Here is a 70,182-nt window from a genome sequence, read left to right on the forward strand (position 1 = left end):
ATCCATTCCTCCCACATCCGTCCATCCCCTTCCTATCTGTCCCTCCCTTCCTGCATCCTTTCCTGCATCACTTCACCCCCCATTCCCCTTCATCCCCTTCATCCCCCCAATCCATCCCCTCTGTATTCCTCACCCCTCCCCACATCCCTCCATGCCCCCCCCTCCTTCCCTCCCTCCTGCCTCCCTCCAGGCCAGTCCCTGCCCCAACCAGGACCCGCTCCCACCCCCGGGGGGCTCCTGCCCCTCCCAGCCCCTCCCTGTTCGCTCTCCCCGCCCGGTACCGTCCCAACTCGGGGCCCACGATGTAGAAATCTTCCAGTGCCGCCTCCCGGTGGGATCCATCGATCCAGAACTCGCTCTCGCTCTTGGACGACGGCATGGTGGGCTGGGGGCTGCGAGCTGCCTCCAGCTGCTGGGAAGGGGAGACCCCGGCATGGATCGGAGCAGCCCCCCCGCCTCACTCCCACCCACTCCCTCCCGCGCTTCCCCGAGTGCCCAGATGGCTCGGGGAAAACCAGCGCTCGGGATTATCGAGCGCCATGGAACCACGGCCACAAATCCCCTTCCCACCCGGCACGTACGATGCCTTTCCCGAGATAATTCCCCCCGCTGTGGGATGTTTCCCCCCGCCCCGGCCTTTTCCACCACCCCACTCCCCCTCTTCCCACCCCCTTCCCACCTATCTGGGGTCCCCCCGGCTTTGCAGAGCCCACGGACTGGTTTGCACCCCGATTCCTGCAGCCTCCCCCAGCCCCCCCGGCCCTCCACACGCCCCCGGTAATTTTGGGGTGGGGTCGTGGCCCGGCACGTACCATTACCTGCGGCGCCGCTCGTGTCCCCCCCGGCGCTGCCTCATCCCCGGCGCGGGGCGGCCGTGCCGAGGGTGGGCACGGGGGGTCCCGAGCCCGCGGGGCCGGTGCTGAGCCTGCCCGCGGCCCCCCGGGCCCGTGCGGGCCCCCCGGCTGCTCCCCAGATCGGGGGACACGGCTCAGCTCCTCGGCCGGGCTTGGCGGGGCGCTGGGCTGGGAGGATGCAGGGACGGGAAGATGGAGGGACGCGGGGATGGAGGGATGCAGGGACGGGAGGATGCCGGGCAGCACGGATGCAGCTGCCGGGATGCCGGGATGGGAGGATGCAGGGATGGCGGGATACCGGGCAGCACCGGGAGGCGGGGATGAGAGGCTGCCGGGCTGCCGGGAAGCGGGAGCGCAGCGCTGCAGGGAGAGAGGAAGGTGGAGATGCGGGGCCGGGGCTGCGGAGCACCGGGACCCTCCCCGGCAGCATCACCGGCTCCGCCGCGCTCCCGCCTGGCTCGGCCGTGCCACCCCCCGGCCCGGCGCCGCCACTGCACTCCCCCAGCCGCCCACCGCCCTCCCGGGGCTCCGGGACCCGCGCGGTGCTCGGGGAGTCCGGGAAGCCCCGACCCCACGCCCCGCAGCGGCAGGACCGGGACCAGGGCGGGGGCACCGCGGCCGCTCCCCGGGAGCACCGGAACCCCCCCGGTGCCGTGCCCCCCATCCCGCCCCGCAGCCCGGGGAGCACCCGCAGCCCCGCGCTCACCGGGGCCGCGCTGCGCCCCGCCGAGCAGCCGGAGCCGGGAACCCCCCGGTGGCGGGGGTCGCGAACCGGGGGGCGCGGGCGCTGCTCGGAGCGGCCGCACGGTGACGCCGTCGCCCACCGGATGGGAACGGGGGGGGCGGGGGGGAAATGGGATGGTGGGAGGGGACGGGGTGGGGCTGAGGTTGGGATTGGAGAGGGATCGAGTTACGGGCCTGGATGGGAATGGGCTGGGAATGGTGGGATGGCGCTGGGAATGGCACTGGGAATGGCACTGGGAATGGTGGGAATGGCACTGGGAATGGCTGGGAATGATGGGAATGGCACTGGGAATGGTGGGAATGGCACTGGGAATGGCGCTGGGAATGGCACTGGGAAAGAGACTGGGAATGGCACTGGGAATGGTGGGAATGGCACTGGGAATGGTGGGAATGGCACTGGGAATGGTGAGGATGGCACTGGGAATGGTGGGGATGGCACTGGGAATGGGCTGGGAATGGTGGGAATGGCACTGGGAAGGGCACTGGGAATGGTGGGGCCCAGCTGGAGGAGGGGGATGAGCAGTGGGGGTGGGGAGTGAGATGGGACCAGGCATGGGTGGGTTTAGGGTGGGATTGGGATTGGGGTTGAGGCCCGGAGCAGGGAATGGAGATGGGATGAGACAGGGCAGGGCTGGGACTGAGAATGGGATGGGAGTGAGGATGGGGTTGGGTTGGGACAGGGTCAGGGATGAGATGGGAATGGGATGGGATGGGGATAGGGCTGGGGTGAAACTTGGATTAGGGCTGGGGCCAGGAACAGAATCAGAATGGACATGGGATTAGAGAAGGGATGGGGCCAGGGATGGGACTGGGCTGGGACTGTGGGTGGTGTTTGCATGGGGCCAGGGATGGGATGGGAGTGGGGATGGAATAGGTCCAGGAATGGGGTGGGAGTGAAGACAGGGCTGGGGTTTGTCTGGGAAAAGGATAGCAATGAGGCTGGAATGGGGCCAGGAACGGAGTGGGAGTGGGGATAGGGTTGGGGTGCTGCTGTCCCTGTGTCTGGGGCCACCCACGCTGCCTGTGGGGTGTTGTGTTCCCCATAGCAAAGGGAGCAGGACATCCCTGAACATCCAAGGCGAGGAAACAACAGATTTTTATGTTTTTCTCTGAAGAATTGGAAATAGGGAGAGCATCCCACAGCACAGTGACCCTCCAGTGGGACTGAGGGGCAGACAGGCCCTGAGGATGGTTCAGGACCCCCCCAAATCCCTCAGCACAAACAGGAGACCCCCCAAAAGGCCCCGCCATCAAGGTCTCACCAGCACGAAACATTCTCCTTGTCATGGGCTCCCCGAGTATTTATTAGAATATTTTATCATATCTGAGGGAGGCAAACTCAGCCCTGCTTGATCTCCTCCAGTTGCAACTCCCTTTTGAAAGGGATGTTGAGTACAGGGAGTGACCTGCTCCATGAATAAATTGACTCTGCCTCCGTCTCTCCCTGTCCTGGAATGTTGTGGAGACGAGGGTGGGCTGCAGAGGCTGCTTTGCATAATTAATATTTATCACTCGATCCCGAACAAGCACAATCCCCCCGTTCATCCCCAAAGAGTGGGGGGCTGTGTTGGCAGAGGGGAGGCAGCTCCTTCCCTTTGGGAATCTCTTTGCCAACCCCCCCTGGCACCCACAGACACCGCTGGGTGGGCACGGGATGGGGCACGGCGCTGGGACTGAGGGAAATGGGGATGGGAGTGGGGCAGCCCCCGACCTCTGCACACCCCAAAACCCTTGTGAGGTGGGGAGCAGCAGCTGTTCCCAGCCAGGACATGTTCCCAAGGTGCAGATCCAGCTGCTGGCAGCGGGAATTGTCCCATTCCCTGCCGGGTTGGTGGGACTCTGGGGCTGGATCCGCGCCTCCAGCCTTTTGTCTGCGGGAGAGGAATTAATTATTTTGTTCTCTCATTACCCTGGACTAAAAATCCATTTCTGAGCAGCATAAATTTAGGTGCCTGAAGTGGCTATTTTAACATCCCGGGAAACATTTCTCTCCCTCCCTCGCCCTTTTCCCAATCATTTCTGTCTCATTGGCAGCCATCGATGTTCCGGATGAAGCACAAGATGGAGGGACATTATCCAAACCCGGCGAAATGGCCCTTCCCGGGTGGAAAATGGGATGGCAAGGCTGAAACGGAGTCCCCAAGGTCCCCCCAAACCCCCAAACCCCCCGGGCTGGGGTCTGGGACAAATCCCAGCGCGGGCAGAGCGGAGTCTGAGAACGGCCCCGCGAGGGACCGGCTGCTGCCGTGTGCTGCTCAATTGTTTGGAACATAAAATGGAAATTAATACATGGGGTGACCCCCCCCCGGCATCCCCCCTTCCCCCCAGCGCCGCTCGCCTCGTTAATTGAACGGCGCGAAGCAAATGAGGTCAGAGCTCACTTGAGCCAGACAAGGACACGGGAACACGCGCGGCTGCCGGCGAGGCAGGGCTGTACCTGCCCGTGTTTAGCATTCCTGCCGGGATCCGCTCATTAAAAACCTAAAAGGCGGCTTAAGCATCCCATTAGAGCCGAGCCGGGCTCTGGAGCCTTCCCTGGCAGACGCGTTTGTGGGCAGAGCGGCGTGGCAGCCGGGCACGGGGAGGGGGTTTGAGGTTCCTGCCCCACCGCCGGCTCCTCGGGGGGCTTTGGAGCTCTTTTGGGGGTCCCTGGAGATCCCAAGGGCAGAGGGTGAGAGATGCTGAGGGTGAGAGGGGTAGGAAAGATGTTGGAGGCCGGGAGCATCCCAAACCCTGTGTCTGGGTCAGGCTCCTGCTGCTGGGACTGCTCCATCATCCCCTCTCTTTCCAAGGAGATCCCCTCAGCCGGGCTTTGGGAACAGCTCCCACGCCGTGCCTCAGTTTCCCCAGCTCTGGCAGGGCCTTGGCTGTGGGTGCTGACCCTTCCCATTTTCCAGGTGTCCCCAGGGCTGTTCCTGCCTCCATCCCCAGCTCTGGGTCAGACCCTGCAGGTGCTGCTCCAGCCCTGCCTGGCCATGGATCACCAGGATTTTGGGAAGAGGTGGCACACGAGGATCCCTGTGGGACCCCTCCCAGTGTCCCCTCACCCCAGGGGCTCCGTGCCAGGGCTGTGGGCCCCGATCCATGGGAGGCTCCGTTCCTGTGGCACTGATGCTGTCCCTGCTCCAGGGGCCATCTGGGGACCCCACTCCTCGTGTCCCATCCCAAACAGGACCCCAACAAGTGGCAGGCACTCTGAGCCACCCTGAGGCCGCTCAGTGCCCCAGCCAGGAGCACCCACACTTCGAGGCCTCTCTCAGGTGGCACCTGAGAGCCACCTTGTGCTGCCTCCTTGGGGTTTTGGCTTCCCCAGCCGCTCCATCCTCATCCCAAGGAGCCAACCCAGAGCCCACCCAGCATCTCCTCTTTCCAGAGGAGGCTCAGGCATCCAGCATTCCCTCTTTCCCAGCATCTCCCTGCATCCTCCTCCACTTCCTCCCTCTTCCCTTTCTCCCTCTCTTTATTTTTTTTTTTTTTTTTTTTTTTTTTTTAAAGACAAGAAATGAGTTGTCTTCCTGCAGATGTGACTAAAAGCACTCTGGAAATGTCAGCCACTGCTGGAAAGGGACCCAGATAACATTTAGCTTTAGGTAAGAGAGTAGATTTTCTCTGCACTAATTCATATTTATAAGCTCTCGTGTTCCCGGGGAGAGCGCGGCGCTGATGGCACTCGCTGATTGCCAGCGCGCGGAGCAGGGAATTGTTTTCATATCCGAGATTAAAGAGTGCTTTCTGCTCCCAGTGGCACCTGTGTATTTACACTGGTCATTCTCAATTCATTCTTATAAGATTAAGACTGGAAATGGGAAATGGTTATAAAGTGCTGAGCCCGGAGGGGTCGGGGGACGTGACGGGGACGGGGCAGAGCCCGGACCCTGCACTGGGAACAGCCCGGTTCAAGGAGGGGCTCTGCCCTCCCTGGGTGGGAAAAGTCCGTCCAGAGGGAAATTCCTCATCCAGATCCCATGGGATGGTCACTCTGAGTGACCCCATCAGAGATGGATGGGGATGGATGGGGATGGATGGGGATGGATGGGGCAGAGCCCAGACCCTGCAACGGGAGCAGCCCAATCTGAGGAGGGGCACAGGGGCTCTGCTCTCCCTGGGTGGGAAAAGTCTGTCCAGAGGGAAATTCCTCATCCAGATCCCATGGGATGGTCACTCAGAGTGACCCCATCAGAGATGGATGGGGATGGATGGGGCAGAGCCCAGACCCTGCAACGGGAACAGCCTGGTTCAAGGAGGGGCTCTGCTCTCCCTGGGTGGGAAAAGTCTGTCCAGAGGGAAATTCCTCATCCAGATCCCATGGGATGGTCACTCTGAGTGACCCCATCAGAGATGGATGGGGATGGATGGGGATGGATAGGGATGGATGGCTGGAGCAGTGTGGGCAGCAGGATGGACACCAGCTCACCACAGATTAGCTGAGAGCTTTATTTCTATTAAGATTAGGTAAAAGATTTATTTCTATTAAGATTAGGTGAAAGATTTATTTCTATTATGACTTGGTGGAAGATTTATTTTTACTATTATTATTTTTCAGCACATCCCGGGGTTTGTGTCAGCTGATTAAAAGCAAACAAGTAAAGCTCTTCTTCTCCGTGGCGGATCAAGGATTTGGGAACTTTTAGAGCTTTATTTAGTTTTTCTCTGTTTTATTTAATTTTTTTTTTTTAAATCGTGTTTGCGAAGTGGCTGAGCAGCTCCTGAGAGAGAGTTGGAGGAGTAAACATGGGGGGAAAGGGAAAAAAAAAGCAAACCCGGGTTGTGTCAGGGATTGAGGGGTTGGAATTAGGGGGAGGAAGGGGCAAAAAAAAAGAGGGAGGAGGAGGTGGGGGATGCAGGAGGGGTTCGGGGTGGAAAGGGAAAAAGGCGAAAGGAGAAACAAGACAATGGCAGAAGGCACCCCGGGGACTTCCTGAGAGGTTTTAGAAATTCAAAATACGCCTTAGAGCCTCAAAGCTGTGTCAGTCACAGCCCCGGCGCAGGGATCACTAAGGCTGCGGCCAAACAATACCAGATTGTGTGAGGAAGGTGGGAAAATCGGGGGTCTCAGCGGCTCCCGCTCACACCAGCGGTTCCGCCCGTCAAGCACGCGTTCCACATGAATCAATTCTGGACAGAGCCGCGGCATAATCCCCGCCAGCCTCGCTATGACAACTTGAAGGAGAATTCGGCGGCTGAGTGACAGCAGACGGAGAACTGACAAGGCAAAAGGCCGCAGGACTTTCCTGCCCTTTTTTCCCCGTTTTTTTTTTCTTTTTTTTTGTCTTTTTTTTTGTCTTTTTTCTTTTCCCTTTCATTTTCCTTTTCCCCCCACTCCCCATCCCAGGAACTTTTCCCCGGGCGGCTCCTTGGGGCGCACACGTGTCCCTGTGCTGCTGGTGGGGGCAGAGGGGCTTTGCTCCCTCCCTGTAGCCCCTCTGCCCTTTCCTTGCTCCCAGGGACCCTTCCCACAGCGGGATGCTCGGGGATCCGGTCACCTCTGCCGCCCAGACGGTCACAGGGGGACACGGGGCTGTGACCTCCAGCCAGGGTGTTGGTGACAGAGGACACGTGGCACTGGCACCCGGCTGCATCTTCAGCACAAGGCGGTGGGACCCCCAAATTGGGGGCTCGCAGCATCCCCTGTGGGGCTGGAGGGCCAGGGGGAGCCTGGAAGAGCAGAGCGGCTCCCCCAGCCCAGCCAGCGAGGCTTTAATTACTCCAGGCTCATTATCAGAGAGGTGTAATGAGCCCTGTGGGTTTTCCAGTTAATCCTGGGCTGTGGTCACCCACGTGGGAGTGTTGGGGTCACCTTCAAGGGGGTCCTGACAAATTCCACCCCTGACCCAGGGGACATTGGCAGCACCCACCGCATTGTGCCAGCAAAGCCACCAGCAGAGCCAGGGCTGGGCTGGGGGCTGGGGGGGGTTCTGTGGGGAGGGGACCAGCACCCCTGAGCTGCTCCAAGCCAATATTTAAAGATTCCAGTGGTTAAAGCTGCTCCTCCATCCCCAGAGCTGAAAGAAGCGCTAATCACCTCCCTGCGCCACCCCCCGCGCTCCCGCCTCGTTAGGTAAACGAGTGTATTATTAATAATCATATCAAGGATAAAAAGTGCTTTTGTCACCTTTGGATCCCGCTCCTTTCCGGGCTGCCCTGTTCCGGTTCCACATGCCTGCTCAGGGAGGAAGGAGGGAGAAAGGAAACTAATTAAAAATTGCCAGTGTCTTATGTCGGAGCGTTTGGGTGCGTTGGGTGGTGAAAGACGAGCGGCTTGTTGCAAGAAAATCAATTTTACAGTTACAGGAGCAGAATAAATAGAGGTGGTGCGTTAAGGCAGGAGGATGAGCAGCCTCTGAGGGCTCCAGCTCTGCAGGGATACGGAATGAGCCATCCCGGGATCCTCCAAGTGTCCCCGTGTCCCCACCCCATCCCGCCGCATCCCAGCTCCATCACCCGGCAGAAGGTTTTGCTCAGAACCTGAAAAAACACCAAAAGAGCTCCTAAATTCAGGCTGAGCACCGCAGCCGGGGCAGTAATTAGGGAATTTTTTCCAAAAAATGAAGAATTGGGCCCCAAAAGCCACCCAGAGCGTGGCTGGGAGGTGCACATGGACTTGGGGGGGGTCACCTCATCCCGACCCCGGGCAGCCCCGGCACGTCCCGGCTCCTGCTCGGAATCCATTCCCATCCCCGCCGCACGAGGCTCCATCTGTATTTTATTCCTCTCGCCTCTCCGCAGGCCTGTGGCTAAAATCTATTGGTTTCGTGCAGGATTTCATTGTCTTTTTGGGGTCAGGGAAACGGCGAAGCCGCCAATTCCCCTTGGCGGGGGGGTTAAACGCTGCTCGCCCCGCTCAGCCATCCCGCGGGGGCCCCGATGCCTGGGAATGAGGGAGCAGCAGCCGGGGGTCCCGGACCAAAATGACTTTTATGCTAAACGGGATGCGGGAGGCGGGAGCCGCTGGGAGCGCGGCTGGAGCGGCGCGGGGCGGGGGGTCCCGCCTCGGGATCTCGCTGCTGCTTCCGGAGCCATCGGCCGGGACCCCTCCTGCTCTGCTGGATGCTCCTCTTCCCATCCCTTTTTCCCCCTTCCTGGCCTGGCTGGGCTCGGTGATCCTTTCCCAGCCTGATTCCAGCCCCATCAGGTCTGTCCTTGCTTTGCTCGTGGCACCAGGACACGCCGATCCCTAATCCTCAAATCGTCCCTCGTCGGTTTTACATCCATCTCTAAGCTCCTCATATTAGATTTATTAAAAAAAAAATTAAAAAGGGAAGGAAATAAAAACCCTCTGTGGGTTATTAGGGGATATTTTGGTTTTAATTGAAAAGTACCCAGAGCAGAGGGGCCGGATTTGGATCCTCCCCGGAGCGAGGGACGGGACCAGTTTATCCCAAATATCATGAGCGTCCCTTTGCTGGGAAACAGAGGAGGAAAGGAGCCTGTGAGGGACTCCAGGTGGGGTCAGGGAGTCCCCAGGTGGGGGCAGGGGGTCCCCAGAGCGTTGTGTGCAGGGGACACAGCCCGCTCTGTGCCGTGGATCCCTGGATCCCAGGGGTGGTGTTTGCCAGAGCCGCTGCTCAGCTCCCGAGATGTTCCTGGAGTTGTCTGGGCTGGGATTTTTTGACCAGGAGCTGCCTCGAGCAGGCTCTGGCCTGAGAAAAGGGAGGTCTCTGGGTGAATCAGCATTTCCGAGCTGTGCCAGGCATCCCAAATCCCCGCACTCCATTAGCACCTAATAAAAACGGAGCTAATTATGAATTAGCGCGGGATGAAAATGTTTTGGTTTCTGTTCCCCGGGAGCTGCTCAAACCCCTCGGCCAATTTGGAGCAAAGGATGGACAGGATCCCTCGGCCCCAGGGCCAGCGAGGGGGCTGCTGGGGGGACAGAGCTGGGGACACCCAGAAGCCAGGACAGAGCTGGGGACACACAGAGCTGGGAGAATGAAGAGCAGGGGGCACCCAGAACCCAGAGCAGAGCCGGGGCCACACAGAATCGGGGACACTCAGAATTTGGGGAGCCACCAGGGCTGCACTGCACGAGGGATCCCTTCCACAAGGGATCCCTGCACGAGGCACGCTGGCATCAGCAGCATCCCCGGGATGAGCGGCTGCTGCCCACACCGGCTGTGTGAAGGGCACAGCGGCTGCCCCGGTGCCACAGCCTCTGCCCGGCGTGGCCCTTTTGGGGTCCCGAAGCCTCCTGGGCTCCCTGGGCTACCAGGAGCAGCCCCAGGCTGGCACGGGCTCGGCTCGGCCGGGCTCGGAGCTCGTTGTGGATTCACGGCACTCCCCGGCACAAATGGGTTTAAACTACCTTAAGTGTTTCAGCAGGGAACTGGCGCTGGCGGTGTAACACTGTATTACCACAGCATTAGGAGTGAAGTATTGATCCTAATCCCCTGGTTCAAAAATAGGATTATCAGAAGGGGAGGGGAGGGAGGGAGGGGGTACGGGAGGATCCCCGTCCCCAGCCCCCTGAGACCCGGTCCCTGCGGTGGAGGGAGAGGTCTGGGCACGGCGGTGGCACCTGGGTGATCAGGGCGGTATCCAGGTATCCCTCGCCCCTGGAATGGCTGCGTGCCCCCGGATCCAGCCGCACCCCTCAGGAGTTTGCCCACCCCGAGTTCTTTGGGAGGGGGCACGGGGTGAGCGGGAGCTGCCGCCGGGGGGCTTCTCCTCCCCAAAGCACCTCGGGGGGCAGCGACCGTGGCGGGAGCGGTTCCGTCTGACTGTGTCCAGGCTCGCATTCCCATTCCCATGAAAAGCCATCTCCCCGACTGATCGATTGCCACGCCGGTGCTCCTCATGGATTGATTGATTGACCGATGGAGCGAGCCCGGCCCGGGGCATCGAGAATTCCCTTTGCTGCTCCTCCTGTTCCTTCTTTACCTTCTGGAGCTCGGTGAGGGGGGAACAGCGGCTGCCGTGGGGCACAGGGGGAAGGGGAGGCTGCGAGAAGTGGGGTTACAACAAGGTTACACCGAGGAGTGGAGTGGCACAAGGAGCAGGTGACACCTCGGGGCTGCTGCCATGTCCCGACCCTCCTGCGCTGTGCCCCCAGACCCCCGAAGCCCCAGGGCTGAGGGCGCTGGTCAGTCAGTGATGATGGGGGGTGCATTCCCTGAATTCCCTGGGGTGTGTCCCACATCCCGGGATCCGGGGCATCCATCTGGAGCCGTCTCCTCACTATAGATTAATGTCCATGACAGAGGCCGGGCAGGGATCGGGGCTCTTCTGCGAGGGGAAAAGGGAGGGTCTGTGCAGCCCCCAGCCCATCCTGATTCTTTTATGCCAGCCCCTCTTTTTCTTGAGCCCCGGAGCCGGTCCCAGGGTGACCCCCCCCGCCCCTCCCCGGCCACGGCCTCTCCCCGCCTGGCTGACTCTCCATACAGTTCCCATTTCACTCCTAATCTCCTCTCTTAGTTTTTAATCCCCTCTCTCCTCCCGGGCTGCCTTTCCTTGTCCTCCCTCGCCTCCTCTCCTTCCCTCTCCCTTCGCCTCCCCCTCCCCGCAAGACAAATTACCCTTAATGATATGCTGAAGGCCATGACACCCATGTTGTCTCTTTGTCATCCTTCGCGGTGCAGCGTGAAAAGATAATACAAACCGCGGCACTTATCTACAATTGAGCGCCAAGACAACCTGCTAATCCCTTAATAACGCGGCGCCGGCCCCACGGCTGCGCTCCCGCCGCTGAATGCCAAATCGGCCAAATCGCCGCCGCTGCCAGCGCCCGCCGCCCGGCTCGGGGTGCCCCGGATCCCCGCGGGGCCGTGGTGCCGCTGAACGGGGGGAAAAACTCGGTACTGGAGCCCAAAGGTGCGGGGAGAGGATGGGAGATGGGTATGGCAGAGGATGGGGGGATAATCAGCCATCGATGGGTGCAAAAGGCTGCGGAGATGGGGGGGAAAACCTGGATAAATGGGTGAAAAAGGATGGGGAGATGGGGATCATTGAGTGGCAGAGCATAGGGGGAAATCCACACCTAAAAAGTTGGGGAGATGGGGGAAATCCCCGATAAATGGGTAAAAAAGGATGGGCAGATGAGATAGTCAAGTGGCAATAATAAGGGAATAATTATCAATAAATTTATGCAAAAGGATAAGGAGATGGGATCACTGAGTGGCAGAGGATGGGGGAAATCTTCAATAAATTGGTGCAAAAGGTTGAGGAGATGGGGGGAAATCCTCAATAAATGGACCTAAAATATTGGAGGGCTGGGGAAAAAAAAAATCTCAGTAAATGGACCAAAAAGATGCACTGATGGGATCATGAAGTGATGGAGGACTTCATGATGGGGGGGGGAGAAATTCTCAGAAAATGGGTGCAAAAAGTTGGGGAGGTGGGGAAAAATCCTCAATTAATGCATGAAAAGGATGGGGAGATGAGATCACTGAGTGGCAGAGGATGGGAAAAAAAAACCCCATGAATGGATCTAAAGGATGCTGTGGTAGGAGAGGCAAGCATGGGCTGGGTACCAGCTCCGAGGGGGAGGAGGCTGGATCCCTGTGGGCCCCTCCTGATTCTGCTGGTGCCCATGGAAATCCTGTCTGGGATGGCAGGTCCTTGTCCAGCTGCAACCTGCAGGACATCTGGGCACATCTGGGCACCCCAGAGGGGTTTGTGCCTGGTGCCCAGCCCCCAGGATCCCAACTGCTGAGTGGCAATGTGGGCTCAGCCACAGCCCCACGGGGAAAGGTGTGACATCCCTGCAGGTCCCACCCCCAACCTGACGGTGTCCCATCCCAGATGGCCAATCTCAGCACAGAGCACGGCACAGGCTAGAGGTGCACCAACATCTGGGCACATTTGCGCCTCCCAGAGGGGTTTCACTCAATGCCCATCCCAGAAATCCCATGGGAGAACGAGCGTGGCTGCACCCAGCACGTGACAGCCGCGTTGGGGACACCGGGTGACACCGGGACGCTCCACACTGCCCTGACAGACAAGAATTGCCACTCAATTTCCGGTTCCCTTTCCCCTTCCCACCCCCACGGTGATTTACCTCTCCCCAGAGGAGCCCCAAAGCTGTAAACACACTTTTATTTGTCAGTCGTGTCCCCGCAGCCGCGCGGCTGTTGGGAAGGTAATAAATGATTCCGGTCCTCTTGGCTTGATGATGTCGGGATTAGGAGCCCTACATATTTTATGGAAACCTCTACATGATCTTCCTTGATAAATCATTTAAATAGGAGTGTCTTTTCTTGGTGTGGGATATAAAATATTTACTGGAGCGGGTGAAGGCTGTTCATCCGTGTTTACCCTCCCGCTTCCCAGCCCAGCTCTGGTGACAAACAGCTCAGCCCTTCACCAGCTCAATGGCACCTCAGCTGTGACACGGGGACAGGCTCCTTGGGCTTGAAAGCTGGGAATTTTTGGGGATTTATGTGTTCCCCCAGTTGCGTTTTGCTGCAAAAAGAAGTGATTTTGGTGCAGCATCAGAGCATCCTCCCTGTGGCAGAGCATCCACACATGCCAGGGTGTGTTTGCCATGCCATGGCAAAACCAGGATTGCTGCAAAGATAGGAGCTCACCAAGGGGAGTTTCTTGGTCCAACACATCCCCTCAGCTGCATTTTGTCGCAAGAAGAAGTGATTTTGGTCCAGCACCCCAGAGCATCCTCCCTGCAGCACCCACCAGTCCCCTGCCAGGGAATGTTTTCCACCAGCTCCAACCTGCAACCCCGGGGTTCCCCAGCATCTCCCGCATCCCCGGGACCTGATCCCCCCATCCCTGCTCACCTCATCCCCACCTCCACCCCCGGCAGCCTCCTCAGCGTCCTGCTCCCTTCTCCATTAGCATTCACGGCAATTCTTTTCATTTGTTACCTGGCAGGGGAATGAAAACACGTTGTTCCCCGCAGCGGGGGGTTTCCTACGGCGAGCCCCAACTTTTCAATCATTCCTTGGCAGCGCCGTGGCAGAGCGCGGCCCCCCCGCCCCCCGGGCAGGAGCCGGCGCTATTAAAAGGCTCACCCAGGGGCATGTATTTTCCATAAGACGCCGTGTACATGCTGTGCAACATTCAGGAGGATCATGCTGGAGCAATTGGTCCGGATATAATGCCGGTTACCTTGCGAGAGAGCAGCTCCGAGGGGAATGGATGCTCGCTCCGTGCCTGGGGGAGAAATCGCTCCCTGCGAAGCTCGGGGGTTGTGGTGTGGATGAGCAGCGCCACCCAGGTCCGTGTCTGCTGTCAGCCAAATTGGGATTGGAAAGGGGGAAAAGGCACAGGGAGGGTGGCCTGGGGGTGGGTGAGATGCAGTGACCTCCCGAGGTGCCCTCACCCATCTCATCCATGGGATACTGGGAAGAAATCCTTCCCTGTGAAGGTGGCGATGCCCTGGAATGGATTTCCCAGAGAAGCCGTGGGTGCACCGTCTCTGGAAGTGTCCCAGGCCAGGCTGGATGGGGCTTGGAGCAATCTGGGATAGTGGAAGATGTCCCTGCCCATGGCAGGGGTGGAATGAGATTGGCTTTAATGCCCCTTCCCACACAAACCATTCTGGGATTTGCTGACTCGATGATTCCCAGGAATCCTCCACGGATGGGGGGCTGCAGCAGCCCTCTCCCACCCCTCCACCACCCTCCCTCCTCTCCCTGGGGTGGGGAGGAATTACCAGCTGAACAAAACCAAATGCCCAGTGGCCTGAAAAGTTCCATTTCCTGCCCCGCGGAGGGAGCGGCCACGGCTGAGCACAATTACACACCCGGCTGGGCCGGCTCCTGCAAATCGATGGCCACAAAGGGCCGGGGGTCTGACCCCTGCCTCCCCCAGCAGCCCCCCGCCCGCCGGGGCCGGGCACGGCCGCGCATCCCGGTCCGCCGGAGGGAGCGGCGGTGCCGGCCGGGAGCCGCTGCCGTGCGCTCGCCTCCCCGCTCTCCTCTCCCGCGCTGTTTCCATAAATCATCCCCCGCTCTGGGATTCTCCAGGTGCTCCGCAGCTGGCAGCTTGTTACAGGAGCGTTCCTGCTTGTACCGCTTGTACCTATCAGGAGATAAGGATGGGAGGAGAGCGATGGCCGGGCAGGCGGGGAGGGGGCGGCGGTGACAGCCGGAGCGGACACGGGGCCAGGAGGGACATCCCGCATCCCCTGCGAGCTGGATCCGGGGCAGGAGCCGCCGCCGGAGCTGCTGGAGGGACCTGACAGAGCGCGGGAGGTGCCGGTGAGCCCGCGGGGAGCACACGGTGTGCGGGGTGTCGTGGTCCCCTGCGTGGGACGGGACAGGGGGACAAAGGGATGAGCCCCCCAGCCCGGCTGCAATGCTCGGAGGGGCTGGTGGCCACTGTGGCAGCCTCGGTGGCCACTGCGCCAATCTCAGTGGCCACTGTGCCAGTTCCATCCCGGAGCCTGAGCCCTGCAGCACCCACCAGCCCCTGAGGCAGGACAATGCCATGGGGCACCCAGGGTGGCAAGGGGACAGCCAGGCCACTGGGAATTCATTTCAATGGAGCAAACTGATGCTGGATGTTGGAGAAAAATTTATTTTCATCCCAGGATGTTCCCAACTCCCTGCTCTGCCTTGAGCAGCCCCGGGGAGGGTTTGGCCTCCTGATGAACGTTCCCGTGGCACCCAGTGGCCACGGTTGCCCTGAGCCACAGTGGCATCCCTGCTGGAACAGGCACCTCGGTGGCACAAATCTCTGGAAAGCCCAGCAGGGATGGGTGAACATCCTTGCCTGGCTGAACATCCCTGGAGTGAGGACCAGGGGAGGGAGGGAGCTGGGGACCATCCTGAGCCTCCTCACAGTGCAAACCTGGACCACAGCACCGGGACTGGGGGAGCTGCACCCCCTGTGCTCTCCACAGCTGGAATGTTGCTCCAGGTGGGATATTCCATGGGCCAGCAGAGCACAGAGCACCCACTGCCTCCAGGGGATTAAATGAAAAGTAAGAAAATTAGCGCTGAAATACTGAAAGGAGCAGCAGGAGCAGAGAACTTGGAACAGTGCACTCCAGGATCACCACGGGGGCTTGGGATCCCTGGGGGTCCTGGTGCCTTTGCTCTGGAGCAGGTGGGAAGCAGGACAGCAGCCCCGTGGAATCAGCCCCAGTTATCAGCTGGAAGGACTCAGCTCCACTCCTGCTCTGACATTGCTGCGATGGGGATCCCACAGCCCAAACAGGATCCAGCAGACGGAGCATCGAGGCCCAGCCCAGCTCTCCATCACCACCACTCCTCACATCAAACCTCGATGACTCTGCAGAAGAGACGGGCTCTAAATGATCCCATTCAGGCCCTGAAGCCCCACGACTCCATTAATTAATTACTAACGACGATCCGTCTCAGCCTCGGCCTGCCCGTTCGCTATTTTTACCTCCCTATTTCCAACTCCCAGCGTTAAAAAAATCATGAGCCGGGTCTCAGAAAACCTCCTGAGCGGGTCTAAAAACTCATTTTTTGGTCAATCCCTGCCAGGCTCTTTCGCTGGAGGTTCCCTGTGATGGAGCAGCAGCGACAGTGGAGCTGGAGGTGGCACCCACGTCCCCGGTGGTGGGTGGCATCGCTCCCGCTGCTGGCACACATATGGCCCTTATTAAAAAGCAAAATTAGTCTTTCACCCTCTGGTGGCAAAACTTCAGAGCTCGGATCAGCTGTGGGAGCCTCAATTAATTACCAGCGGGTTGCTCCTATTGCTGCTAATTATGCTGGAATGGGCATAAAATGCCAGGAAGGAGCACGGGCTGCTCCAAAAAAGTTTAGGATTTAAGAAAAGAAAGAGCAGGAGCAAAGGATGCTCGTGATGCCACCTCAAAAAAGCCTGTCCTGGCTTTGGTGGCCTGCCAGGATGTCACCTGTTGGTGTCTCATTCCTGGGGAAACTGAGGCAGTGGCAGGTGAGGAGCCGGGGGAGCTGCCAGCCCCGAGCGCCCACCCACCAGGCAGCCTCGCCTCTTATAATTAAGTACTATCAACAATTGCACATTAATTAATTTAATATCCATTATTATTAATTAACAGGGTAATTAAGTCCTTCCTGTAATTAACACACCACCCAGCAGAGAGGTCTGGCTGCAGAGCCCTGATGTACCAAGGGAAAGGGAGCAAGGATGGACCCCCTGGAGCCGGAGTCCTCCGGAGACACAACCCTGGACACCCCCAGAGGGGACACGGAGCCGCACGGAGAGGGAGAAGTGATTCCTCAAAGCAAGGGCCTCACACGACATTTATTTGCATTTTATTATAAAAAAATACAGAATCCAAATGGGGGGTGAGAGATCCGGTTACCATCAGCACGACGTCGAGGACGAAAGCGGAAATGTCGAAGGACGGAGCGAGGCGCGACGGGGACCAGCACGGGGGCGGGGGGGACAGCGCCGAGGGCAGGGGGGCTGCTCCAGGGGACCCCCAGCCCTCCCCCACCGCTGGCCCTGCTGCCGCCTCCATCCTTCCACTCTCCCACAGTCGCTGTACACAATATAGATATTTATATATATAATCTATATATATATAAAACACAGACCGAAGGCCAGGCGGGTGCTGCCGGCTCCGTGTGGGAGCCTGGCGGGTGCCCCCTGCATCCCCCCCCCCCAATAAACACAATGCTTTTGTCACCTTCGGGAACCACGACCTGGTCTGGACACACGGGACAGGGACGGCAGGGAATGCGATTTTTTTTTTTTTTTAATCATGTGGGGTTTTTTTGGGGTTTTTTTGTAATTTTCTATTTTTTGTAAATTTTTTTTCTTTTCTTTTTTTTTTTTTTTGGATGTTCGGGATGAGCTTATTGCAAGATTCCAGCTTCCTAGTCTAAAAAATAAAAATAAAATAAAAATAAGATAAACCCTTCCATAAAATCCATTCTCAACAATACATAAAAAAAACCGCTCACAGTATAGCGCTGTATGTACAGGGACAGAGCCCCCCCGGCCCCCACTGCAGGATCCACTCGGATTGGGGAGGCTCCAGACAGGTCTGAGCCCATCTCTGGCATCCCCCGGGACCACCCACCACCCCTGGCTTCTGCGGGATGGGCACAGGACCTCCCCAAGGTGGGACAGCCCCAGATTTAAGGCGAGGAGGGGTCAGACCCCGGGGCAGTGGGGTGACCCCTCCCTGGGGATCTGCCACCCCTGGGGTTACGGCCAACCTCGGATTGGGGGTTTGAGGGGGGGGTTTCACTTATTAATGCAAAGGAAAAGGGAAAAATCCCCAAGCCCAGCCCTGCAATGTCGGGGGACAATGGGGGAGCGCCAGGAAGTTCCCGCACGCGGCCGCTGGCTCCCCCCCCCACGGGGGCTCCTGTACCCCAAGGCATCGGGGGGACACGGAGCAGGGTGGAGGAGGAAAATCCATGGCACACACTCCTCCCGCCCCGGCGCCGGCCAAACGCCCTCGCAGCGATGCCCACGGCTGGGCGAGCCCGGCCTGCCGGCTCCCAGCGCCCGGCGGTGCTCCCCGTGCCAGCCAGCCATTCCCAGCCTTCCCAGTGCCGGCCACTTGCAGTGCCAGCCCTTCCCGGTGCTCCCAGTGCCAGTCGCCTTCAGTGCCAGCCGTGCCCAGTGCTCTCTGTGCCAGTCGTCTTCAGTGCCAGCCGTGCCCGGTGCTCTCCGTGCCAGTGGCCACGCGGTGCTCCCGGTGCCGGTCACCCCTGGTGCTCTCCTCGCTGGCCACTCGCTGCTCTCCCAGCGCCATCCTCGGTGCTGCTGTGCTGGCCACACATCCCCAGTGCTCCCCAGTGTCCCCAGGCCAGCTGTCCCCAGGGCTCTCCTCGGCTGCATTCAGTTTCCTTTGCTGCTCACGGAGCCACCCCCGTGTCCCACGGGGACGCGGTGACATCCATGGCACGAGCGGAGGGGACAGGGTGAAGCCCTGGGTGCTCAGAGGGGGCTGTGTCCGTCCAGGCCCCCCGTGCCTGGGGCAGGGGGTGGCAGGGGGTGGCGGGTACCGGCTCCGTGACGTCCTGTGGCCGGGCTGGGAAGGAGTCCGTGCCCACGGAGCCGGTGGCACCATCGCTGTGTCCGGTGGTCCCGGTGGCTCTGCCCGCAGCGGGGACAACGAGGGCTCAGCGGGGACTCGAGCCCGGCCCGTGCGGGTCAGTCTGGCACCAAGGGGACCCGAAAACTCCACAAATAAAAATAAAAATATTTTTCTTCTAAAAAACCAAAACAAACAAACAAAAAAACCCAAATTAAAAAAAAAAAAACCAAAAAAAAAAAACGGACGAGGACTCTGTATTTGGTCTAGAAATGTAAAAAGCAACGCCCCACCGGGACAGCCAGAGCTGCAGGGCAGGGATGGAAATTCGGGACCCATTCCCCGGGACAGCCCGGCACCACTCCCGGCGGGACTGCCGTGCCACGGCGGGGACTTCAGGCGGCGACAGGATCCTCGCCGGCGGCACCGACCCTCCCTGGGCACCATCCAGGCGATTCGGGGCGGGCGGGATCCGTCCCCGGGCCGCTCCCGCCCCGCGGAGCCGCTCCCGGCGCGTCGGTGTCGGTGCTACGAGACCAGGAGCGTCCAGACGACCGGCACCACCGCCAGCGCCGCCGGCGGCACCCTGAGGCTGCAGCAGGAGTTGTTGCTGGTGAAGATGGGCTCCGGGGACTCGTAGAGGGAATCGTCTGTGGAAAAGGAAGGAACAGAGGGAGGGTGAGCCGGTGGGATGGCTGCGATCCGGGCTGGAACCGGAGCGCGGGGATGCTCGGCGCGCCGGGATTGGGATCTGGCAGCATTCCCGCGGCCGTGCGCTGGGCGCTGACCCCTCCCCAAATCCCAGCTTCCCCAAAAGTGCAGCTGTCACCGCCGGGATGTGACACGGGGACACCCAAGTGCAGCCGTGAGGGTGGGAATGCCGAGGGTGCTCCCCGGGGTGGGCGAGGGCACAGGGCACAGCTCCTGCCCTTTTTCTGGGATTAGGGAATGCTGTACCCCATTCCCATGTGCCACAGGGAGGTGACATTGTCCCCGGGGTTTAGCCAGGGATGGACCCACTCAGGGCAGGGTCCTGTGCACGGGGGGGGACACACAGGACCTCATGTGGCCACTCCCCAGCTCAGCTCGCTCCAGTTTTTCACTGGATTATGGATTTTTATGGACCTGGAGGCAGGAGAAGCAGAGTCTGGTCCTGCCTGGGGATGCTCCAATGCTCCACCCACCTGATCCCCCTGTGCCCCCAATTCCAGAGGGTCCCTCGTGCCAGGATGAAGTTTCCAGACTCATTCCAGGGCCAGACCCAGTCAAGGGGTGCCCTCCCAGGGACCTCCCAGCACCCCCCAGGCCCAGCCTCTCTCCCCCTTCCCTTCTCTTCCCCTCCGCAAGACGGAACAAAATCCCAATATTATTAAAATACTTAAAAAATAATATCAGGAGAGATTTTTTTTTTCCCCTCCCTCATCCTGAATGGAACATGATGAGTTTTTACAGATGGTTCTGTTAGGTTGGGTTTTATTTTAAAGCCACCAAAGGAAGGGAGGCGAGAGCCATCAGTTACCCGGTGACATTCCGCTGTCCCCAGGGAGAGCCGCTGCCATTTGCTAATTACACGTTAACAGGAGAAGAAAATTATTAATTTGTTTTTTTAAATGGCTGATTTATGCGAGTTGGAAAAGTAGCCACTGAGCAGGGATGATTATTGTTATTAATTTTTTTTTTTCCCTATGTCTCTGTCTGGACAGTGCTGAGATGGCTCCAACAGAGCCGAGGGGCCCTGTCCCCATCCCTGTCACCATCGGGGTGGTACCCAAAGGCCACCACTCGCCCCCAACCCATGGGGCAGGACCTGGGGACCCCCCCAGGGACCCCCCAAAGCTCTCACTCACTTGTTGGCCGAACATAAACCTTCAGCTTCAGGCAGGGCCTGTCCACCGTGTTCGGGGGGGACGCGGCTGCAGGAGGAAAAGGGGACAAAGGGGGTGGATTGTGGGGACAGTGGCAAAACGAGGGTCAAGGCACTGAATAAAAGTAATAAACATTGGGAGAAAGGGAATTGCAGTAATTATCAGGGTGATACTTCCTCTCGGGATGAGAAAATGGGATTATTTTATATGTATAAAAAGAGATTTAATTTTCTCTTTTTTTAATTAAAGCAAGGGGTTTTTTTACCCTTCCCTTTTCTGTTTTGGCACTTCACCCCATGGAGGGAAAGAAAAGGTGCTGAGCTGAGCAGGACCATGAGCACCCCAACTCCTCCATCCCAGCTCCTCCAGGGCTGCTGCCAACCCTCCATGGGGGTGGGGTTTTTTTACCCTCCCATTTTCTTTTCCTTTTTGGCGCTCTACCCCATGGGGGGACGGAGAAAGTGCTGAACTAAGGGGCACCACAGACTTCCCACAGCATCCCAACCCACAGAATCCCATCCCACAGCATCCCAACCCACAGAATCCCATTCCATAGCATCCTATCCCACAGCATCCCATCCTGCAGAATTACATCCCACAGAATCCAAATCCACAGAATCCCATCCTGCAGCATCTCAACCCATGGAATTCCATCCCACAGCATCGAACCCACAGCATCCCATCCCACAGCATCCCATCCTGCAGAATTCTATCCCACAGCATCCCAACTCACAGAATCCCATCCCACAGAATCCCAACCCACAGCACCCCAACACATAGAATTCCATCCCACAGAATTCTATCCTACAGAATCCCATCCTGCCACATTCCAACCCACAGCATCCCAACACACATAATTACATCCCACAGAATCCATTCCATAGAATCCAAACCCACAGAATCCCATCCCACAGAATCCAAATTCACAGAATCCCATCCCACAGCATCCTATCCCACAGAATCCCATCCCACAGCATCCTATCCTACAGAATCCCATCCAGCTGCATCCAAACCCATAGAATCCAAACCCACAGAATCCCATCCCACAGCATCCCATCCTGCATAATCCCATCCCACAGAATCCAAATTCACAGAATCCCATCCTGCAGCATCCAAATTCACAGAATCCCATCCAGCTGCATCCAAACCCACAGAATCCCATCCCACAGCATCGAAACCACAGAATCCCATCCCACAGCATCCCACCCCGCAGAATTCTATCCCAAAGAATCCCAACCCGCAGAATCCCATCCTGCAGCATCCAAACCCACAGAATCCCATCCCACAGCATCCCACCCCGCAGAATTCTATCCCAAAGAATCCCAACCCGCAGAATCCCATCCTGCAGCATCCCAACCCACCGAATCCCATCCCACCCCACAGAATCCCATCCCATCCTGCTGCATCCCAGCTCCATCCCCGGGGCCAGCGCGTGCCCTTGACCCGCTCCAGAGGCACGAGCGTGTCCCGGTGCCGGCGGGTTAATGGATTCCAATCCGTGGGCTCGAGGAGGAGGTAATTTCTTTTCTTTCATGTCTGCTAAATACGGTTCCTCAAAGAGGCATAATTTCTAATGTTCCGCATGACGGGAATTCTAACCGGGTTAGCAATGATCAGCTTCCCATTTACTCCTGTGTAATCTCTCCCTAACGACATTAAAAAAAAAAAAAAAAAAAAATAAAATAAAAGCGGGGGGGAGGTTGTTGGTGGGGGGGAAGAGAGACAGAGAGAGTTGTGGCCGCAGTTATTGCGCTGGTGACATTTCACGGGGGGAGAGGAAGAGGGGGGAAATGGTAATTTAATATAGATAAAAGGAACAAATTAAGTGGGCTGAAAACAGCTGCTTTAGGAAAAAGAGGAGGAATGATAAGGCGGAGGAGCGTGGCCGTGGCTCTGGAGAGGCCAGCGGGGTTGGGGTCGCGCTGCCTCGTCTGGGTTTGGGTTTTATCCCAGCACCTGCTCCCAGCACTGCTGGATTATTTTTCCAGTGGGCTCCTCTCCCCCTCCTGTCCCTGCGGATGTTCTGGAAGTGGAAATTCCCTGCCAGGAGCCCCCGTCCTGCAGCCAGCACCAGAGTTTCCTCCTGAGCAGGCCAGGCAGCTCAGGTTTGGGTGAGAAAGGGAGCCCAGATTCAGGAGAGCACAGGGATACATGGGAGAGCACAGGAACTCCATGTGAGAACATGGGAATTCCATGGGAGAGCTCAGGGGTCTATGGGAGAGCACAGGAATTACATGAGAGCACAGAAATACATAGGAGAGCATGGGAACAGATGGGAGAACACAGGAATTACATGTAAGAGCATAGAAATACATAGGAGAGCATGGGAATAGATGGGAGAGCACAGGAATTACATGTAAGAGCATAGAAATACATAGGAGAGCATGGGAATAGATGGGAGAGCACAGGAATTACATGAGAGACCACGGGAATATTTTTGAGAGCACAAGAATACACAGGAGTTTATGGGAACACTCTCTGGGGCTGGGGCCATTCCCAGTGCCATTTCCACTGGGATGGCACCATGCCTCTGGACAATCCTGGTCATTCTCATGCCCAGAGCTGTGACAACCCCAGCAAAGCTTTCCACGAGATGTTTACTCTGAGCCGGACGCGCCGCACTTTTGAGGGGATTCTGCAGCATTTTGGGTCACCGACACAAACCCAACCACCAGAACCACCCCATCCCCAACCCCACTCACAGATGTAGTAATACTCATGGCCGGGTCGGAACTCGAAGCCCAGCGAGAAGGGGGTGAAGAGCTGGAACTTCTCGGAGAACTTGAGGGGCCCGTTGGGGGAGTCGGGGCGGTTGCACTCCCAGCGCTTGAAGCCGCGCTGCCGGTGGTCGCAGGACGCGTGGCCCTCGTAGTTGACCATGTAGAGGATGTACCTCTCCATCCGCTCCGGCAGCGGCTCCTCGTAGTGAGGGCAGTAGATGTCCAGGTAGTCGTTGATGCTCACCTCCACCGTGTAGTCCCCGCGGTGGAACCTGCGGAGATGTTGGGTCAGTGGGTCACAAACTCGTTCTCGCTCGTCTGGAGACCCCTCCCGGCGTGGAATCACGCAGAGGTTTGGGGTGAAGGGACATTAAAGCTCATCCAGACCCCGTGGGTGTTCTGTTTCTGTGCCCTGCTTGGTGTCCTGGGCTGGCACTCTGCCAAGCTGCTGTTTTTGGGACTGGAAATCCTCCTTGTTTTGCAGGAATGAGCCAAGGAGAGCCATTCCCAGGACATCAAGTGGTGCCTCCAGCTGATCCAGGATTATCAAATATGAGTGGGTAAGGAGGGGCAGGCAAACGCAGGACCATGGAATCTCAGGATGGTTTAGGTGGGAAGGACCCCAAAGCCCATCCAGTCCCCAATGCCATGGGCAGCGACACCTTCCACTGTCCCAGGTTGCTCCAAACCCTGTCCAAGCTGGCCTTGGACGCTTCCAGGGATGGGGCAGCCACAGCTGCTCTGGGCACCCTGTGCCAGGGCCTCACCTCTCCGTCATCCAAAGCCTGATCCAACCCCACCAGCCCCATTAACCTCCAGACTAACCCAGATCCTCTTTGTTTCATGCCAACAAACCAGCACCTTTTGGCAGGAAACCACACAAAAACGATGATTCCCGGCGGCGCTGCAATCCCGGTGTCACTGGTGTTCTTGGCACCGACTACCCCGGAGATTAAGGGATTAGCAGCACTGGAGAACTCCGTGGCACATGCCAGCAACCCCCCTCCAGCTCCTCAGGGCGGCCCCTGTGATCCCCTCCCCAAATTCCAGACCCCCAGCACCACAGCTGGTGGGGCTCAAGGCTGAATTCGCCGCTCCCCCCTGTCAGCTTGGCTTCCCCTCCTCACTGAGTGAGTTTTTTTCATATCAGTTTGAGGGTTTTTCCTATCAATTTAACGTTCTCCTCCTCAGGTAGCCCCCCAAAACCTCAGCACTGCCAGGACAGTGGTCACCCCACAGCTCTAGGCTTGGCCAGTGGCTGGAGGGGACAGCACAGCCCTGGTGGGCTGGGGACAGTGACCAAAACCCCCTCAACCTCCCAAAGCAGCACCTTGGGGCTCCCAAACACCCCCTGAGGCTGTGGCAGCTGCTGAGACGGCTTCAACTCATCCAGAAACACCCCAAAAGTGCATCCTCCCTCCCTGCGGCGGGATGGCGGCGGAGAGTGACCCCCAAAAGGGAAGGGGGGGAAGAAGGGGGGTGGTGTGGGGAGGGGGGAGTCCTGCAGCCCCCCTCCAGCTCATTACCTGCCTCATAAGCTCTCTGATCACACAGGGAACGCGCTAATTAAGGAGCAGGGTTTCTCCCTCTCCTTCCCTCTCCTTTCCCGAGCCAGTTGTGCCAACCCTGCCCCTGGCAAGGTAACATTGGAAAATGTAAAATTAATACAAAGGGCTGGAATTTACTGGGAAACAATTTTCAAATGCACGGAGAACAATAAAAAATATTTAAAGGAAAAAAACCAACAAAAAAACCTTCTTCTTGCTGCCTTTTATTTTAAAAAATTATTTATTTTAATGATCGTTACTAAAGCCCAAGCAAAGGCAGGGGGGCCCCCACGTATCAGGGGAATAATAGGAATAATAATTATTACATTTTTGGGGAAAAACTCACTTTGAGGGAGAGACAAGTTGCTGAATTAAAGCTGATTAATGGCCCAGACACAGATGGGTGCAGGGGGGCTACAGGGAGGAGGGTCACCCTCCTTTGGGTGAGGGGATCTGGGGGGACCCCCAGCATGGTGCACCCCACTCTGCATGGGGTCCTGGGCTCCCCCAGTGCATCCCAGTCTGATGCCATGGGATGGGGATGATGCCAGCACCAGGGATGTACCCAGGACAACCCCCAGGCTGGCAGCCCACGCTCCATGGACACCCCAGCTCCAGAGCTCTATGCTCTCACCCTCCAGCACTGTGGGGCCCCAGCACAGGACCTGTCACCCACCCAGCCTGGCTGCATCAGGTTTGGGTTTAATCAACAACCTCCCAGCACCGTGACATCCCTGCCCCTTCACAACAGGAGCAAGAATCCATCAGAGGAAAACTGTCTGGAATTAAAATCCCAGAGCAGGTGAAGCCCCCTTGGCAGGTCCCAACCCCTGTGTCTCACACCATGCCAGGCAGGGTGGTATCTCCATGCTGGAAACACATTGGCTTCTCAAGTTTTTACCTCTTGGATATTCACTGTGCAGGGGAAAAACCTTCTGAGAGGAGAGGCACCTGCAGATGGAGACCCCTGGCCCCTGCAGGGCAGACCCAACCAGGAGAGCAAATCCCACATCCAAACCTTGGCCCTGGTCCCCCAAACCACAGCCAGTGCCTCAGTTTCCCCTCTGAGGTGCAGCAGCATCCTCCCAAAATTCCCAAATTCGGGCAGCGACCCAGCACAGGAACAAAGCGGATTTGTCTCTCTACACCCTGCGAGACCAGCCAGTGTCCCAAGGGTTAAATAATTCAGATTTTTCTTTCCTGAACAGCTTGAAAAGAGATATGATTGCGCCCACTGGAATACGGGGAAGGGGGGGGAATATTATGGATGGAAAAGAGCTATTTAAGCTGAGGAACGGTGTTGGCACATAAACAAATGGGTATAAACCGGCCATGAATAAATTGAGGCTGGAAATTAGGAGGTTTGGAACCCCTGGGGGCCGGTCGGGGCTCACAGGGGCAGAGGGGTGAGGGGGGGATGGGGCAGGGGGCCAGGTATGGGGTCCCCCCCCGCTCCAAGGGCACCCGTCCTTGCGGGGCCAGGCGCTGAGAGATTTAAAATCTCCCTTCCACTTTCATCTCCCGAAATCTCCTTCATTCAAATAGTCACAGCGTGATCAGGAGTAATAAGCCTATTACAGAGCAAAATAAAACACAGCAGCTCCCCCCCACCCCCCCCAAACCAGCCCCCCCAGCCCTCCTGCCCCTCTTTGGGGCTATTAAACACAACCTGATGGAAATTCAGCTGCAGAGCAGCCAATGTCAACCCCCCCCATCTCCCCCAGCCCTGCAAGGTGTCCCCCCCCAAATCAGGAAATGGGGACAAAGTGGCTCCTGGAGCTGGGGGGTGGCAGGGAAGGGTCCCTGGGGTGCAGACACCCACCCACTCCTTCCACAGCTCCTTGCTGCATTAATCCTGTTGCTCGGCTGCCTCCTGGCGTGGCCGTGGCCGGCAATGGACTTCACGCCGGGAACGTTTAAGGCGCTTTTCCATCTGCTTCTCCTTCTCCTTGGGCAGCTGGGATCGCTGCCGAGCCCGGCACCATCCCTCGGGATGACACTGGCAGCGCTGGGCAGGAGCAGGACGGGGCCACCAGGGGGAATTTGGGCCATGTGCTGGTCCCAGTGTCCTGGAGGCTGATCCCTATTCCCTGCTCAAGAGGCAGAAGTCACCTGCGGAGCTGGGAGGGGATGGAGCCAGAGCTGGAGGCACCTGGACACTGTGTCCAGCCAGTTTTGGTCCAGTGGGTTTGGCCACCCCAGACACCATCCCACTGCTCCATCCCACCACCTCACCAGGGCCAAGGTTGATTTTAACCGTGTTTCCAAATATTTTCCATGTGGAGAGCGAGCATCCCCAGCACCGGCACCTCCCAAACTCCCTCCAGGCTGCGCCAGACGATCCCAGCATCCTGCCATGGCCAAGCCCTGGTGCTGGCAGGGATGAGATGACATTCCAGGGACACCCTGCCCTGTCCCCATAGACCCCAACCCTTGTGGCAGTGATGAGCCCAGTCCCCAGAGGCTCTGGCGTTGTCCCTGGTGCCACGGTGGGACAGAGCGGGGACGGCGTCGTGGCTCGCGGAGCGCTGGTAATGTGGTCCGGAGGGACCCCGCCGTACACACAGCACCTAAATTATTTAATTTCTCCAAACTGCTGCACCTTTATAAATCATTAAAAGCTCCTTTTGATCTGTGTTAATGAGGTTTCCTGAGTGCGGGGCTGGGAAACGCTTCGGCGCCAGAAAGCGACGCCGCTGATTAAAAAAATAAAGAGGGGGTGAGTGGGAGCATGGGGGGCAGGATGGGCACGGGCAGGGGCTGGGGGGCACGGGCAGGTGGGCACGGGGCAGGGGGGCACAGGGCTCCCCAGGGCCCAGCCAGACAGTGGAGGGGCCGTAGGAAGGCCTGTCATGTTTATGTTCTTTCCCTTCCTTTTCTCTTCCCCTCCCTTCCCTTTCTCTTTCAGTTTCCCATTCTTTTTCAGTTTTCCTTCTCTTTTCTCTCTCCCTTCCCTTTTCCCTTCCCTTTCCTCTTTCCTGGAGCTTTCCAGCTGGGGAATCCCAGGAACATGCTGGTCCCTGGGAAATGCTGGTGCCAATCAAACCACAGGCAGGGCTGGGGCTCCTGGTCCTCCTGGTGCTCTGGGAAACAATTCCCTCTTTGGGGAGCAGCGGGATGGGATGAAACCCCCCGGGGCTGTCACTGGGAGCCGTGGCGAGCGGGAGGGTCCGGTCCCAGCAGTGCCACCATCGGTGACCCCGTCGGTGACCCCGTGGGAGCGCCGCGGCGCCGGCCCTGACAGCTTTAATGCCGATATTTATCTCCGCTCCAAACCTCCGAGCCCGGCTCCACATTCGGGAGCTCAATCACCGCGATCAGGAGTGATGGTGACGGTGACGGCTCCCGCCGATGGCAGCTGGGTTTGGGCTTAACTTCAGCTGACAGCCCCGGAGCTGCTCTGGCCGGGGACAGGGGTGGGACAGGGGTGGGGACGGGGATGGGAATGGGGATAGACACAAGGACATGGACGAGGATAGGGATGGAGATAAGAACGTGGATGGGGACAGAGATAAGGAGAGGGATGAGGACGGGATGGGGACAGGTATGGGAATGGGGACAGAGACAGGGATGGGGACAGGGGGGATAGACAGGGACAGTGATGGAGATGGGGATGGAGATAAAAACTGGAATAGGGACAGGGATGGGGATAGGACTGGGGATGGGAATGGGGACAGTCATGGGAATGGCAATAGAGACAGGGACAGTGGCAGGGATGGAGATGGGCACAGGGATGGGGATGAGGACTGGGGCAGGCATTGTGGGTAATGAAAACAAATTCCATGCAGACCCAAGGGGCACTTCCCCAGCTCTGGCATCCCTGGAGCTGGTCAGGAACCAGCACTGCCCCAGCTGGAGCAGGGGAGCAGCACCCCCAGCCCAGCTCAGCGTGGCGCTGCCGGAGCTCACACCTCCATTGATGGATATTTCCCTTTCCCTCCTTTTAAGGTAAATGACAGAAAATCCCAGGACAGCCATCAGCCTCCGAGGTAACCTCGTCCCGCCTCGGCCGCGTTCCCACAGGATTCAGCGGCTCCTGTTACCTGGGGCAACGGCGGGGAAATGACGGCTGGCATCTAAATTGCCATCATTATGCTCCAGAGCCAACACTCCCCATTTACACTTTATTGTCATCTTTTGCTTTAGGGAGATGCCGAGATATTACAGGATGGGGTGACAGAGCGGGATGAGCTGGGATGCACGAGGAGAGAGGCGCGGAGATAAATGGGGACCCCCGGAGCTGTTATTTCAGCCTGATTGCGGATCCAGAAGCGGAGCCGAGCCCGATCCCGCAGGCTGTGGGGAGGATTTAGCACACAGAAGAAAATAAAATTTGTTTAAATGCAAGCGCCAGCCTGGCGGGGCCTGGGCACGTGGTACCTGGGAGAGGATTCCCACAAAGCGGCGCCGAAAACGGCGCGGAAGCAGCTCAGCCTCCCCTGGCTGCAGGGATGCTCCTGGAAAAATGGAACTGATCCTCATCAACAGCTGCTACTGGGCTGTGGCTGGGACCACACCGTGGGGGTGGCACCCCTTTGTGGGGCTGGTACCTCAATCCTGGACAGGTATCCCATCGTCGGGTTGGCGGCCCATTACATCTCCTGCACCCCACTGCAGGGCCACTCCAAGGATACTCCTGGGCACCCCAAAGCAAAACCTGCTCTTCTTGGTTCTCCAAACTCCAAGATCATTCTCCCTCCCCATCCCACTTTTTGCCAAGCTGCACAAAGGAAATGCAAAGCCAAACTTGGGATGTCACCCCCCCATCCCCACAGGGTGACTGCAGTGAGACAGGGCCAGAGGGGCTGCTGGAGACAGCAGGGGGAGGAACGGGGCCTTTCAAGTGTTTGCAGTGAAAAAAGAGAGAAAAAAAGCAAAGAGTTCAAAAACTGAGCAACTTTCCAAGGAAGAGCCAGGGCAGCTTCACCCTCAGCCCCACAGCGCAGTGCATGGGATTGGGATTGGGAGATTCGTTCCCATACAACACCTCCCTGAGTGGGACCCCAGAGCTCACAGTGCCTGGGATAAACCCAACCAGAGCCACGACCCTATGGATGCACCGGGAGCTGGGAGTTCCACATGACCCAGCACGACATGGACACGCTGGGTGGATGCACCCTGCCATGATGCCAAGCATGGATCAGACAGGTTTTTCCCTGAGACTCATGACATCACCCGCTTGTCCAGAAAAAACACAGGTGTCAGGCAGAAATCATATTTTTGACACAAAAATATTCCATTTTCCACATGCCACAGCCTATCCAGGGGGATGAACCCACTCCCCAGGCAGGTGGAGCCTCTTTTTGGGGAGCTCTACCCTCGCCCCACAACCAAAGAAGCTCCCTGGAACTGCTCCAGCTGCTGCAATTCCCACCACTCACCCCTCATTAGCATGGATGCTCGTTAGCCCAGCGCTGAGACTAATCAATACTGCCATTAACCAACTCCCTGGAATTAATGCGCTTGAACCTGGCAGGCCGCAGGATATTGGTCATTTTTCCACTTAACCTGGCGGGAGGAGTTTTTCCCTTTGCTGGTGGCAGTGGATGACAGAGGGAAGCTGGGACAGTTCATCCCCTCAGCCCCTGGCTGCTGGTTCACCACCAGCCTTTGGGCTCACCACCACTTTTTGCTCATCCCAAGGTTGTTGGATGCTCCCAAACCTCAGGAGAAGGGCAGCCCTGTCCCAAGCATTGGGTTGGAGAACCTAGAGAGGGTTCTGGGGTCTCCATCACAGCATAGGGACACCCAGATCGTGACCCTTTGGTGCCACCCCATTCCTGCAGCTGCTCCATCCCTTCTGCCCCAGGTTCCTGGCCCCGGAGCCCGGGCAGGCACAGCCAAGCTGCTCTCCAGGGCACCCCAGAGCCACCCTCCCCTGCTGCTCCCGCCGCCTCGCAGCGCCTCTGGCTAAACAGAGATCAGAAATGTTAGATCTTTCTTAACATCTCCTGCCAGCACTGTCAGTGGCCCTCTCCAGAGTACCAGGGCCCTCTGTTATGTAAACACAGCACATTCTCTGTCAAAGATTAAAAAAAAAAAAGCCTCATTTGCACATAAAAGCAGCCTCTGCACTAGTTACGGGCACTGTGGCATGTAAGGAAGACTGTAGGTTAAATTCAATAATAAAGTGGGGCGGCGCAGAGGTCCTGCTCCAACTCCTTCTCCTGCAGGAGCCCCAGCTGCTCCAGCCCGACCTGTGGCCGCCAAGCGGTGCCAGTCACGAGCCCCTGGGATGGGGACTGAGGAGGCACCCGGAACCCCGGGCTGGGCTGTGGGTGAGTGACCCCCAGGCCCCTCTGAGACCCCACCCTGGTGCTCCTCTGTGCCCCCTTCATGCTCATGGCACCCCAGACTCCATCATGCCCATCTCCTTCCCTTGGCACCCCATCCAGAGCAGGGCCTGCTGCCCCACATCCCTCCCCACACATTTTTGGGAGCTGGCACCACCCTCACATGCCAGCACAGCTCTGCCATGACCACAGAGCAGCTCCCGGCTACCGAGACACCAGGAACCACACAGATCATGAATGTGACACCGTGCATGTGACACCCCTTGCTGCCAGCCCTTAGTGCCACAGTGCCCACTGGGGTGGGATGGCACCTGGGGGGATCTCTGGCCACAGCTGGGAGTGCCAGCAGCCCAGCTGGCTCCAGGGATGGCGGCAGCCAGCCGGGCCCGCGGCCGGTTCTGCGCAAATCGAATCAGAGCAGAAACTGAACTGTCGGAGAGACGAGGGCTGGGAAGTGTCACGGTAATTGTGTTAGTGCCAGCAGCGCCGTGGCTGCTCCGGGAGCCGGGGGCACAGCGAGGTGGGTACGGCGGGATGGCACAGAGCAATGGGCACACAAGAGTGGCCACAACAGGATGGCCGTGATGGGATGGGCACGGCAATGTCAGGCCCAGGGGGAGGAGTGAGGGTCCAAGAGGGATCAGCACGAGGGCCAGCACACCCAGACAGCTGCAGAGCCAGGTGGCACGAGGGGTCACAGTGGTGGTTAACAGTGAAGGTGACAGGGACACCAGGCTTCAAAGGGAGGTGATTCATTCCCAAATCACTGCATGCCACCATGCACCCGTGTCCCCATGGCCATCAGCCTGGCACACATGACCCCACAGACACAGCCTGGCACTCGTGTCCCCGTGCACGCTGAGCCCTGTGCACGCCAGCCCTGCTCACGTCCCCGCCGCCGTCGGGCACCGCACGTCTCTCGCAGCCGGGCGCCGGGCACGTGCCAGCCGTGCACGGGATCACGCGTGCTCATCCGTGCTCCGGTGGCTCACGCTGAGCGCCCTAATTACCGCGTCTGGCCAGGCGGGCGGGCGCTGATAACGGGCACGGGACGGAGCCGCTGGGGGTTATCAGCCGGTGACAGCCGGGCCCCCCGCCGCCCGCGCCGGCTCCGCGCCGCAGCCCGCTGGGACAGCCGGATCAAGGCGGCCTTTGGGGGTCTCCAGCGGGGGATGGGGTAAACAGCCCCCCAGGGGTGACCTCATTAGCACGGCCGAGCCCCAGCATCATGGTGGCTGGGCTTGGCATGCTGCAGGAAGAGCCTCGGGATGTGGGGTCACCAGCGGCACGGTGTCGGTGCCAGCCTCTTGTCTCATCTGCTGCCACCTCCCTGCTGTGCTGGAGGTGAGGGACAGCCTTTCCTGGGGCACCCACCCTGCCAGTCCCACTGTCACCAGGCAGGAGGGAGATTTTGGGTGTCCTCGGTGCTGTGAAGGCCCAGGTAGCAGCAGGAAATGCCACTGAGGAGATAGATCAGTGTCACACTCCGGTCTCTAAGCCAAACAAGCCACTGTCCTGGCACTCCCCAGAGCCGTTCCATTTGTCTCATCCCAGAGCCACAACCAGGACATGGCACGGTCCTGCTGTAACACCAGCACGGTATCCAATGCTTCTGTGCCTCAGTTTCCCTGCCCTAGGGGTGGATCTTCCTGCATGGTGCGGGTCCAGCAGCAGGAACGACAGAGAAGGAGCACGTTCCCCATCCCAACTGGCTAAAGACACACAAATGAACATGGATAAACACAGACTGGTGCATTATTTCACTTGTAGGCCACTATTTTCGGCAGGCGTCTGAATTCCGGGCAGTGGCAAGATGGGTGGCAGCAGGGCGGGGGTTGGCAGGAGCACCGGTGACCCTTTAACCTTGGAACACTTGGACTGGCAGGGAATTTGGGGCGAGCAGTGGTGGTAATTTGATCGGCGGGAGCCGGGCGAGCGCTGGCCCCGCAATCACCGGGAAAACGCCGACGCGGTGGAAATCGGCCGCCACTGCCCAGCGGGACGTCACGGCGGGGCCGGGCAGGAGCAGGGACACGGCTCAGAAGGACGGACACAGCGGGCACCTGCTGTCACCCCGCAGCCCCCTGCCTCTGTTCAGTGCCACCCTGGCACTCCCAGGGGACACCAGGCGGGCTGCAAACCTGCAGTGACCCCCAGCCAAAGGACACCCGTCCCGGGTGTCCCCTGCACTGTCCCCCGTCCCGGCAGAGCGGGGCTGTGGAGACACAATTTATCACGCCCGTCCCTGACAGCTCCCTTTGACAGGGTCTCCAGGGGGGCCGAGCGATGCCTTTTGTCTGCCCAACAATTAATTATTTCCTGGCTAATGATGAACTCCGACTTGCCAAGCAGGGAGAGGCTGCATGTGGGAAGGAGCCAACCCTCCCTCACCCCACTGTGCCCCCTCGCCACAACCTCTCCTACGGCAGGGTGGGATGTTGGGGTACCCAGGCTGGGCTGTGAGACCCCCCTGCATCTCACCATCTTTCTCACAGGCATGCTGGCCCCCAAAAAGGGTGCCCCAAAAGCAGGAGGATGGTGCTGGGCTGGCAGGATGGGTCCCCTCTGGCAGTGCCAGCAGGTGGGTGCTGCGCTGTGCTGCGGCAGCAGGTGCTGGCAGCACTCTAAGTGCCACTGGCGGCAGCCCTGGAGCGCTCCAGGAGGGGATAACCGGCTGATGGGGTTGAGCTAATGGAGAAAATCCATTTAGGATCACTCGATACTCTCCCCTGGGCTTTCATTACACCTCAGGGCTCCGCAGGGCACCGGGCCCTGAGCCGGCCTCTGCCAGCCCAGATCCCATCGCTGCCGGCTGGATGTCTCAGCAGAGGCACTGGAGGGATGCAGGGAGGGATGAGGGGAAGAACAGTGGGTAGGGATGTGCATGGAAGGAATGAGGGAAGAGATGCAGCAAGGGATGAAGGAAGGGATGTAGGAAGGGATGTAGGAAGGGATGCAGGGAGGGATGTAGGAAGGGATGCAAGGAGGGATGTGCATGGGGAGTGATGCAGAAAGAGATGCAGGGAGGGATGCAGGAAGGGATGAAGGAAGGGATGTGCATGGGAAGTGATGCAGGAAGGGACACGGGGCGGCTTGTGCACAAAGCCTGCAGCTCTGAGCTTGTAGCTGCAGGTGACAAGAGCAACGCCAGCAGTCCCTGCGAGGGACAGGGACAAACTGGGGTGCGATGGGGCCTTGCCCTGGAGCAGCTCCCAAGGAACCTGGCCTGGCTCAGTGCCACAGGCAGGAACAGCGACCCCCGGGGCTGCGGGCACTCAGGCCGGGCTCCCCGCAGTGGGAAAGGCGACAGAGCCATGAAAAGAAGTAAAATAATTATCGGGCGCTGGCGGCTCGGGCTCCCGCCCGGCGCGTTCTGTTTAAGGCTAGTTAATAGCCAGTGTTCTCTGGTTAGGCCTGAATGACATTTCCAGAGTTATAATAACTGAGCTATTACTCGCCGTATTGATGCATTCCCCCCGCCGGCAGCGGCTCATCCCGCGCCGTGCCGCCCGGCCGCCGAAAGCTCCTTTAGTCAATAGCACTTCTATTTTTCATTACTCCCTGGAAATGTGGCTCTTGGAAGCTCATCCGTCATTCAATTACGCCCTGGTTCAGTCCTATCATACACGTGTCATAAAGTTCCTCAGATCTGAACTGCTGTTAATTTTCTGCGCCATCCCAAGGGGATGCCCGGGACGTGCCTGGAAAGCAACCAGGCAGCCGAGGGCATGCCGGGTACGGGCGCTCCCGGGAGCGGGGGCTGCGGCAGTGCCGGGGTGCCCGGGCATGGGGGGGTCCAGCGCCCCAGGGGTCACCCCAGAGCTCGGACACCGTCCCTTCCCCACGGCAGTGGTAGCGGGCCTGGCGCCGCACGACCTTGGCAGCGCTGGGAATTAATTCCTCGGGCTGGTTTATTCTTTTATCAGGTGTTGGTTTAACAGGGTGAGCTCCCCCCCTTCCCCTTTAATCCTATCGGCATCTGTGTTCGGCACGTCCATACCCAGAATAATCACCTGCCTGGCAGATTTGTCACTTCACCAGATGTAATCGGGGAACTTTTCCTATTTTTTTTTTCCCTTTTTTTTTTTTCCTTTTTGAAACTCTCCTTATTTTCTGTTTCTTAGAAGCTGCAGCTCGCGGGCAGAGGCAGCTGCTGCAGGCAGTACCTGTTCCAGGTCACCCTCCCCAAACCCAAGGGTTTGCTCTGCTCAGAGCCGCTCTCCAGTTGGGGTTTGGCTGAGGGGAGGATGGCAGGGCAGTGGCACAGAGGGTGGATGCCAAATGCCTGCCATGATGGCTGTTCCTGCCATCCTCTGCTGCCAGGAGCGCACCTGGATGGGCACAAACCCTGAGCCAGAGGGGAAAACGGGCACAGGATGAGGCTGGAGGATGTCGGGAATGGGGGATGCTGAGTCAGGGGGATGCCAGGTCAGGAAGATGCCAGCTGGGAGGATGCCAGGTCAGAGGGACACAGAGGTTGCTCACAACATGTCCCTGCACAGATGCCAAGGATCATCAGGTCCTTCAGAGCCTTAAAAACTCACACCCAAGAGGTGATGTTGGTCCTGCCCCCCTTTACACCCCTCCAGGCACCACTCCTGCTTTCCCACCATGGAGTGCCTGTGGCTCTCTCCCAGCCAGGGCTGCCCTGGGGATCCCTGTCCGTGCTCTCCTGTCCAGGGCGTCCTGTCCGGTCTCCTCATCAATGCCTGGGTGGTCCCAGCCACTCCACGTGGCCTCCCAGCAGGACAATGACCTGGTCACTGTCCTGCTCCTCCACACTCCAGTCCCACGGGGCCTCCCACGCGCTGCTTTCCCTAAGCCAGGACGGACACACACCCGGGTGGGACGGACACATGCCCTGCTGTTTGAGAACACCCTGTCACTTGTCAGCCCTCGGGACAGCCATGCTCCTGCCAGACCCCTTCCTGCTCCTTCCAGGCTCCAGCCATGCCTACGGCTCGGAAGGGACGGATAAACAAACATTCCCATCGGGAGGATGAGCCAGGAACAGCCCAGCCACGAGGCTCTCAGAGCCCCGGGACAATCACCCGACTGTCAGTCATGCTGGAACAGCTTTTAACTCAGTTGTGATCTGGAAAACTGAGGCAGGGAAAGGTCTGTGGATGTGCAGGGTGGGATGTGTGAGCTTGGCAGCTCCCGAGCATCCCATGCCCGCGGGCACCCTCTGCCAGCCTGGCATTTCCCTTCTCCCCTCCCAGCCAGGCTCCCACTGCTCTCTGGGCACGGCTAATGACCGGCCTAATTGATCTCTGACGAGGCATCAGAGATCGATGCTGGATCCTGCTCCAGGCTCTGTGAAAAGCCATTTCTCCTGCCCGGCCGGGCAGCACCGCCCCTCGCCCGCAGGGAAGCGCCCATCGATCGGGGCAAGGATCGATCGGGTGGAGAGGGGATGGAGGGGAAGGCGGCCACCCCCGCCCAGGGGAGCACTCCCTGGCAGCCCTTGGCTTCAGCCCCGGGGCACCGCAGGCTCCTGGAGCTCCCCCGGCACCCAGCGGCTCCTTGTCGCCATTCCAGGTGACACAGGGCACAGCCAGCAGCGAGGGGAGCTCCTCCCTGGCACCTCCACCACAGGAAGGGAAAGGAGGGACAAACAGAGGCACAGAGCCCAGAGGTCCCTGTGAGGTCACAGTGCCAGCAGATCCACACTGATTTCCTCGCCTGACTCTTCCCCCCTTATCCCTTCCCCTTGTGTCCCACTGGCCAAATTTGACCTGATTTGGTGCAACCAGCCGGGGTCTTCACTTCTCAGTGGCCCCATCCTCCCCTCTCCTTTCACTGGGGTTTAAGCCTTTCTACTTCATCCATTCACTCCAAGACTAATCAGATTAAAGCCCTGCCCGGGGTGCTGCCTCCCTTAGCACTGATTCACCCCCCCTTATTCCCCCTCCCCTCTCTTCACCTCCTTTTTCCCCTGTCAGGTTTTGGCAGCCAACTCCAAGGTCCAGGCATGGCCATGCCAGGGGTCAGTGGTGGCACCAGCTGCCCTTGTGTCCGCAGGGAAGGGCACAGAGCGAGGGTTCTGGGGGTACACAAGGGGGAATAGTCTTCTGAAATTATGAGGGTGCAAGGTAGGGATAAGAAGGTGGCAGGATGGGGATAAAGAGGGTGGCAGGACATGGACAAAGGCAGCACCAGGCACAGGTCTCCAAAGCCATCTTGCTCTATAGAGAATCCCTCCTCCTCCTCCTCATCTGGGCTTCACATCCCAGGTCAAGTTAAAGAAGCATTTCATTTAGGAGAAATTTAGGAAAAAAGGGTACTTATTTTTATTTTCACTCAGAATCATGAGTAGATGAGGGGGAAGCCAGGACCACAGTGACCACCCTGGAGCCCCCCAGATGCACACAAGACCCAGACCCAACACCCAGAGCCTGGGGTCACCCACTGGGATCCTCCACTCCGTGGTAGCTTTGGGAAAGGAACAAATCCCCACTAGAAACTTCCTGGCCTCATCCCACGTGCTCCAGCCCCAAAAAAATCACCCAATGCCCCCATCTAAACCTTAACCATCGATTTCCATTCCCCTTGGCCCAGCCCTGCACACAAACGCATTCGCCACGGCCCTCTCCCCCCGGCAGGGATTGTATGCAAAGGCAGAGAGGGGGAATGAATAATTCATCTCCGCTGTCTTTCAGAATTACACTGTGGAAAAATAAATCTGAGACTACTATATCATAAAAAAAAAAATTAAAAAAAAAAATAAAATAAAGGAGAAAGGAGCCGGGGGGCGCGGGGAGGCAGCGCTGGGTTCGCGGCCCCGCGGCCGGAGCGGGATGCGGGGATGAAAAGCGCCGGCGCGTCGCGGCTCCTCTTCCATTGAGCGGCTCCACATTCAGGTCCGTGCGGAAACCACCGGAATCCCTTCCTGTGCTTTGTTCTGCGGCCCTTTCAGCGGGGGCTTACGGGGCTGGGCAGGGGGCGGCGGGGAGGGGGGGCACAGGGCTTGGGGAGGGGGCTTTGAAGAAAGCCACTCAAGCGTTCGGCTGGTTGAGTTCAAGGGGCGGCGAGAGGGGGCTGGAATGGGTCGGGGGGGCTCTGCTGGGTGAGAGGGGGCTGCCCTGGGTGACTGCACTGAGGTGGGCAGGGGGCTGTTCTGGTGATGGCGGGTCTGCCCTGGTCATGGGGCTGTGCTGAGACAAGCAGGGGGGTTGTCCTGGTCTGGGGTGCAGTGTGCCACCCCCTGACTCAGCCAGAACCCTCTCAACACCACCCTGCCAGCACCTCTGCAGGAAGGAGGGATGCTCTGCCCCATCCCACAGGGGTCCCGGCTGGGTTTAGGGCCATGCCCTGACCCCTCCTGGTGCCCAGAACACCCTGAATGGGACCAGCCGTGCCCGCACCCCCCCTCGCAGCTGGTGGGGGCCACGTGCAGCCGTGCAAGCGGGGAGGGGAGGAAGCGGGAGGCACTTTAATTTGGCTATTTAAAAATAAAGAAATAACGCAGGCTTTGAAAGCCCGGAGGGGTCCCAGCGGAGGGACCTCATCCCCCCTTCAAAGGCCGCCTCTGCTTTCTTCCCCCCGCTCACAGCACACAAAGGTGCACGAGCACTTTCGTCTCTGTGGAAAGACCTTTTTAATTGGTTCCAGGCAGAAGGTTAAAATCTCTCCCCTTCCCTGTGCGCTTGGCTAAGAGGGGAAAGGGGGGAAAAAGGGGGAGGCAGGGAGGAAGGGTTGTATGGAAGCAAAACAACTCTGCCCAGCACGAAGGGGCTGAGCCAGGGGGCACCCAGGGCCAGTGTCCCCAACATGGGGTCCAGGGTCACTGAGGGTGACAGGGATCCTGGTGGGAGCAGGGGAGACCCGGGGGGCTGTGGTGGGGGCACTAGAGGGGCTGTGCCAGGCTCTGGGGCAGGAGGTGCTCACGGGAAAAGGGAGATGCTGGCTGTGAGGTTGCTCGGTGCTTCCATGAGAATGCAGAGTTTGAGGGTTTCTGCAGATTCCTAAAAAAAGCGGGTGGAAATGTAATGGGGAGGAAGCTGGGCAGAGCAGGAGGGCACCCAAGGGGCTGCTCCCACCTCTGCGTGTGTCCCCATGACCACAGAGTACCCTTGGCACATCCCCATCCACAGTGGGGTGACCGCAGGATGGCATCCTGGAGCATCCACCTGGAACCCAGCCCCTCACCATTCCTACTGCCATCCCAAGGCACTGCCACTGCCATCCTCCTGGACCTGCCATCCTCCCAGGCCTGCCATCTTTCCAATACTTCCATCCTGCTATTCCTGCCATCCTCTCTATCCCGCCATCCTCCCAGCACTGCCATCCTCCCAAATCTTGTCATCCTCTCAAATCCTGCTATCCTCCCAAATCTTGCCATCCACCCAGCCCTGCTACCCCCCTATTCCTGCCATCCTCCTATCCCAATCCTCCATCCTCCACCCCGATACTGCCACCCTCTTGGTCCTGCCATCCTCCCAGCCCTGCCATCCACCCAGCACTTGGGTTTCCTTTCACGGAAGGGGGAGCTGAGAAAAACGCATCAATTATTGAGCCGGGGCGGCGAGCCCGCCGCGTCCCCCTTGCTGATGCCGCTCAGGTAGAGCCGCGCGAGCCGCAGTCAGACACCTCTAACACGATTAAGCTGCAGGGCTCTGCCAGCGCGCTTCAAGGTCAACTTCTCTGAGGCTGACAAAAGGCACGGCGGGCAGCAGCTCCCCCCGCCCCCGCCCGGGGTGGCAGCACGCTGGGGACGGGCACAGGCAGCCCCAGAGATGGCAGCGGGATGTGGGGAGCGCCAGGGCAGGATGGCAGGGGTCCCACGGGGATGGGGATGCAGTGGTGGGGTTCCTGCTGGGATGGGGATGCAGTGGTGGCGTTCCTGCTGGGATGGGGATGCAGTGGTGGGGTTTCTACTGGGATCAGGGTGCAGTGGTGGAGCTCCTGCTGGGATGTGGATGCAGTGCCCAGGCTCCCAGTGGGATGGGGATGCAGTGGTGGAGCTCCTGCTGGGATCAGGGTGCAGTGGTGGGGGTCCTGCTAGGATGGGGATGCCGTGCTGGGGCTCCCACTAGGAAGGGGACTTGGTATGGGGCTGCCAAGCCCAGGGCAGGGACCCGCCGTGCCCCTCTGCAGCAAAGCTGCTCCTGTCATGCCGTGAGGCAGGAGCGGGTCCAGCCCGGCTGGCTGCACGTGGAGAGGGAATTGGATCCAGATGTTTCCCCCAGCAGCCGGAAATCGCTTCCCCCCATCCCAGCAGCCCCTTCCACAGCCCCACAAGGCCTTGGGGGGGACCAGCTCTGCCCAGCATGGGTCCACCCTGGCCTGGCACAGGCAGCAGAGGGACCAGGCAGCTCGGGAGGGGACGGGGTGGCAATGCCAGCTCTGCTGTGGTGCTCCTGCACCTGGTGTTTGTGTACTCACAGTGACAGGACCCCCAAGCTGGCACAGCCACACTGCACCCCCTGCTCATCCTCATCCTGCTCGTTCCCTTCAAAAACCACCCCACTCTCATGCCCAGCAAAGGAGGGACAGCCACCCCTCCCACACTCCACGAGAATTCCCTGCAGGAGAACAGGGATGGGTGCCCACCAGGATGGGTGTACTCTGGACTGGGCACTCACCATGCCAGTCAAAAGGCAACAAAGCCATAAAAAACCCCAAACCTCTGGAAGGGAGGACCCAGCTCCAATATCTGGGTGCACATGGGCTGGGGAAGGGCTGACAGGCAGCTCCAACAATGGGGTGCACAACACAGGTCACCCCAAACACCATTCCTGAGATGTCTCCCAAAGGACACCACACCCACAGGTCCCTGTCACCACCTCAGACATCTCTTGCTTTGAGGAGGGTTCCCAGGGCAGTGGGATGGAGACACAGCTTTCTGGCCCTGCCCACAAGAGTGAGGAAAACCACCTAAAAACCTCAAAAACCCATTTGAGAAGCCAGAACCCAAATTCCTCCCCTCTCCCATTATTTAAAGCCCATCCAGCTCCCAAGTCCTCAAGGATGCAAGAATCTCAATTACCATTAAAAGAATGCGTTCCTGCTCCTCCATTACGGAGAAAAGCATGAAAACCAACCCCTGGGAATTCCACAACTCTAGAAAGAAGAAAAATAAAATATTCATGTAATTTAGATTATTTAAAATGTGGCAGTTGGCAAACCAGTCTGTGCACTGGAGGGAACTGGGGGTGCTCACACCTTGCAGAAGGCCAGGACTGGGTCAGGGCTGGAAAACCCAGTCGTGGCCACGCAGATCCCGGTGCCACCCCGGGCACCCCACGCCCAGGATCTGGTGTTAAATGGGTTTTTAAACACCTCTGAGCTTGTGGGATGCAGCACTGCAGAAGGACAGCAGGTTATTTTTATCGTTGCATTAGTTCCAGTTTAATTGCCTGGATGTCATTAACGGCATGGAGCAGGGTCCAGGCATGGGGACGCTGATGTCGGCGTGTCCTGTCCCAAACCCTGTGGACTGAGACCCTGCATGTGCCTCTCCTCCCACCAACAGAGCTTGGGGACAATCAGGGACAGGAACCATTGACCAGGGACAGGGCCAGGAGCCACCAGCCAGGGTTGGACCCTTCCAGCTCATCCTCTCCTGGCCCAGATGCTCCTTCTCCTCCAGCTCCACCCAGCAGCTCCAGGGAAGAAGACTGTGGCTCCCTCCAGACCTTCCTCCTCCTCTTCCTCTCTCCACGGCAGGTCCCAATTCCCTCCAGTGCTCTGCAATTGGGAATTCTCCTGCTATCCCTGGTTCTCCAGCCCTGGGGTTCTGTCATGTCCCACCAGCCCATCCCACCTGGGACCATCCCCCCTCCTGCTCCCTTCACCAGCCCCTCTAGAAATTCCCACATCTCCAACAGGGCCAAACACCCCTGGTTTGTGCCAGAGCCAGAGGCCAGGATCTCTTGGGTCACCCAGAGCTGGGATGCACACTCAGCTTTTCCCTTGGCTGCTCCCAGCAGGAAACCTCCCACTGGTGCTGACCAAGACCTTCCCAGCACTGGAGCTGAGCTAATCCCAGGTTTCACACCCTGAGGGGCTGGGGGATGGCACTGCCATCGAGGGGACCCTCCACTGTCCCTGTCTGCTCTGTGCTCACATGGAGCAGGAGAGCACAGGGGAGCAGAGCCACTGCTGAGAAACCACCTTGGAGAAAAGCAAGGCTGCCCATAATGGCACACGGGAATGGGGACACGGGAACTGCCCTCCCACACCTGCCAGCCATGTCCCAGCCAGGTGTGATCTCAACAGCTTCTTTCCACCAGGAAAGCCAGGATTGTGCTGCCAATGGCTGCCCAGAGCTTTGGATCATGCCCAGCAACCCACCAGGGACTGGCCACTCCCCAGCCTGGCCCTGCAGCCCCCTCCCAGCCCAGCAGCCCCCAAAATGCCAGATGGGATCAGACACAGGACGTGGGATTTGCTGGGGGTGGTTTCCCAGCAGACCGAGGTTGCCAGAGGTGCCCGAGCAGGCAGGGCAGGGATGGGCAGTGTCACAGGAGGTGACAGTGGCTTAATCCCAAAATAGGAATGGCTCCTAGCAGGGAAAGCCTGGCCAAGGAGCATCAGGCCCAGATGGACACGCTGGGGAGCCAGGATGCAGAGCAGGGATGCAGAGCTGCACCCCACACTCTGGGACACCCCTGTACCAGTGCCCCTGCAACAGTGCCTCCCAGTTCAGCACTGGGGAGGTGACACCTGGCAGGGACAGGGCCACATGGCTCCTGCGGAGACCTGTGACATTCTCGGGTGGATTTGCTTTATAGGGTCAGGGAGGAAGGAACCAGCGCGGAGATATTTAAGTGGCGTTTCGCCATCGGAAAAAATTAGAGTCACAATATTAATTAATCCTCAAAGCACTTTACGAACATTAACTAATTAAGCCTCCCAACCCCTCTGTGAGGTGGGAAAGGTATCATTGTCCTCGTTTCACAGCTGCAGAAAACCAAGCGCGTGGAGGTGACGTGATTCGTCCAAGGTCGCTGCGAGCCAGGAAAAGGTGGGAACAGGTTCCCAAAATTTGCACCTCGCTCCTCAGCAGGACAGGACCCAGCAGTGCTGGGCACCCTGGAGCCCAGGAATGCTGGATTCCAGCATCCCAAGCCAGATCCCAGCATCCAGATCCCCACCCAGGGCAGGCTGGAGAGGGACAAACCAGGACCTGCATCCCTGAAGGGATGTCCTGGGGGAAAAACCCACCAGACCCAGGGGCAGGGAGTTAAAACAAGAACCACCAAGGGGTTTTATGGAAAGCCCCACCGACCCTGCGTGGTTTAAAAGCGATTAGAGCCCTGCCTGGGTTATCAACCAGCGTCTCAATCCCGCGGCATCGATCCGGATAATAGCCGGCAATTGTTCAGATACAATATCATAAAGTCACTTTAACTACAGCCATAAAGCTTCCCCCGCCTGCAGCACCGCTGGGCTCCCTGCGTCGTGCTGGGGACAGGCACCACCAGCACGTGCTCAGGGCTGAGGATGGTGGGGGGACACCTCTGGGAGCCCCTGAACAGAGACAGGATCCTCAGGAATTGCTCCCTGCTTCCACTGCTAGGAGTGGAGGGAATATGGAGCCCCCCAGGGCTCCCCTCGGTGTTGCTCCTGGGAATCTGCAGTGCTGGGGTTAGGGAGCTCCAAGGCAGCCACTGAGGTCTGATGTTTCAAGTTTAATCCGTGGGATTGATGGGAATTGAGAGAAATGGGGGGTTCTCCCAAATGTCCCTGTCCAGCAGCCCAGATCCCCCTGCTCCCCAGTTTGTCGTTGTCCCCAGTACATGGAGCTCCCGCCTGGGCAGTGTTGGGATCTGGCTCCTTCACCTCTTTCCCACTGCCAGCCCCCCATCCCAGGGTGCTCCCACTCCATGCTCCCTGCCCTGGGTCACCGGGAGTGCCACTGGAGAACACAGCTCCAGAGGACACTGCTGGAGAACCCCGCCAGAGAGCCCAGATTCCTCACCCGCCGCTTCCTCACCCGCCGCTTCCTCACCCGCCGCTTCCCACTGCTTAATGAGCACAAAATATTTCCATGTTGCCAATTACTTGGTTCGTTTGTGCTGCTGCGGGCAGCGCTGGCGCAGGGAAAATCCCCCCCGGAGCTGGCCTGGCCCCCAGGGAGCAGGGAGAGCCCTGCCTGGGTCTCCCCAGGGCTGAGCATCCCCACCCTCACCACGCACCGCGAGACCCCCCCGGCCCCCTCACCCTGAGGTCACCATCAGCAGCAGCCTCCTATGGACATTCCCGTGTCCCCAGTGACATTCCCATGGCCCCAGCATGACACAGTAGGAAAGCAAGGCCTTGCTTAAAACAAACCTTTGAGGGACTTAGAAAAACCCTTTTTCAGTTGTCCCCCAGCAGACAATGGTTTGGGGTCCAACCAAACCAGCACGGAGAAAACCCCGAGCGGCACCAGAGATGTGCCAACCTCAGGCCATCCCAGCTGGGTCCATCCCTGTTCCCATCACATCCCCAGGCAGGATTCCCAGCTGGAGCCCTGTCCCCTGGCCAGCATTGCTGCTGTGACCATCACCACAAAACCATTCCAGCAGGTCGATCTCGAGAGCGGCGTTCCTCCCACCTGCACCCATAAATCCTCCCTCCAGCTGGGGCAAGGAAGTGATTTATAAGGTGGAATAAATACTACAACGTTTTAGGAAAAATATTAAAAAGTCACAAAAATCCATCCAGCTGGATCCCTTCCCATGGGAATGGGATCTCAGTGACACCAAGATTTTGGGGCAGCAAGGGACACGCTAGGAAGAGGCCAGAATGAATTGGGCTCTGGCGTTGCCAAACCACCTGGATGTGGGATGCACACCGGAATCAGCCACAGATGTGAGACACCGTGTCCCCACACAGATCCCAAACCAGTGTGGAAAGAGCTGGGGGACTCCAGTCCCTACTTGTGGAGCACTGGGCTCTGTGGACATGAACAAGGGACTTCACTGCCGACATCCCAATCTCTGCTCCCATCTGAAATTCCCACATCCAGCTCCGGAGCGGGCGGATGCACTGAGCGGCAGGACATGGTGCTGTGAGAGCCATGTCCTCCATCTCTCAATCACTCCACCAACATTAATTCCCTAATTTAGCCCCTGGCAGCAATCCTCACCTTACCCACAGAGAAACTCAGGCTGGGGGAGGGAGAAGCCATTTGTCTCCGAAAAATGAGCTGGAAGTCGGATCCAGGATCACCCTCAGCTTGCAGGACGAGAGCCCCTGCTCCCGATCCAAAGCTTTCTATCATAAAAGACAACATTATGATTTATGATTATCATTACTCAGCTTTGAAATGGAGTCTAGATTCTCCTGGAGTCCAGATCCCGGCTGCAACACTGGGCCCTGGACATTCCCCCACTGCCGGCACTCTGCATCCCAGTGTCGGGAAGAGCAAAGGAACAATGGAAAACTGCAGATGGCAGGAAGATGAGCTGGGAGAGGCAGCGGTTGGGTGGCTCAAACTGAGGTCCACTGACCCCAGGAACCATCACAGACAGGGGAAAGCTGGGAATGCCAAGAAGAGCAGGCAGGGAAAGCCGGGAGCTGGTCCGAGCTGAAGGTCACTCGCGGCAATGAGCGTTAGGAAGAATGGCACTGGTTGGGCTGGGTGCTGCCTCCAGAGCACACATCCTGCAAAAGCAATCCCTGTTCCCAAACCTGCTTCCAACTCTGCCAATTTACCTTAAATCCCACCTCAAAGGGTCAGGAGCAATGGCAGGGCCGTGGCGGGGCACACGATCCTGGTGTTCCACAGGACTCGGCACCCGCGCGGCTCTGGCCAAACCAATCCCTGCGACCCTGCGGTGATCCAGCGGAGATGTGGATGGAGCTCGGAGCCAGAAGCCATTTCTATTCCAGACAGGCTCGGATTCTCTGTTGGAAACTACACAGGAGCACCATTTTGACCAGCATTTACAGCCGGGACAGGTGCCAGAATTCCCGTGTGCCAGTGCCGTACCCGACGGCGGATCTCCAACAATGGGACGGTCACTGGGACAGTCACAGGCACAGCCTGGCAGGGCCACGGCTCCATCCTGAGTCCCTCAGCCAGAGCAGATTCTCCCAACCACCCAGCACAAAAGATCTTGAAAAAGCCAAGGAGAGAGCCCGGAGCAATCCCAAGATCGACACCAAGCCCTGGAGCATGAGGCTGCTCCGGAGGGAAGAAGCTTGCAAGGTTCAGGATAACAGTAATTTCCCAAAGAAAGGATTTTGCAGCTGGCCCAGCCCTCACCCAAATCCCCCAGCAGCAGCATGGGGAGGAGATGGGGGAGAGTCCCCACCCTAAAATGGGGATCCCAGGAGCGAGAGAGCGGCCGGACATACAATGAGAAAGAACTCCAGTTACAGGATTTGTACAGGTTTTTTTAAATGCAGAAAAATGGTGGAAAGGCACGAAAAAGCGGAGCAGAGCAATGGGAAAATTGAAACATCCAAACACCAGGAGGGAGGGAAACGCTCCAAGAGAGAATCCTTTTTCGGTAGCATCTCTCCTACCTCCCACCCCACTCTCCTGGATGCTCTACTCAGACGGCACTGAGAATTGGGCAAAATTTGGAAAAAGCCCCTTTGGAATGGTCGGCACACCAGCCCTGGCTCAGGCAGCTCCAGTGCAGTGTTGGGTAAAAATAAAACACAATTTGTGGGCACAATGTAAGAAGAAGGGGTCAGTGAGCAAACCAGGAAGGTTTGTGGAATTCCAGCGGAAAGACCTGGATTTGGAAAAAAAGCAGATATTCCTGAGGTGAAGGGGGAGAACGGCTGACAAAAGGTCCTTCAGATTTCAGGGAAAAGGGAAAATAACGGCTGCTGTGTTGTATAAAAGCACCGACCATTCCAAAATAACCTTGGAATAAAAACGCCCATCCCAGCAGAGGGTGGGGATGGAGGGATGGACACGGACACACGGACACGGCCCAGGCCGATCCACCAACCCAACCCGGCACCGCTCCGCGATCCGGCACCGCTGGGGCCATGCCAGCTTCTCCCAACCCTTTGGAAGCCGGGTACCCCCGGCCCTCCCCGCCGTCCCGGGGGGTTCTGCCCCGCGTTTTTCCACTCAATTTCCTTCCCGCGTCGGCAGGAGATAAATCCCTCTGTTGAGGCAGGCGGCCGGAACGGCAAAGCCAGCGGTGCCAAGTTTAATAAGCAACCCTGATCGAGAATCCAGATAATAATTGGGATTATCGAGCTGGCTGGGAAAGAGCTTCCTCAGCTCCTGACGGCACCCTCGCCCGGCACCCAGGTGACAATGACACCCGTGGGGTCCCCAGTGGGGCTGGGACATTGACGGGAGACTGGGATGCTCCTGAGGAGCAGCGGAAGCCCATCCATCACTGAATATTAAAATAAAATTAAAATAATACACTCCTTTTTGAGTGCTCCATGCGCAGTCAGAACCTGCGGCGCAAGGGAGCCCGTGCCCCCAAAATTCCATGGGAAGAGCCTGGGGGCCCCAGCTCCATCCCCACCTCTGCAGGAGCTTCCCTGCATCCCGATTTTTGGGGGGGACACACGGAGCCGGCACCGTCCCAGCGCCTGCGGAGAAGCTCAGCCGCTGAAATAATCCCGTCGCGGTTGAATTTTGTGCAGGGCACGAGGTCCAGGGGCTTTCTTTCCTCAGTGGAAACAGGATTGGAAAAGGAAAGAATTGGGATTTTTCGAGTTCTCTACAGGGTCAGGCTGATTTTATTCTACTGCAAATATAAATAGGGGTTTTGATAAATAATAATAAAAAAAAAAAGACAGTCTAAATAAAACCCCCCTGGAAGACATGGCACGGAATCCAGAATCCTGGCAGGAATTGCTGTAGCCGGGCTGAGTGCTCTGGAATATTTGTATTTGCTGTCTAAACACTTTATCTCTTTCCCAGCACATGGGTGAGTTTTGCTCCCGTGTAATGTTCAAGGAAAAATAAACCGAGACGGATAATTCCTCCTCTTCTGCAGATAGAAAAAGAAAAATCCGACAAAACTTGGTTGCACTGAGGGAAACAGCAAAATACTTCCAGGGAAATTCGGCCGAACGCCAAGGAAATAGATGGAGGAGGCAATTGGGATGTGGCAGGAGGAGGAAGCTGGGGATGAATTGGGATTCCCCATTCCCAGTCATTAAAAGCTCCCACAACCATTTATTCTCCTTTTTTCCCAAAGTCAGCGGCGCTGGGAATTGGAGCTGAGAGAGGTTTGGGTTTGGCACAAAAGATCCGAAATCCAGAGTTGGATTCCTGGGGGCCTTCGGGGCCGGTGGAGAAGGATTTGAAACAAAAAATCCATTCCTGGAGTTGAACAAAAAAAGGTATTGAGTGATGGTGTAAAACTCTGTGGATGCTGGAAACGCTTCGGCGGCGCAGTGGGAGTACCGGGGTGGGAATACTGGTGGTTGGAATACTGGTGGTGGGAATACTGGGAATGTCAGTGGTGGGAATACTGGTACTGGCATCCACAGGGAGCAGTGGCTCCAGGTCCTGCACTGGGATGGAGTTTAGTGGGATCGACCTTGCACGGGCAGCTCCGGCGTTTGCACGGACACACGCGTGTGCTTGGAGGTTCACAGCTGCAGGGAAAATGGGAAAATCCCACAAAACAAGGCTGGAGAAGCTGGAAACATCAAGGAAAGAGGAAAACTGGGAGGTCAGGAAGAGGTGATGTGCTGAGGGAGCGTAGGGATGTACCCCACAGGATCCCACCATGCCGTAAATTAATCCCATGGGATCCCACCCCAGCACAGGTGTATCCCAAAGGATCCCACCATGGCACACGTGTATCCCATGGGATCCCACCATGGCACAGCAGCACCAGGACAGGCTTCAGCCCTGTGGCTGTTCCTCTCCCTGCATCACTCGCTGCTCTGCTGGGCCTTGGGAAGCAAACACGGAAAGAGGGGAAAAATTTAAAAGGAGAGGAATTAAAAAAAAAAAAAAGTCCAAATCCCTATTTCCAAATCCCTCTCCCATCACCCCGGCTCAAAATGAAAGATGTGCCCTAAAGGTGACACCTGTCCCAGACGGGCTGGTGTCACACCAAGGGAAATGCTGGGAATGCTCCCATGCTCCGAGCACCAGCACCACCCTGCCTTGCCAAAACCCACAGGGCTTTGATTTCTTCACAGGTTTGAGGCTCAACAAGAAAATTTTGGCAAAACCACTTCCCAGCCTCCCCTTAGGATGAAGCTTCAGGCTGGCAGCTCCATGGCCGTGGATCTCCCCAGTACCAGCCCCAATTCACACCGTCGGGCAGCACAGCTGAAGCCATCGGGTGACCCCGGTGGTGACCCCAGCCCTGCCCTCACCCCCTCCCAGCACAGCCCACTCACATCCCCCCTCAGCCCCCGCTCCGCTCTTTTGAGCCGGGAGCCTCATTAGGAGGTAATTAGCTGCGGAACAATGGGAAGCTCTTTAGCAGCCCAGGCACAGCGGCAGCAACAAGCCAAGGGGGAAAGAGGGAGGAGAAATAAATAAATAACAACACTGTGACCACCCGGGAACAAGCCAGGACGGAGCAGGGACACAGCCGGTGCTGCCGGATGGGCTCCATCCGACTGCCCTGCTCTCAGCTTCGTCCCTTCCCGCTTTTCCTGCCAGGATCAAACCAGCCCTGGCGCATCCCACACCCCATGGGCGCCATTTCCCCAACACAGCACCCGACCAGCCGGTGGGAACAGCCATGGGGTCCCCAAAACCAGAAGGGCTGGGATGGCGGCTAAGAGTTTGGAACCACAGATACCCCTAAACACAGCCCTGGCTTTGGGGAGGGCTTCAAAAATGCCTCTGGAATTCATCTGACAAAAGCCAAAGTGGCCACCGGCTAACCCAAACACTTCTGCAACTCTGGAGAATCATGGAATCACTTGGATTGGGAAAGAGCTCCAAGATCTTGATTGCCAGCCATAATCCAGCCTGGACCCCTGGAGCTCAGTGCTTCCCCCTGCACTTGCAGAGGCCAAACAGGGCCCAGTCCTGTTTTTGGGATGGATCTCCAAGCAGAAGGAAGCAACCGGCCATCGGGATGAGCACTGGGTGATGGCAAAGGGGGAAAAGGAATTGGAACACCTCTTAGGGGCTGCAGGTAACAGTGCTCCGAGCTGCTCGCCTTCCATAAATCCCACTAAATCCAAGGAAGCGGGCAGGATCTCTGCCCCAAGTGGGGAAAACCAGCTTGGATCAAAACGGAGCCTCAGAAATCACGATTAATATCTAACACAAAAGAACCGAAATTGTCACCATCAGGAATGAGGAGCTATTTAAGGAACAATTGCTGCAATTTTCCAGCCAACCCAGCAGCTGAACCTTGTCAGGCACAGGCAGGTATGGCTCCAGCCAGCTCCTGATGTGGCACTGGGATGGACACAGCCAGACAGCCCTGGAGCCAGGTAAACCCACAGCCAGGTACATCCTGGAGCCCCCAGGTAGGAATTCCAGAGGAATGTCACACAGGGTGGCACAGCATTGCCAGACAGGGGAATTTTTAGCATTGGATTATTTGTGAGTGCAAAGTGTATTTATGTGGGGGGGAGGTGAATAAACACCCACATATGTAAATAAATAGATAATATATATATAATAAATATATTTGTATGTAAATATATAAAAATCAATATCTATATAAATACATGTGCCTTTCTTTATACAGCAGCACTTTCAAAGCCTTCCATGGTACCCCAGGGCATCTCTCACCCCCTGGACTGTTCCCACTGCCCACCCTCTGCGTGTCCCCCCCAACCAGAACACCCTGGGATCCAGGGGGGATCCTGGGGACCGCCTGACCCTCCAGCAGCTCTGCACGCCCCCAGCCCATCCTCGCATTAGGATGCGGCGCATGGCCGGCATTTGGATACCAAATGTGCAACCAGCAGGGAATGTAATTGCGGTCCCTGGAAAGGGACAGGCGGAGACGGAGACGGGCACGGAGAGAGAATCCTGTCAGCGACGCCGGCCCGGTGGTGTCTGCTCTCCATTAACCACTCGCCGCAGCCCTGGGCTGGTGAGGAATTGCTAACACGGCTTAACGGGCTGGAAAAGAGGGGTGGGAAGGGCTGGGAGTGATCTCGGCACAAAGGGAGAACAGAAGAAGGAAAACTAAAAGAGCAGGAATTGCACAGGACAAGGCCGAGCGCTGGCACACCCAAACACCCAGCACCGCTCTGGCACCCTGAGAGGGGACTTGGCCTGATGGTGACACAGGAACAACCCGAGTGCCAGGGTTAAAATTCACATTAAAATCACGCCAAGGGGGAAACAGGGCAAAATTCACGTAAAAATCACTCCAAGGGGGAAACGGGGCATGTTTCTTTCAGAGACTGATGTGGGCCCCAGTATGATGTCCATGGGAGCAGGGAGAGGAGACACAGAGAACTGGGGACCCCAGAAGTCCCTGTCAAAGCCAGGACACAGAGATTTTGTGATCCAGCCCCCAGTCCAACATGGAGACATGGGTGGGATCGCCCAAGCTGAGCCCTCTCGCCCGGCCACCCCTCTGCAGCACAAATTCCCCTGGAAAAAACAGATGTGGCATCCTCTTCACTCCCTTGATGGAGAAGTGGGACATGCAGCCACCAGCAGCCTGGGCACAGACCCTCATGTCACACAGGTGGGCAAGTTGGCCCTGGCTTGGGTGGTCAGTGGGTCATGGCCACGGCTTTCCTGTCCATGGCCACCACGCTCCAGCCTCTTGGACAAAGCATCAGCGACTGGCAGGCGCCAGGGCTGCAGCTCCAGGAGATGGGAATGCAGGAAAAAGGGGCACAAAATCCAGTGGGGTTTGGAACATGATCTAAATCCCCTCCAAGATGTGCCCCACTCACCTCAGCCCCACCACCCCTGTGGGAGAGGTACTTTTCCCCCCCAAAAAAGTCCTACTCTGCCATCACCGCCGGCCCTGAGCATCACCTGGCTCCGTAAATCCCCCTGCCAGAAACCATTTCTCCGGTTCTCGATCCCAGGATTGGGGAGTGCAGAGGAGCAGAACAGAAATCCCAGCTGTGCTCACAAACCACACCGAAAAATAATACAGAAATCAGCAAAAGAAGCGTTCGGAGGCAGCGCCGTGACCTCGGCGTTAAACCAGGCCACGGGCACGATCCCGCCCGGTCCCGGGGATCTGTGCCGTGCACGGAGGGAGGAGAACTCCCATCACTCTGCACATTCCTGCCGTGGATCCAGGCACACGCAGTGACCACAGGATTGCTGCAGGAACACCGACCAGCATTCAGGAATGACGATTCCCTGCCCATCACCCTGCTGTCGGCAGAGCGGGGGACGGCAACAAATCCCAAACCCTTCGTTCTTCCTTGGCCTCCCAGGGGTTTCCAGCACGGCCGTGAGACCACGGGTCAGGATCACAGGCCTGGGGACCTTCTGAGGACAGGTCACTCCTTCCCACAGACCCTTTCCTCATAGCACGGAGGTTTTCCCAGATCCCTGATTTTTTGTCGCACTGTGCCGCATGCCGAGACATCCACCCTAAACCCACTGTGGTGGGGGGGGGCAATGGGGGCCAAAACTGGACACCCCAACCCACTGGTGATGCTGGACACTCCAGCACACTCAAATCAACCCGGTTGGCTCCCAAGGAAAATCCACCCTGGAATCCTATGGGTGAGCAGCTCCTGCACCACCAGCCCAAAACCACGAAGTGACGGCGGGAAGAGCCCTGGGTGTTGTGCCAGACCCCTGCCCACAGTGTCAGACCCCTGCCCGCAGTGCCAGACCAGGCAGGAGCCCCAAGGTCCCATCCATGGGCACATCACCCCGGACACAACCAATGGATCCACCCATGACCGGCCCAGCCATGGCCAACAGATCCACACCCGGTGAGCGACCATCGGCAGCGCCTGTACGTGCCATGGAGCAAAAACCCACACTTCCACATGGTAACAAAACTGCCCATTATTATATAATTCTACCTTCATCATCCTTCATTTTTTTCCTGGATAACCCAGGAGTTCCATCCAGCCAAACGTTTTCCTAGCGCATCCTCACAAAACCATTTAAAAATAAAAATAAACCTTGTAAATCCACAGCGAGTGGTTAAATCTCTCTCCAGAACAGGGAAATTGCAGCATCCCGAGGTACCACTTATTTTTAATTTAGCCCCAATTATGAAATATAGAATTATTCTAATCTGGGCAAATCATATCGACCATGAGATTTATTCCTGTCTTTTATAAAATATATATTGCTGTATAAACCTGAAGAAAAATATCTAGCGGCAGAGAAGGTCTGTGGGTTCAAACAGGACATTTTAACCTTGGGTCTTTCCCCCCTTTTTTTTTTTAAACCCCTTTTTATTTCCCCCTTACTAAATGAGGTGTTGGTGGGGGGAGAAAAGAATGAAAACAAGGGACTAGAAAACACAGAAATACATTTTTCCTTCATTTTTAAGAATGAGGCGGTCTTGTAGTAACTCCAGAGAAAAAATAAACCCACCGCTGGGTTCAAAAAGGGAATAAGCAGGAAACTCAATGGCAATTTCAATCTTTGCAACCCCTAATAAATTGCCTCGAATTCCGAGAGCCGAAGGCGCAGGCGGGGAGCGCTGGCGACACGGGGCGCTCCCACATTGGGGAAATTTGGGTCACATCCCGGAGCCAGGCGCTGCGGACGTGCCTGCTGAACCCACCAGCCATTGTCTGCTCTTCCCTCCCAGCCCCTCACGCTTCCCTCCACTCCATTTTTATTTCCCCCCCCGCCTCGAAAATATTTTCCCTGCCAACAGCAGATTTAGAAATGTATAAATATATATGGAATAATGATCCACCGTGGATTTTTCGAGGAGAAATTCTCGGCGGCTTCTACGAGGGGGCGAAGGGGATGGAGCCGACGCCATCACCGGTGCTGGGTCCCAGGACGCCCCTCACCAGTGGCCAAGGGGCTACTTTTGGCTGTTGGCACCACTGTTTGAACCCTTGGGTGCCAAATCCCATCCCCAGGAACCCCTGGGCGCCAAACCCCAAACGTCAGAACCTTTGGGCGCCAAATCCCAGCCATGGGAACCTTTGGGTGCCAAATCCCAGCCACCGCCCCAACCACCCTCATCTCCAGGATGCCAGAGTTGGACCGTGGGGGACACCTCACACATGTTTGGCATTTGGGAGAACAAAAACACAAAGTGTGGAAGCTTGGGGGGGAGCATCAGGAGCGAAAATCAAAAACTTCGCAATGGGCAAAAAAAAAAAAAAAAAAAAAAAAAAAAAAAAAAAAAATTAGGAAAAAAAACCTAATTTCCCTGGCTCTTACAATCCCCCACAAAAATGTGAGGGAGATAATAAAATCCATATGCACCGCAGGCGGCCCACGACGCAGGCACCACTGCCAAGGAACCACCACCAAGGCACAAAGGGACGGGCTCGCCCCAATTTTGGGGAGGACAGAGGGGCACGGGTGGGTCCCCCCAAAGGGACGTGTGGAGATTGGGTGGACACCAGGTGCTGCTGAGGGGTCTCGGCCCTGCGCACGTCCCGGCGCCGAAATGCCGCCAGGAACTTTACCCAGCTGCACTGGTGTCATCGAGGGAGAGAAGGTGGCACCGAGGGTCACCTCATGGATGGCAGCAGGGGATGAGCCACCCAGAGCTGGAGGAGCTGGCTCACGTCCCTGGCAGCCCTGGGGACGAGGACCAGGCCACGCCGTGCCCCACAAGGCCACATGTCATGCAGGGACTGAGGGGGACAAAGAATTCCCTGCTTGACCCAGAAAACAGGACAGCCCAAAGCCAGGGGCTACCGGCTGCACCCACCAAGCTCATCCCTCACCACTCACAGACACTGCCAGGCTTGGGAGAACTTTGAGGAATTTTGGGGGAAATGGGGATTTGATGGCTGGTGTTTGTTTTTACAGGAATTCCCCACAAACGGGCCCGTTCAGACCCCAGAGTGTCCCCAACAGGGAGGGCTGGGGGATCCTGAGGGTCCCAACCACCTGAGCATTTCCAGAGCAGAATTCCTCCCGCTTCCAACTCACCAGCAGTTTTGGGATCCTCAAAATCATGAACAAAGAAATACGACAGAAACAAAACTCTTGCCCCCAAAGAAAAAACAGTTGGTGGGGAAAAAAACACACAGAAAAATCGAAATTCCAACTGGAGTCAGGAAACGAAGCCAACTGTGGGGATTGCGCTTCCAGGATGGGAATGACCCGGGAGCAGCAGGGCCGGCCATCCCCAGCTCCGCACGCCCCGTGCCCCCCTCGGGCCCGTTTTGCCATTTCCCCCCCAGATCGTTCTTCCCGACTCCCCCGCAGCCGCACCCGCCGCTTTGGGCGGATTTCGGGGTTTTTTCGCAGAACCTTCATCCACGGAAAGGGACCGGGGGAGACGGGGTGGCGGGGGGGAGGAACTTGAACTTCCCCGAAGTTGGGCGCAGAGGGGCCGGGGGGGGCCGAGCCGCAGCCGCCGCCGCCCCCGGGAACGCGCCCCGCGCCCGGCGATGCTCCCAGCGCTGCCGCAGCCCCCGGGGACACTCCGCCCGGGGGCCCCGCGGGAACTTTCGGGGGAGGGAGCCCCGGGGACCACCCCCCTCCCCGGGGCCGCCTAGCTCGTTCACCGGACCCCACCGGGGGCTCAAGGGGGACCCGACCGGCCACGGGCGGCTGCGGCCGCTGTCACCGGGCGGCAGCGGGCGCTCAGCGGGTGTGTATACGGGGGGAAACACCGACTGGAACTCGGGCGCAGAGGCCGCCCCCGCCGCCCCCCCGCCTCACCTGGGATTGCTCCGGTTCCAGTAGACGGCGAACCGGTCCGAGATAACTTTCCCGGTCTCGTCGGTCCAGACGCAGACGCCGAGGAGAGCGGCGAGCAGCGCGGCCGCCCCGCAGCGCACCATCGTCCCGGCGGGCGGCGGGCGCGGCTCCGGCCGCTTCAGGGGGCGGCGGGGCCCTGGGGCCGGCCGGGGACGGCGGGCGGGCGGCGGGCGGCGGCGGCGGCGGGCGGGCGCCCAGCCCTCACCATCGCCCGCGGCCCCGGGCGCCGTCAGCGGGGGGACTCGGGGGCGGCCGCGGTGCGGCGGCGCCGGGGCAGCCGCATCCCGCGCTCGGGCGGCGGGGACCGGCCCGGTTCCCGCGGCGCCCCGCGATCGCCCCGGTACCGGGAACCTTCCGCCCCCCCCACCACCACCTCCCGCGCCCAACTTCGGCCAAGTTCCTCCGAGCCCCGCGGCGCCGCCGCCGCCGCCCGGTGCCGAGCCCCCGGTGCTGCCGCCGCACCTGCGGGCTCAGCCCCGGGCCCCGCCGCGGGCTGCTCCGCCCCGGGGACACCGGAGAGACAAAGGCCGGGCCGGGAGGCCGCCGCTCGCTCAGTGCCGCCGCGCCATGCTGCGCCCGCCGCCCGCGCCCCCCGCGCCCCCCGCCCGGGACCGCCCCCGCGCCGGGCCCTCCCCCGGTACCGGCCCCGCCCCGGGCCCCGCCCCCGCCCCGCCTCTGACACATTGTTGCCACCGGCGGCCGCGCGCGCGCCCGGCGCGGTCCCAGGGCGGGGCTCCCGCGCGCCCCCGCGGCCACGCCCCTGCGGGGGGGGGGGGGGGAGAAGTGGGGGGGGGGGTCACACCGGCGGCGGAAACGGACCGGTACCCCGGGGGAGGGGGATCTGCATGGGGAGGGGGTCACAGCGACCGTGGGGGTGTCTTTGGAAGGGGCGGGGGTCGTACCGGGTGGGCTGAGGGGCTTTGGAATGGGGGGGGGAGGATGGGAGGGCTTTGGATTGGGGGGGGTCACAGCGGCGGGGGGGTCTTTGGGAGGGGATGGGTCACACTGCCAGAGCAGGGGGGCTTTGAAAAGGGGAGCGTTTCACTGGCAGGGGATTGGGAATTTGGAAGGGGGGGGTCACATGGGTGGGTGGGGGGGCTTTGGAAGCAGGAGGGAGGTTTGGGGGTCCGTCACCTTGAGGAAGGGATGAGTTGATGGGGGGGGTTTGGGTGCCCGCGGGGCGATGGGCAGGAAATGTTGGGAAGGGGCAGTGAGGGGCTCACCCTGGAGGGGACAGAGATGGGGACAGGGACAGGGACATGTCCTGTGACCCACAGGTGCCAAGAAAAGACAGACAGTGACAGAGAGACTCCCATCCTCTGCAGGGGCATTTTTTCAGTTCTGATATAAGGATAAATTAAACAATCATTTGTGTTAAGGGATCACTCTGCTTTGTTGAAATCTTGAATCACAGAGCCCTGAAGCTGCTGCGGGGCCATGTCCAGCCCTGGGGAGGACAGACTTTGGGGAGTACACGGAAAATCCAGTGGAATTTTTGGTCATAGCTGTGCCACCCAGCCACATCCCTGAACAAGGACACCCCACAGTGCCAGAGCCAGCCACATCCCAAAGCCAGGACACCCCACGGCCCTGGAGTCACATCCCTGAGCAACAACACTCCTCTTGGGCTGTCCAGGGGAGCTGGTCCTTGCTGGACAGGACCTGCTCTGCTCCCAGAGTCCCCTAGGTCCCCCCAAGTTCCAAAAACTGTTTCAGAAGGATGAATGAACACAGAGGGACTCCAGACCTTCCTCCCCAGGGACCATGGAATGTCCCCCTGGGTGTCCTGGAGTGTCCTCCTAGGTGTATATGTACCCCCTGAGCCCCTCAGAGCCAGAGCTGGCTCCCACCAGAATTCCTCAGGTGCCTCCAGTTGTAAAGACACTTCCAGTTGGATTCACAAAACACCAAGGTGCCCATTAAGTCCATCAGGAGGAGCAGTTCCAGCACATCCCGCTGCCTGTCCTTCTGCTCAGCATCCAAATATCCCTGTAAATCCATCTCCATCTCACAAGCTCTTAGGAGTTTGTCCGTGCTAAAAGGGAGGGAGCGGCCCAGTGTAAAACACCTCCAGCGCCACACAGAGAGGTGGGATATAAATAAAATATGGATCCTCCTCATTATTTATTTAGCAAATCTGTTTAGGAAAAACTCCACGGACTGTGGGGCTCAGCATCCCTCCCCCCACCCCAAACCAAAACAAATAAAAACCAAATTATTTCGGAATAATGCTGCCGGAGCGTCCTCCCGCGCCGCAGCTCCATCAAGGTTATCCATCTCCTCATCCTGCTCCCATCAGGATCCGTCTCCATCAAGCCCCCGACAGCCAATCTCCCTCCTGTCAGCGGACGCTGCCACAAACCCGGACACTTGTCTGTCAACTTCATTTGTTTCCATCTCTCCAGCCAAGCCACTAAAAGCCTTTCTGGGCTCTCCAGGAGGCCAGGCCACGGTTCCTCCCAGCTCAGGGACAGTGCTGTGAGCCCTGGCAGAGCCACATTCCAGGGCCAGCTCCAGGGGCAGCTCCAGGGGCATGGTAAAATCCATAGCTGCCACCCCACAGAGCAATCCCATCAGTGTCTGTGGACTGGGGAATGGGGATGATCCAAAGGGCACCGTGTTGGCCAAGGGGTCAGCCATGCCTTGTGGTGCCCGGTCACCAATGGGCACGGAGATTCCCAGTTCATCCCAGCTCAGCCCAGGGCATCTCAGTTGAACCCAGCACATCCCAGCTCAGCCCAGTGCATCCCTGCTCAGTTCTACAGGAGCTATGGGGGATCCCAGATTAAATTCCCTGGAAAATGGGATGATCCATTGGGATCAGGCAGGAGCAATCCCCCACCTGCTCCAGTGCATTCCCTCTGAGCCAGGATCAGTCCAAACCTGAGGGACGGCCCAGCCCCAGCCCTGCTTTCCATGGAACAACTTCTCCTTCCCCACTCCTGGTAATGGGAAGGAAAACCTTTTCCAGGATTTTTCTGGCTTCTCCAAACAGCACCAGGTTGTTTTTCTAACCAAACAAAACCAACTATTTGCCTTAATTACTGTAAATCCTGCAATTTCCAGCCCCCAGCTCCGTGCAGGGGGCAAGGCTGGATGCAGGGAGGGATAATTCACACCCGCCTTCCTCTGCATTAATTGGATCGGCCAGGAAATTATGGAAAATATTTGTGACTGATAGAAAAACCCTTCCCATTAAAAAGGTGAGGAGTCACAGGGAAAGGGCCAGGAAGCACCAACGCAGAGCAGAGCCAGGCTGCTGGGAATGGAGCTGCAACAGGAAAAAAAGGAGCCTGGGCGGGTCCCTTGGAGCTTCCTGAACTGGAAGGGCTCAGTGTGATGGGGAATCCCAGCTGGCAGCAGGATCCAGATGCCCAGCATGGATGCAAGAAGGTGGTGCTGATGTCCCCAGCCAAGGGATCCTTGGCACTTTGTAGCATCCAAAGGCACCAGCCCCCATCCATGGACTCCGATCCCATCCAAAGGCACCGACCCCCCCAAATGTCAGGGAGGGGCCCATCCCTGGCTCGTGGGGCTGGGGGGCAGCGCTGGGGACACCCATCCATGTGACCAGACTGTGGCACAGCTCTGGCTCCAGGTTTTGCTCCCGGGAGCTCCTTGAGCTCCCAGTTTACTCAGGATACCAAGTCAGCTGACACAGATATGCAAAACCACAAAACCCCACAATCATATCCCAAATGTGGGTGCACCCGGAGCTCCTGTGTGACCCCCGGGATCTCGGGCAGTGTCTCCCCTCCACCGGGGTGGGAGAGAGCCACAGCCTGCGGCTCAGGGAGGGAACCCGGAGCCCGGGAACACCCAAACCCCTCCCGCAGCCTGGGCACGGACACGCCTCGCCCGGGGCCGTTCACACCTTCTCCCAGCAGCACCGGGCGCGTTCTGCCGCCTCATCTGATGCTCGTTAAAACACCCAGCCCCAAAATCCAGCTGCAGAAAAATCCTTCCCACGCCGGAGCCGTGCTGCCACGAGAGAGAGCGGCTCCCCTCGGCTCGGTGGCATTTGGTGACCACGGTCCCTCGTCCATCGGGGACGGTGGCACCGGAGCGCCCGCTCGCAGCAGTGTCCGCAAAACAATTTCCCCCCATGAATTAACTCAGTCCCTGGTGAAGGGGGCGGGAACGGTGCAGGATGGCACCTGCGTACCAGCGCACACCTGGAAAAACAGCCGGGAAACCGTCAAGGGCCAAAACCCCGCGGTTTCGGCCCAAAGCTGAGGCGGCGGCGGCGGAGCGGCAGCACAGCATTGCTTAGGCAATACCCCCCTCTAGTGCCGGTGCCCCTCGCGGCCCCCCGGGGTTGTCACCGTGCACTCAGGTCGCCGCTAATGCGACACAGCCCCGGCCCCTGCTTGGATTGGGGAAAACACTCGGGAAAACAAAAACCCCCGCAGATCGCCGCCCCTCAGCCCTCTGGGGACAAGCCAGGAGTTTTGGGGAGGTTCTGCAGCCCCTCACCCCTCTGGGATCCCTGCACAGACCATTCTCTGAACCCCATAAACGGCGCTAAAGGGACACAACGCAGTGCCAGGGCCACCGTGTCCCTCTCCCACGGCCACTGTGTCCCTCTCCCACGGCCAGCGGCCCCGCACGCCGGCCCGAAGCCCCGGCCCCGCGGCCCCCGCTGCCATCCGGCTGCGCTCCGGGAGCTTTTGAATATGGAAAGCGCAGGGGAAAAGCGTTTTCTGTTCGGCCAAAACCCACCCAAGTGGAATGGGGAGGGGCGGGGGGAGGGAGGGCAGCCCGAGGAGTTAATCCACTTTGAATTGCAGCGGCTCCAGCCCGCGCTCCGGGTTGACAGCTTGACAGAGACGGATTGGCAGCTCCCGAGGTGAGACATCCCGGCCGAGCCACGGAGCCGCAGGAAAACCCGGCTTGGAGGTGGCAGGTTCCACCGTGTGGTTTTCCATGGCGGGGGGGAGAAATAAATTAAATAAATAAAGGTGAGAAGGGAGAGCAGGGAGCTGGAACAGGCCCTGGCAAGGGGAATGGTTGCCTGGAGCCTCCCTGTCACAGGGACCCCCCCGGTGGCTCCTCAAGCACCCCCAAACCTAACGCTGGGGTCTGCAGGCACAATCCCCCAGTGACCACCACAGCATCATCCCCCAGCTTCCACCCAAGTGGCTAAGGCACCTCTCAGCTCCAGTAGGACTTGGGGCAGGGTTTTCCCATCAGGATCCCCGAGGAGCTGCTGGAATACAGCTGAATAACAAACCAGGGTGAAGGAGAATGGGCACTGTGGGGTGGGTCACACACCTGCTCAGGGTGGGGGGGATAGGCGAGCACAGCCCCAGGCAGGGCATTAAATCCCTTGGTTTGGCAGAAAAAGGCATTTTCCAGGCAGGAAAGAGCCAGGAAGGCGAGGCCCAGCTCTGCCTCCCAGGGCTGCTGCCTGTCAGCAGCCAGGAATCACTGAACTACGACGGATGTCTCGGAGGGATGATAGGGCAGCGACCCTCATATTTTCTGCGGCAAGCGCTCCTGTAAGCTCCCTTTGTGCTGGAATGATGGGAATTCATTACAGACCACCCCCCACCGCGCGCTGGCTCCCAGGGGAGGGATCTGCCAGCTCTCTCCAAGGCTAAATGGGATTAGGTTATCTCCCGGCTCGGATACCCAGACAAGAGCACACCAGGAACCGTCCCAGAGCATCCAGCCCAGGACTCAGCAGAGGTATCACCACCAGCTCCTCCAGGTGAGGATCCATGATCTGCTCCCAGATGGACACAGCCAGGAGATTTACTGGTGATGCTGATCCTGGAGATGTTTGGTGTCACTGTGTGTTTTGGGGGGGAAAGTCACTCTGTTGTGTGGCTGCCACCAAAGGACCCTCAACCTAATCATGACCCTCATCATGTGATCGACCTGTGATCAACTGCTCAGCAAAGGGTGGCACAGGCTCTGCCAGCCCTGTTCTCCCAGTTTTGGTGCCAGCAGCCCTGATGCTGCTCTCAGTTCTGGATCACAGCACAGGGAGTGGAGCTGAGCTGGGCTTCACCCAGGGAGAGGTGGAAGAACCAGAGGGAGCATCGCTGTGCCCAGCCTGGCACTTCTGGCACTGCTGGTGCTGCTCCCAGGAGGACCTACTGTCAGCTGCTGCAGGAGCAGGAATCCCCAGGCTGGGCCAAAACAGCTTAAAGCACCAAAAGCTCCATTTCAGGGGCTGGCAAAAGCAGAGGTTTAGTTGGGGTGGAATCACCCTCACTCTGCCCTGCCCACAGCGGGGCTTGGCTGCTTCACTCTGGAGGCATCACTGCTCCTAAAGACCACCACAACCACCTCCCAAAGACCACCTTGATCTCCTGAAGCCCCCACCACCGTGACCACCTCTGTGCAGATCCCAGCTGGGCCCCCCAAATTCTTCCTTTGCCCCCCTCGGCACAAGCACCAGCTGCAGGGTTGGTGTGAGCACGGCTGCACTTGCTCTACTCCCTTTCCCTGTGGCTGCTGGATTCCCTCAATCATGTCAAACAAACCCAGAGAAAAACACGTTTGACTGCATCAAAGTTCAAACCTCCACCTGGCCGCGTCCCCGAGCAGGGACCCTTTAAAGCTGCGAAGATGTAAACTCCCCCAGGTCTTCATTATGTCTTACAGGCCCGATATTATATCAGATTATGGAATCATTAAACAAAAAATTGTACTCGGCGCTGTCCAGAGGGGCCTCCAGTTACCTTGTCTAAATATAACAGCATCATTTTTAACTGAGGAGCTGGTACAGTCCCTTGGGCCTTCATTATATTTCATGGGTCTGGGCTGGAATATCATCTCCCTCATCGGAGAACTCATCCTGCACTTGTGCCAAGGCCAAGGCCAGCAGTGCTGGATGCCCCTCTCCACGGGACACCTCCCTCTCCATGGGGCACCCCCTCACCCTGCATCAGCAGAGAGGAGTGGGATGGGCTGAGAGGATTGAACAAAGGATGGAGAGGAGGAGATGAAGGGAGAACAGCGTCAGGGAGGGGGGATCAGAGCCAGGTATGCGCCCAATTATTTTAATTGTGTGTAGGTGCCCTTCCGGCTCGCTGATGCGACACATCAGTGTTTACTGCGCCGAGCAGAACCAATTATGTTTGAACATCGAGGGGCTGAGAGACAGCAAATAAACACGGCGGCGTGCGGGGGGCTCCGCCAGCCTCCGTTTGCACCCGTCTGTCAGCGCCCAGCCAGGCATGGACCGGGAAAGGGGGGGCTCCAGGGATGGCTCCGGGCAAGGAGCCCCACGGAGCAGCACGGCCGCCGGCAGGAGCGCGGCGCCCGGAGGGGAGAGGGAATAGATCTGTTTGGGAAAAAAAAAGGGGCAAGAAATAAAGCTGTAAAGCGATAGTTTCTGGCGGGGCTTTGACACGAGTTGTCAGAGGCGGTGGTGCGTGTGCTCCTGTCTTTACAGTAAATAACTGTCAGCAATTAGGAAGTGGAGGTGGTTCGAGGGAGTCGGGCGGCTCCGCACGTCACTCACCAGGGACGGGGAGTGGGGACCACCAGCAGCGGCCCCAGGGCTGTGTCCCCTCAGGGAGGAGCTGCCTTTGCCCCTGGCTTAACCACAGCCAAGGCTCTAACTCCCAGGCCTGCTTGAATTCCCAAACATCGGGGACAGTAGCTGTGTGGAGTGAGGCACAGATCCTAAGGGTCTTTTCCAACCTAAATGATTCCATGAGTCACGAAATCCCAGGATGGTTTGGGATGGAAAGAACTTAAAGATCAACCAGTCCCAACCCCCTGCCATGGACAGGACATCTTCCACTATCCCAGGTTGCTCCAACCTCCAATGTCCAACCTGGCCTTGGACACTTCCAGGGACGGGCAACCTGTGCCAGGGCCTCTCCACCCTCACAGGGACAGATTTCTACCTTATACCTTGTGTAAATCCACCCTATTTTAGTTTAAAACCATCACCCCTGTCCTATTTCAATAGGTCCTACAACACATCCCCAAGACCTTGCCCCCATGATCCTTGTGGATTCCTCTCCCCCAGGATATTCAATGATTGCATGATCAGTAATGAACCGAGCCCTGAGCCTCATCCTCCCCCCTGCCCTCCCCACCGCTGACACCTCCATCACCTTCCTCCTCTTCCTCCCACCCCCTGGCAATAAGTGGCTCTGGCTCCCAGCTCTCCCCTTCCCTCCTCCCGGTTTTTCACTCCCCTCTGCTAAGAGCAGCTGTAGCCGCGGCTCAGCCTCCGGAGCTGCGAGTTCTTTGACACCAATAACCTCTGTCTTTGTGCTCCGGGGCTCGGCGGCCGCTCCCGCTCCCTCCCAGGCTGGCACAGCCCGCTCCCCCCGGCCTTAAGCAGCCCAGCTTCAGAGGCTCGCTGGAGCTCAGCCCCCGGAGCTGGGCCCCGGGGGAGCGGGCGCGGGGGACCCCCAGCTCCCGTTCCTATGGCGACCGAGGATGCCGATGTCGCAGCCCGAGGCGGTACCTTTGGTACTTAAGGATCAAACCGCAGGGCAAGCGGTGCCGGGGAGGGGACACAGAGTGCAGGGAATGCAATGACTTGAATTAAGAGTAGGAGAGCCGGCGGCTCCCCTCAGAGCAGGGCAGAAGGAGGCCAAAGTTCCCCTGGGTGGGTTAAAACTCGATTTTTTTTATTTTCCCCTCTGTCCTTTGCCTCTCCCAAGCTTTGGGAAGCATACACCCGATGAGGACAGCAGGCTGGGATCACCAGCATGTGCTGCAGGGCACCAGCCCGATGGATATCCGCCCTGTTGTGCTCACCAGGGGAGCCAGAGGCCAGGAAAATCCTGAACAGGCTCCAAATATCTGCCCCTCAGTGTCCTCTCCAGTGGCCTAAGAACCATCTTCATCCCCCCCATGTGCCCATTGGTGTGGGATAGAGCCCAGGAAGGGCAGGGAGAGCCCAACTCTTCCCTGGAGGAGCAGCAGAAGCTGGGGGGACCCTCAGCATCCAGCTGCCTTCACAACAGCCAGGACCAGGAATGTGAAAGGGAAAAGGTGACTTCTCTCTGATTTTGTGTCTCCTCACAGCCTCTTTTCTTCTCTTTTCCATCACCCTCCTTCCTTGCTGCTCTTTCCGCTCCGGAGCATTCAGTGCTTTGCTGGGGCATTAAGAGGCAGCAGCTCAAACTGTTTAGTGAAGCATTAAAGGGGCATGAAAACACTCACATCACGGGAGCTGAGAGCCCTGGAGCATCCTCGGGAAAAAAGTACCTCCCAGTTCTGGGAAATAAGACATATTTCTGTGCTCACAGCACCAGACAAAACCCATCTCCCAGCTCTTGCCAGCCCCCTCATCGGCCCGGCCATCCAACATTCCTCTGCTCCTAAAGTCCATCCCTTCCTGTTCCTATCCAGGTCACTTGGGAGCAGCTGGGCCACCACCCTCCCAAGCCACCATTTGCCACCATCCAGTCACTCAGCAGCCCCCCAGGATACCTCAGACATGCCCAAACCCCGGGATTTGCATGATTTAGACAAGTTAAAACCATCACAGCTTGAGCACATGAAAAGGAGCCAATTCCTCACTCCCTCCTTCCCGTATCCAGCAGAAACCTGCAAACACCCCAGGGCTAAAAAGGGATTTTCCCCCTTTTAAGGGGTTCAGAACCCATTGGGCACACGCAGAGCTCAGGTGTCCCCTGTGCCTCATCCCAGGCTCTGAATGCAGCGCCAGATCCAGGAAAATCAGGAAAAATCTGGAAATCAGAAACCTGACTGTTCCATGGAGGGGAAAGGGCTGTTTCACATGAGCCCCTCAGCAGCTGGCTGAGAGTTTTTCTTTCTTCCTTTAACCAGCCACAGAGAAACTGAATTCCTTGGGAGGGGCTGCTGTCCTTGTCCCAACACCTGGAGGTGGGATCAATGCCTGAGCCCCATCACCCAATCCTGCTCCCTATGGAAACCATGAGGAACATTGTGAAACAGGAACAAGAGGATTTGGGGCTCCCTCTGAGAGACCACCATCCCTTCCCAAGCTCAGAAACCAATCCCAGAGCTCCCACTCCCACTACTGCAAGGGCCCAGGATGTCCCAAGCATCCCCAAACGGGGCATCCCTCAACTCCAAGGATTCCAGACAAGAAACTGGATAAGCTGGAGAGCTGTCCCAGGGAAGCACCATTCCCTGTGAGCACATGGAGCTGGAGGAATCAAGCAGGTGCCCTGGCCAGGGCACAAGACCTGGGTGTGCTGCTCAGTGCTCCCAGCTCGGAGAGGGTTTGGCACAGGCTCTGCTCCAGCCATGACTTCGAGGGAGCTGGACCAGCTCTCCCATTTCAGCAGGATGAGGCACAACTGGTGCTGCTCCCAGATCTATCTCCCCCTTCCCTTGTCGTGGATTTGCATCTCTCCTTTGGGCAGCTCGTTTCCAGCACAGAAAGGGAGAAAAGGCTCTGTTGGGGTCTTCTCCCTCCAAGGGCTCTGTTTAGGTTCCCCCCACCAAGGGCTTCGTGCAGGGTCCCCCCTTTCCTTCCCCAGCAATTGTTATGTTAAAATCCCCAGGACATGTTTCTGCAAAGAATTTAAGGAGAGTGAGGAGGGGATTGTTTTCGTCAGTGTCTCACCGAGTCTCTGACCTTGAGCGTGAACAAAAACAAGAAAAAAGGAACTTTATGCAAATCTCCCTCACTCCGCACAAGGGGGAAAATAATAACGGAAAATGGAGATTAGGAATGCAAATCGACTTAATGAAGAGGCAGGGGCTGGGCAGGAGCTTGTTTTGCTCTTGTAGAGACGACTCACCCCGTTCTGGTCCTGCTGCACCCCAGGTCTGATCGTTACAAATTATATCAGGGTGGGGAAAGAGAAACACAGGAAAGGTTTAATTCTCTAATCATGGCATTGTTCATCTCCCCTGCCCATGGCTGCTCCTTCCAAAGGTCTCTCACACCTTCCTTGAGTCAACTCCCAGCCATTCACCACCCAAAACTGCCCCACCCTCCTGCAGATCCCACGGTGGATCCCATGCTCAGGTGCCCAGTCTCACATTATGGGGGTGCAGCTGCTTCCGGGGGTCCGAGGGGACATTGTGTCCCTGCTGCCGGAGCCACATCTCCAAAGTGTCACCCCAGATGGGTCTGGCACTGTGGGACCTCCCTGCTCTCCACCAACCCCTTCACAAGTCTCAGCCTCACCACTTAGATTATTTTCCTCTCCTTTTCTATCCCTCACCAGTCTCCTCAGCCCAGGCTGCTGCACTGGGGCGTGGGAATGGCTCCCACATCCCTGTGAAGTGGCCATGGAACAAAGTCCTGGTCCTGGGGTCTCCAACACACCCCAAAGTGAAGTTGTGACCAGCCACAGCCTGGATACAGGAGTGGGATCACAAGGAGCAGCAGGAAGCCACTGGCACCTTTTGAGGGGGGATTTGTCACACGGAGAAGTTGGGATGGAAATGGCTCAGGGTGGCCCTCAGCACCACATTTCCAAGGTTGTGGAACGTAATCGCCTCTTCCCACTCAAAATGCACCTTAGGATCACAGGATCACAGAATATCCTGAGTTGGAAGGGATCCACAGGGATCACAATGTCCACTCCCAGCCCTCCACAGGACAATCCCCAAATCCTACCTTTGTTCTCCTGTAAAGCTCTGCTTTACAAAACCCTGAGCTCAGAGCCACATCCACCATGAGCAGTCAGTGATGTGCTGGAAGGTGCTGAACACCCAGATCCCCCTGGGAAGATCATCCCCAAGCTGCTGCCATGACTGTCACTGCTGGATCACATGCCCCAGGGTGATGCTTCCTCACTGGAAAGTTGGAATGGTTTTCCTTTTTTCTACAAAAGAATTACCAAGGTCAGTTCTATTTAAATGAGGTTTGCACTGGCCTGAAGATGAAATCAGACCCCAGTCCCATTCCAGATTATGCTGGGATCACAAGGAATCGCCTGGGCTGGCTGAAACCCAGGCAGGATTAATTCCTGAGGTGTCAGAGCCCCCAGCATCCCACTCACCCTGGCCCCACTCTTCTTGGCAATCAGAACAGATCCCACAGACCCGAGGCTGCCCTCGGGACACATTTAAACCTCAGTCCAAAGGCGCTGAAAAATTCCTGGAGCGTTTAAAACCGAGCGAGGCCCCAGGGGCAGCGACCTCACCAAGGCCTGGAAACCATCCCTGGGCTCTGGGTCACGCTTCTCCGCCAACGCCAGGGCTGGTGACGCTTCCACCCCACAAACACCCCCCTTCCCTGCCTCCCAAACAACATCCACGGGAGAGTTTGGCTGGGAACGCAGCGCTTTAATCTCCTGGAAGCCTTTGACAACCTGTCTCGTCCTGGCTTTTAGCTGCGTGAGAGCTGCTCGTTAATGGAGCATTAACCTTGGAGAGCTGCTGCAATTACTCCAACACTAATTCTGACAGTTTTTGGTGTATCTGTTTGTTCTTTTGACAGGCAAAAGGAATTTCTTTTTAAAAGCTGTTTGATACATTTGAGACCTTCTGTCCACATTTCCTTTTTTTTTTTTTTTTTTTTTTTCCCTTCTGCTGGAGATGGGAAGGTGGGGGGAACGTGTGGAGGGGGAGACGCTGCCTTCCCACGACACCTCGTTCAGGCACCAGTCGGGATATTTCCCCCCTCCCAGGCCCCTCCTACCCCTGCTTTAAGTCACAGAAGCGTTTGGTCTCTCCTGACCTCATTAGGGTAATTAGGAAACCTTTTGAAGCTGGGAAAATGGCTCTGAGCGCTGGGAAAGGAGGAGAGCAAAGAGGCTCTGAAGGAGCACGAGGATGGAGAAAGTGGGAGAAAAACATCTTCAGCGGCGAGGAGGTGACCTGCAGCTCTGCTCCCCTGGAAAGCTCCTTAAATTGCCTCTTTAAGAGGATGGAAATCCAAGTCCTGGTTATCCCATAAGACCTGGGCAGCCAGGGAGCAGGGAAGGAAAAGGGTGGTGGGGCAGGGGCAGACTGAGCTGAGGATTCCACTTCCATCTCTGATCCATCACCACTTCCCCACGTGCCCTTTGGCAAATCAGCTCTTGCTGTGCCTTAATCCTTCCTTCATTTGAAAAAAACCATTCCCTACATGTTATTTTCTATGTGGGAAACACAGGCTTTGGAGGGAAAGGGCTCCCTCTGACTGTGCAGCTCCCAGGAAAAGCAGGCTGCTCCTGGCGATCATCCACCCTGGAAGTGGTGCCAACCAACACCTTGATCTGAAGTCTGATAAAGCCACAGCCCACCTGAGATGGAGGCAGAAGGTGATCTTGGTTGAACTCAGCTGCTTTCCAAACCCACCTGAGCCACCAGGTAACTCCTGGGTGACAGGAGTGGGAACCTTCCCTAAGAACATTCAGCCCTCTCTTCCTCTAATAAATGTGGGAAGCGTTTTCCCTGCACTCATCCGAGCCAGCCGAGAAGCCCGAATGATGACTGTGGCGCAGCTAAAGTTATCACAGGGATAAAACCTCCAGTTCTAAAGCAAAAACTCGCTATCACAGCCCTTTGCTACCAATCACAAAGGGCACAAACCCGATGCCTCTCTGTGTTCTGCAGAAAGAGGAGTTTGATGTGAGAGAAAAGCGGATTAAAATAACACTGGCAAGAAAAAGGATCAAAATATACCAATATACCCCGGCACGAGAGAGTCTGAGCCACCGCGCTCGGGGTCCCGCTGTGCCTCTGGCACACACACAGATGGAAGCACTGCCACCATCCTGCTCGGCTGCTTTGAGGGTCCCTTTTGTAAGATGAGGCCCCCCAGCCACCCCTCCATCAGAACATCCCATCAGGAGCTGCTTCTCCAGGGTGTCCTCAGCAGGAGACAGCCCTGCTCCGCCAGCCTGCGTTTCAGCAACGTCATGGGAACACTGGAATGGTTCGGGTGGGAAGGGACCTTAAAAATCATCCAGTTTCACCCTCTGCCACAGTCAGGGATACCTTCCACTATTTCAGGTTGCTCCAAGCCCTATCCAGCCCAGCCTTGAAGATTTTCAGGGATGGGGCAGTCAAAGCTTCTCTGGGCAACCTGAACCAGAGCCTCTCCCCTTCATGGGGAAGAATTTCCTCTTTTTATCCACTCTAAATCAGCATTTTTGGTTTAAAACCATCACTCCTTGTCCTACTGCAACAGGCCCTGCCATACATCAACTGGAACTGGATTTGATGATCCTTGGGATGTCCTGGAGAGGCACCTGGGGGCTGCAGGCAGAGCAGCACCATGGGCCCCCCAAAACCTCAATCCCCTCAGCTGCTCATGGAGTTAATGCCCATCAGTTTTTCCCTGTCAGGAGCAGCCTTTCCAGCAGTTCTGCAGGAGCGGGGGTGGCTGGGCTTAGCTCGGGCTGAACAATGAAATAATTGGGATTATTTTAAGTACATGAGGTTTTATTCTTTTAAAGAGCGAGAGTAATTAACCACCTGAACATAACAGCAGCGTAGTGGGGCAGAGTGAATGCTCCAGGGAGGGGCTGGAGCCTCTCCAGGGAAACCTTCCGCCTTCACCTCACAGGGAGCAGGACAAACCTCCTGGTGCGCTGCAGGGGCTGAGCATAACCCTGGAATGGACTCTTCTGTCTGCAAAGCTGAAACCTCAACACCCCCATTTCCAGGCTCTGAATTATTTGGCACATGGAA

General features: G+C 57.8%; 1 protein-coding gene and 1 long non-coding RNA gene across 3 annotated transcripts in view; both read right to left on the reverse strand.

The window, feature by feature from the left end:
- LOC103822052 (uncharacterized) overlaps positions 1-380 on the reverse strand; it is a 4,318-nt gene extending 3,938 nt beyond the window's left edge. Inside the window, exon 1 of the long non-coding RNA XR_007780299.1 lies at positions 282-380. This is a non-coding gene — a long non-coding RNA (uncharacterized LOC103822052). The remainder of the gene's footprint in view (positions 1-281) is intronic.
- A 16,362-nt stretch (positions 381-16,742) lies between these two features.
- On the reverse strand, positions 16,743-55,728 carry EFNA2 (ephrin A2). Of its 2 annotated transcripts, XM_030233209.2 has the most exons (4): positions 55,594-55,728; positions 23,072-23,361; positions 20,352-20,417; positions 16,743-19,154 (listed from the first exon to the last, which is right to left on the reverse strand). In XM_030233209.2, exons 1-4 carry the CDS (start codon positions 55,713-55,715, stop codon positions 19,033-19,035), a joined length of 600 nt encoding a protein of 199 aa, XP_030089069.1. In that variant the 5' UTR covers positions 55,716-55,728; the 3' UTR covers positions 16,743-19,032. The 2 variants fall into 2 exon arrangements, with proteins under 2 accessions (XP_030089069.1, XP_030089070.1); XM_030233210.2 differs by lacking the exon at positions 16,743-19,154 and having other exon boundaries at positions 20,353-22,015.
- Positions 55,729-70,182: the final 14,454 nt, after the last annotated feature.

The sequence above is a fragment of the Serinus canaria genome, chromosome 28 (assembly GCF_022539315.1).
Source record: "Serinus canaria isolate serCan28SL12 chromosome 28, serCan2020, whole genome shotgun sequence".
Taxonomy (NCBI): Eukaryota; Metazoa; Chordata; class Aves; order Passeriformes; family Fringillidae; genus Serinus; species Serinus canaria.

What these genes read in the sequence shown, in the direction of transcription:
- EFNA2 (XM_030233209.2), bottom strand. Translation starts at nt 55,715, where the DNA reads ATGGTGCGCTGCGGGGCGGCCGCGCTGCTCGCCGCTCTCCTCGGCGTC. An exon ending in CCATGAGTATTACTACATCT is followed by an intron (nt 20,418 to 23,071) that starts GTGAGTGGGGTT and finishes TTCCTCCTGCAG; the next exon opens with CCGCGTCCCCCCCGAACACG. An exon ending in GGTTTATGTTCGGCCAACAA is followed by an intron (nt 19,155 to 20,351) that starts GTGAGTGAGAGC and finishes CCTTTTCCACAG; the next exon opens with ACGATTCCCTCTACGAGTCC.